This window comes from Strongylocentrotus purpuratus, unplaced genomic scaffold (assembly GCF_000002235.5).
Source record: "Strongylocentrotus purpuratus isolate Spur 01 unplaced genomic scaffold, Spur_5.0 spur5_scaffold_16, whole genome shotgun sequence".
Lineage (NCBI taxonomy): Eukaryota > Metazoa > Echinodermata > Echinoidea > Camarodonta > Strongylocentrotidae > Strongylocentrotus > Strongylocentrotus purpuratus.
Window position 1 is genome coordinate 3,135,925 of NW_022145601.1, and position 72,089 is coordinate 3,208,013.

At 37.2% G+C, this 72,089-nt stretch overlaps 2 protein-coding genes across 2 annotated transcripts; one reads left to right on the forward strand and one right to left on the reverse strand.

The window, feature by feature from the left end:
• The first annotated feature begins 8,361 nt into the window (after nucleotides 1–8,361).
• LOC575144 (probable cationic amino acid transporter) lies at nucleotides 8,362–44,919 on the forward strand. Its single transcript, XM_775562.5, has 9 exons — nucleotides 8,362–8,958; nucleotides 21,722–22,015; nucleotides 36,364–36,600; nucleotides 37,123–37,331; nucleotides 37,892–38,027; nucleotides 38,495–38,714; nucleotides 39,222–40,084; nucleotides 40,626–40,750; nucleotides 41,426–44,919. Exons 2-9 carry the CDS (start codon nucleotides 21,742–21,744, stop codon nucleotides 41,534–41,536), a joined length of 2,175 nt encoding a protein of 724 aa, XP_780655.3. The 5' UTR covers nucleotides 8,362–8,958; nucleotides 21,722–21,741; the 3' UTR covers nucleotides 41,537–44,919.
• Nucleotides 44,920–48,387: 3,468 nt separating this feature from the next.
• LOC575206 (cationic amino acid transporter 3) lies at nucleotides 48,388–67,946 on the reverse strand. The gene is made up of 6 exons (XM_775623.5): nucleotides 67,290–67,946; nucleotides 65,024–65,419; nucleotides 54,135–54,350; nucleotides 51,194–51,426; nucleotides 49,256–50,441; nucleotides 48,388–48,874 (listed from the first exon to the last, which is right to left on the reverse strand). The coding sequence occupies exons 2-6, from the start codon at nucleotides 65,286–65,288 to the stop codon at nucleotides 48,702–48,704; spliced, it is 2,073 nt and encodes a 690-aa protein (XP_780716.3). The 5' UTR covers nucleotides 65,289–65,419; nucleotides 67,290–67,946; the 3' UTR covers nucleotides 48,388–48,701.
• Nucleotides 67,947–72,089: the final 4,143 nt, after the last annotated feature.

Consider the following 72,089-nt stretch of genomic DNA (forward strand, 5'->3'; position numbering starts at 1 on the left):
CCATATTTTGTCACCTATGATTGGAGATAATGAGACGTTTGGAATAGATCAATCTTTTTATTTGCCTGATGACCTTAATTCTACCTTTTTGAAATATTCTTTGAACTCGATAAATTTTTCCATATTACATATGAATTGTCGTAGTATTCTAAGTAACTTTGATGGTATTTCTGCTTTGTTAAATAGTCTGAATTTTCAGTTTTCTGTTATGGGCGTAACTGAAACTTGGCTGAAAGACAACTCATTATTGTGCAATATTCAAGGTTTTAGCTTTTTACATAATAGTAGAGCTGAGAGGAGAGGAGGGGGTGTTGGTGTGTTCATTCGGGAAAATCTGATTCATAAACATAGAGGTGATTTAGATATTAACAATAGAGTAATAGAAAGTATATTTATTGAAATAGAGAATGTATGTAATAAGAACATAATTATAGGAGTAATTTATAGGCCATCTGATCAGTCTGTGCAAGAATTTTTAGATATAACTGGTTCAGCTCTTCATAAAATAAACACAGAGAATAAAATTGTATATCTGATGGGAGATTTCAATATTAATCTATTAAATACCACATCTTGTCATAAAGCTAATGACTTTTTAAATATGCTGGTAACTTTTTCTATGTATCCACTCATTCATCACCCTACTCGGGTGACCGATCGTTGTGTTTCTTTATTAGATAATATTATTACTAATGATGTTACTAATAAATTAAACGGTGCTATTTTAGTTGATATCTCAGATCATTTTCCTGTATTTAGTGTTTGTCATCATAAAATCAAGGAAAAGAAATATGTAATAAGCAAAAGACAGTTTAATGATAGTAATATTTTTGAATTCAGTAAACGATTGCAAAATGTCAGATGGAATTTGAAATCAAGTGATTGTAATGTGAGCTATAGTTGCTTTTTGTCAAAATTTATTCCCATTTATGAAGAATGCTTTCCTTTGCAAGAAATAAATGTTAATAGACGTAAGCATAAACCATGGATAAATAAAGTATTGATGAAAAAAATTAAAAATAAATGGAAATTGTATGAAAAGTCTTTGAAAAATTCAACTGAATATAGGAAAAGAGTTTACAAACAATACAGAAATAAAGTTACAAATGAAATTAAGAAAGCTAAATATCAATATTTTAAGGATAAATTTAATCATGATAAGGGTGATATTAGACTAATTTGGAAGACTATTAATGGAGAACTTGGTACGAAATCTGTCAAACATTGTGTTGAAAAAATTGATGTAAATGGTTCCACAATTACAAACAAAAAAGATATCTCTAAAAGCTTTAATGAATATTTTGTTAATATTGGTTTCAATCTGACAAACAATGTGCAATATTCCAACAGTTTCTACAATGATAATGTATTTGTTAATGACAAATCAGCATATTTTACTCCTATATCATGTAAAGAAATTATCGATATCGTTCGTTGTTTGAAGAATGGTACCAGTGCTGGTTATGATGATATTAATATTACTGTTGTCAAGAAAATTATACATTTGATTTGTGTACCTCTTTGTTCTATTTTCAATTCTTGTTTGTCAACTGGTATTTTTCCTAATCAAATGAAAATAGCCAAAGTTATTCCAGTTTTTAAAAGTGGTGATCGCACTAATGTACATAATTACCGGCCTATTTCTATCCTCCCTATTTTTTCTAAAATTTTTGAAAAGTGTTTATATAAGCGTTTAAGTACTTTCTTAACATCGTGCAATATTTTGTCTGAAAATCAACATGGTTTCCGAACGGGACACTCCACAACGACTCTTCTTAATTTCATTGATAAAGTTTCTATATGCAATTGATTCTAGACAGTTCACAATTGGTTTATTTCTTGATTTAAGTAAAGCCTTTGATACTTTAGATCATGTAATTTTGTTACGTAAATTAGAGGCTTATGGTATTCGTGGAATTCTTTTGCAATTATTTAAAGATTATTTATCAAATCGTCAACAATTTGTTTCTATTCAAAATCAACAATCTTCATATTTGCCCATTCGTTGTGGAGTGCCCCAGGGTTCAATACTTGGTCCTTTACTTTTTTTTAATTTATATTAATGATATTGTGAGTTCATCTGATTTGTTACATTTTATATTATTTGCAGACGATACCAGCGTGTTCATGTCTCATAATAATCTCCGTACGCTAGTTGATTCATTCAATTCTGAAATAAATAAATTAAGTGAATGGTTGATCAACAATAAACTAGTTTTGAATGTTGCTAAGACCCAATATATTGTATTCACTAAACGACGTATTGAAGATAATTTTGCAATCAATTTTTATGGTCATCAAATTAATCGTACTTCTTGTGTGAAATTTTAGGTGTTCATATCGATGAATCTTTAACATGGCATGAACACGTTGGTGTCGTATGCAATCGTGTTGCCAAAGCTGTTGGCATTATTTACCGTTTGAGACATTTTCCAAGACATATTTTAGTTATGTTATATTATGCATTGATTTTCTCCCATGTCAATTATTGTAATATTGCTTGGTCAAACAATCATGATTATTTTATTATTAAACTATTTGTTTTGCAGAAAAAAGCCATAAGAATAATTTCCAATTCACCATATCATGCTCATACTTTGCCAATCTTTTCCCAGTTAAATCTCCTAAATGTTTATGACATTAATAGATTGAATATTGCAATATTTATGTTTATGTGTTCTAGAGGTTTATTACCATCTCCAATTACATCAAAATTTATTTTAAATAGTAACATACATAATTATAATACACGTAATGCTGTTGAATACCATCTGCCAAAAGTTAGAACTAATATTTCAAAGTTTACTATTTTTTATAAAGGTCCTCATCTATGGAGCACGATTCCAAACCATCTAAAGAATCAACCTTCCTTAAATAGTTTTAAACGTTCCTTCCGATTGTTTTTATCAAATTTGTACTCAACAACCTGAATATCATAGTATATATATATATGTTATTTTTTTTGTATAATGTTTTCCTTTTCCGTTTTACTGTTTCTACCTGCTTTCTTTTTCTTCTTAATGTTATTTTAATTACGTATTTGTTTAGGGGTCAACGTTTAACAAGGCTAAATGCTCTTTTTTGTTGACCCCTCATTCGACATAAATTTTCTTTCTTAACTATTTCCTTGTTAATTTTATTGTATTCATATTATCTGTAATGTTACCCTTCTACATGTATTTATATATTTATCTTTTTTTTTTAATACTCTGTATGTATTGTATATGTTTTTTATGAAGAATGAAATAAATACCATACCATAATATTTCTTTGTGATCGAAGAGAATATGGATATTTACAGTATTTGAAGGACACCTCTAAATAATGAGAAGCCAAATTGTTCAGGGATGTAAAGACCAATATATTTAAAGGTTAAAACCAGTTTTGGAAACGCCTCCCTCTCAAAAAATGAAATGGAAGCTCTAATTACCAATCATGTGAAAGAATATGTTTTGACTAATACGTGATCATACAAATTTTGCCGAGAAACCGCCTACTATTTGATATATTTGGTAAATTGTTATATCTATTTTGACCTGATAGATAATTATAACGCACGTGTCGCGCACGTGTGTAGTAGTCCCATATACATATTTCTGTGTACGGTGCTTGTAACTTTACCAATACTGGGCCAGATTTCTTATAATTTTGATGATTCAAGAACCTTGCAGTACACACCAATACTTATATGCTAGATGATCAACCTTTTCTCATCGATTCCACAACGTTTCTTTCATAATGCGATCGCATGACCATAACTAGTCTTTATCGTGAGCACTTATTATACAACATACAACACAACATGAAATAATATAATTTGAATACATATAAAACCTAAAACATATTAGAGAAGCATAATCCCCCCTCCCCCATCCCAAGCACGTTCCATTACAGATCAGAGCAAAACTGTTTTTTTTTTTTTTTTTTAATTTAGATTTTTGCAAAAGGTTTTTAAGCTGTTGGATAGCTTAATAGTTAACGGTATGTCATTGTACTCACGTGAGCGAAGTAATCAAAGTAGGTGGCTATAGCAAATATTATATCAAACAAATTTATATAACCTACCTAGAATTCAATAAAATGCCAAATTACTAGATTTTATTCAAATCTGTTGCTAATTATAAACTTTTGTTAAACAATCGTTGTCGTAATGAGTTTACTTGTAAGATTTTAGTATTGCTTAATATTTACATATTCATGACAATCATAAAACCATGTAGGTTATTAAGAGTTTGATTAGTCATTAACACAAGTTTAGACAACACAAAATGAGCATGTCTTTTGAGAACACAATGGGGTCATAGAATTATAATAAATACTGGAATAAATTTGTTGATTCATTTGTCATTATAAGAGAAAATCTTCTTCCTTTGGTTTAGGAATAAAAGCCATTTCACAAAAATATCAAACAGTTTAATGAAGTGTACAAAATATACATTATGTGAACTAAATATTAAAAAGCATACAGACAAATACAAACAATATATGGTAAATAAATAGGTCTATCACGTTCAAAGATGAAAGGATACATAAACAATACCAGGATACGACATTATGTATATATACATCAAAATACAGGACATAATACTAATTGAAGGTATTGCTTTTTCAAAGTAGTAGTAAAGCACCCTCATCAGTTTGGTAAAGCATTACACTTTATAACAGTCATTAATGATAACTAAATATATTTTTGCAAACCTATTATTTCTTGTGAATGTATTAAGATATGTTAAAGGCCGTCTGTAATAGTTTGTCTATGAGGTATTAGACCACCCAGGAAGTTCACTAACAGGTGGCTATCTCACCAACTCAGCTCTCAATTAACTTAAGAAAAAAAGAATCATGGGGAACCAATGGTCACTGATTAGGCATTATTTTCTATATACCGTGTGAGTCAAAAAAAAGTTTACACCTAGAAAATTGCTAATTATTTTTAAAATCATCTATGAACAGTAAATTATTATATATCTTGTGAAAGAGTGTTTTATCCCAAATCATTTGGTATCATTTTTGTGTGGTATGTGTTCACGCTTGGGTGAACAGGAGGCATTGTTTGCGAGAGTGCAAAAATCGACTTGGGCCATATTGATGCCTACAGTGTGTATTATGTTGGGATTAGCGGAGTAAGAGAATGAATTGAATGTATCAATGCATTGCGTATGCTTTTTGCAAAGGGCAAAGTCACACACACCCACACACACGCGCACAAATGTTCGTTGATATTTGATATTCGATATGTTATATGTGTGGCATCATTACTTTTGTTAGAGATGTTATTTGGATCTGCAAAGACCGAATTAATACCCAAATTCCAATTGTTTTATTCAAACATCACATAGGCAACTTTGGCGCAAGTCGATTTTTGCACTCTCGCAAACAATGCCTCCTGTTCATCCAATCGTGAACAAATACCACACAAAAATGGTACCAAATAATTAGGGATAAAACACTCTTTCAGAAGATGTATAATAATTTACTGTGCATAGATGATTTTTAAAATAATTAGCAATTTTCTAGGTGTAAACTTTTTTTTGACTCGCACTGTAGAGGGAGCAAGTAGCTACAAGTAGTACAGTGGGCCTTTAAATGTTATTATTGAAGTGACTTAAATCGGTTGAACGCTAAAGAGAATTCAAGATCCATAATTTTGAGATAAAAATTTAGCTGATATTTCCCTTTAAGCCACCCCCTGCCTTTACAGTTGCCAGGGCGCCCAAATGAAATTACAATTTCACCGTCCTTGTGAATCTATTTCCGCCTTCGGTCAGAAAAAGAGCATTTTGCGATCGTATTCCATTCGCATTAAGGAATATTGATCGAGGATTTATTCAGGGGTTATTGCTGAAATTTATTATTTATGCATAGCTCACTTATTTATGATCTTTTTAGAACCAAGTGATGATCTGATATAATACGTTGTGATATGCCATTCCGTTGATTGTTATGCTGTAATATCCACATTATGATCATGCAATGAAATTATGTTCCAAGACAGGTGGTCATTGATTACAAGTCAAGATAATGTTTACACCTATGTACAATAATCGATGAGGAATGCTATGGTATTTTCTTCCTCGGGGTGGATGAGATGGATGTAATTTCTTATTCATTTGGGCAAGAAATTCGTAAGGCTATGTTATTTAGTTGGAGACTGTACTCTCGTTTATGCTTTAGTGCAATTAAACACATTCGGATATTTAACGCATTATAATTCATTTTCAAAGCAAAACTATAACTAGAGAAATAAAAAGACAGATAAAGGGAGAGAGAGAGGAAGGGAGAGATGATGACGCGGACACTTTCTTCCCTACGCCAATATTCCTCAAGACCACGTCTTTCAATTTCCATCTCTTCCATGCCGTTGATGTTATTTAATAACTCGATAAGGAACTGACCGACGTGTTTCATCAACAGCTCCATTATAGAATGAGGGCAGCCAACCAGCCAGCCAACCAGCCAACCAGCCAACCAGCCAGTCGAAAAGCTGTGCTAATTTGACATTCTCTTACTAGAAAAAAAATCATGACGAGTGAGAGAGAGAGAGAGAGAGAGAGAGAGAAAGGGATGGAGAGAGAGAGACAGACAGACAGATAGAGAGAGAGGAGAGAGAGAGAGAGAGAGAGAGAGAGAAAGGGATGGAGAGAGAGAGAGACAGACAGATAGAGAGAGAGGAGAGAGAGAGAGAGAGAGAAAAGGAGGGAGACAGAGACAGACAGACAGATAGAGAGAGAGGAGAGAGAGAGAGAGAAAGGGAGGGAGAGAGAGACAGACAGACAGATAGAGAGAGAGGAGAGAGAGAGAGAACGAGAGGGGGAGAGGGACAGACAGATAGAGAGAGAGAGAGAGGAGAGAGAGAGAGAACGAGAGGGAGAGAGGGACAGACAGATAGAGAGAGAGAGAGAGAGAGAGGAGAGAGAGAGAGAGAGAGAGAGAGAGAGAAGGGAAGGGGGTCTTTTTGTCTGTCCTTAAGAGGAACTTCAGCATGGATGGGAATGATGAGATAGGTTGGAGGTAGTGCCATGATCTGGGATTAGCTGCATGATTATCGTAAGCATGTTAAGAACGATAGATAGATAGATAGACAGAGAGAGAGAGAGAGAGGGGGGAGAGAGACAGAGAGAGAGATGGATCTTCCTGTTTGTGTGTCTGACCTCAGAAGGAACGAAAGAGAGAAGGAATTTCGGCATGGGATAAGTGGGTTGTAGTGCATGGCATGGGATTAGCTGTATAATTAGTTAGATAAAGAAAGGGAGAGAGTGGTAGAGAGAGATAGAGAGAGAAGAAAAGAAATAAGGAAATAAATAGAGAGAGAGAGGGAGAGGGAGAGAGAGAGGAAGAAAAAAAGAGAGAAATACAAAGAGAAAGAGAGAGGGAAAGAAAGATAGACAGAGATAAAGAGATAAAGAGAGAGAGAGAGAGAGGGAGAGAAGGGGAGGGGATGAGGGATGAGTAAATTCCAAAATGGCAACACATTTATCTCAGCAGTTTGTGAGCAGATATGGCGTTTCTTACTGAAGTGAGAGATAGAGAGGGAGTTTAAAGTGACATCGTTTAGAAAGTAAAATCAAAACAAAATCCAGTTACTTCCACTTACCTTACAATCAGTAAGAAGATCGCATTTTTATTAAATAAAAACAAATCACAATATCAAAACAGAGAATACAAAGTTAAAACACTTGTATCAGGAAGTCGAAGAAGCGAGAAATGAAAAACAGGAGAAAATGATGGTAATTAAAAAAAAAATGATCACCACGGTAATGACACCGACAAATTACAAAACAAAGTTAGTTAATTCTGAAATGAACTTGCCAATACAAAGTGAAGTCCTGAATAAAGGGAGCCTCGGGCAAATCACAGATATGAGATTAAAATAGATATTGGCGCCAAAACTGAAGGGGATAAAAACTCAAGAGACTCACATTGATGTGATTTTGATTACCCGCTGTAAAATCTGTTAAATGTCTTAATTTTTTAACAAAATAAACGTTATCTATATCTTTAGACTGACTTTATGCATCTCAATATATAAAATGAAAACTGGTAGCATGTATAGGTACTATTGTTTAATGAAACCCGTTTTAGAATGAATTTAACAATTCAACTGAAATCACATTAACAAAAGTATAATGTAGAGATGAAAATAATTATCTATCGAATTCGCGGTGTAATGGTCGATCATTTGTTCAACATCATTTAACTTTCAAGATATAAAAGAAAAAGCCAAGTCTCATTCCGTTACTATCTAACCCTGATGTGAAGTCATTAGTTTGATCCCTCATTTGATTGAAAGAGGCGCCATTAGTTATCAAACAGGTCTTTTGGCTTTGCACATCGCACCCATTCGCACCTCATGCTAGAGAGAGTGTGTGCGTGTGTGTGGGTCTATTATGGTATAGAAAAGTGCGCGTGTGTATGTGCGAGAAAGTAATGTGTGTGTACGCATATACGTTACCGTTGTGGTCGGCGCATTACTTGGGCGTCTCCCTTCTCGAAAAAAGGGCATCGCATAGCATCGCATCACATTAGCGCTGTGTGGAATACAGCCCGCCAAGCTTGATCGCTCTGCGATGCACACTCGCATATCATGAGCTTTGGTGCATGTCCGTATAGTAGCGATACCGTACCTTCACTTACGGCACCTAGTTCTGTACGCTTCGCTTGGCATCGGTGCGCCAATTCCAGCGAATTAAAGGGTCTCTCTTTCCAGTTTCATTACCCGCGTACGGAGAGACTGTGGCGGGGACAGGGTAATCATTGCCAAGCGTTTTAGACACACTCGCCCCTCTCAGCCCGCCAACTTCACGTCGTGTTTTCCAGGCTTCTTATTTCCATCTCGTTAAGGAAAGCACTTCGGATTATCAACATCTGGATGACACGGTGGTTCGATTCTACGAGGGAGAAAATCCTTTTGGGACAGTTTATGTGAGGAATTATTCCAAGGATTTCATTATCTTAAAGGTAAGTTGCTAAAGTCTTAACCATGTTACATACCCGTTACATTTACTTTCTTTCACTTGGAAGGCTTCAGCTACCAAAGGAAAATGCCATATGTCAACACGTCCGGTTTTTTCTTTAGGACTAGCAAAGATATTACATAATCTACAAAGTTCAAGATAAACCAAAATAGGTTACTATGCTGATAATCGGCCATATTATAGATGTATTGTATTGAAAAGCGATTGACGATGCTTTAGTAGAATTATTCCTTGATGTGACTTTTTAATGTATAAACAATGATAAAATTGACGTAGCCTGGTCATATTGAAAAGTGCATGATCAGAACGAACTTTAGATTCCTTTTATAGAGAACCATCTCTCAGAATCCTTAAACTGATGACTGATGGTAAATAGGATGAATAATGATTTAAAGGCAGTGAGTTAGTGTGAGCCCTGCCCCATGGGGGGGGGGGGGGTAAATGCTGTCAAAGGGGGGGGGGGCTGGACCTTCTGATGAAAAGCAAGAGAACAAGCCTCCTTCGAGTGAGGTAAAGGAGTGGAAGGGGACATCAAGTTCTTTTCACACTGCCTTCTCATTCTTTCTTCTGTAATTATCTCACTCTCTTCTCTCTCTCTGTCTCTGTCTCTATCTGTCTCTCTCTCTGTCCCTCTGTCTCTGTCTCTCTTTCTCTTTTCGGCCTCAGGTGCCTCCTGTATATACGCCATTGCGAGTAAGTAAATCAAAAAAGAAACTCGAAAGAAAGACGATATGGTGATACATTATTTTGCTCTAGACATGTTTAGCAACAAAATTGATGAAGGAATAATGATGTGCCTTAATGTAATAAAATCAAACTGAATAGTTTTTAACTCAATGTCCGCACTTTCGGGACGTCATCCCTCCCCCAAACAACCCCTTTCCCACCCCCCCCCCCCTCCCCTCCCAGTACAATTTCAGGAGTGCTGGTATGAGGTGCAATCAGGCAATCATTAAATCCTTATTTAAGCACAATAATAAATTTTATTATTGTGCTTAAATGTATTTCATTATATTTTTCCCATGAAGCCATTACGCCTCCGAAGAAGAAAAAATAAATTGGTAGAGGAGACGAATGAATGGAAATGAACAAAACATATTGGAAAACTAAACAAAGAAATCAATGAATAAACGAGTATATGAAAACAGTTTTATGAATAAATAAATAATTAGATAAATGAAATAAAAGATATATAAATAAATAAATGTTAAGAAGCGATAGACCGTATGTTTTACCTCTTTATATGAAACGAAAAGATATTTATTTTATATTTTCTGCCATTGAAAAGATATGAGGGTTTAAAGATAAAGTTCAGCTCTGGTCATACGATTGCATTGTGGAAGAAACAGTGTGGAATGGATCAGAAAAGGTTGATCATGTAGCATATAAGTATTGGTATGTACTGCAAGGTTCTGGAGTCATCGAAATGATAAGAATTGTAAGCTGCTACTTATCATATCTTGAATATGAAGGCATTTGAACAGCCATGCTTTTTAGGGAAGATTTTGTCCCTGATGTTCTTCTACACTTGCATAATAAAAATGAAAACGCTCACAAATTATTTTTCACCTCTCCCCAGAATTCAACCTTCTCTTTAAAAAGAAAATATTTCATAAGGGTATATACGTCAATATAACTTATACGATGAAATGAAAATGTATATAAGTATTTACAACTAAGTGTTATCAAGTATCACATCGCATTTATAGGGAGGAAATGCTAATGGAACCAAAAGGACTGGTGACTATTTTGGGACAGGAGATTGAGAGGAAAAGGCAATTCCAGCTACAGGAACCTACAGAGTGCGATAATATATTCAATTTGTTATACGAACGGAAATTACTACTACCATCACTCTCTCTCTGTCTGTGTGTGCTCACTCTCTCTTCTACTCGCCCTCTCGTCGTCTTTCTCTCTCTCTCTCTCTCTCTCTCTCTCTCTCTCTCTCTCTATCTGACGCTGTCTCTGTCTCTCTCCTATACTTGTATGAACGTCTACCCTTTCCACTCTTTCTACATCCCTCCCCGTCTCTCTCCCTGGCTTTCTCTGTATATATGTCTGTCTCTGTCTCTCTTTCTCTACCTGACTGTTTGTCTATCAATCTGCCATTGTGTCTCTATTTCTTAAACACTATATTTATTAAACTATCCCTCTCGGTCTCACTCAATTTCTTGTTCCTGTCCTAGATGCCTATATTCCTCTTTCCATCTCCCTCGCTCTCTCCTCCTCTCTCCCCCTCTCTCTCTCTCTCTCTCTCTCTCTCTCCCCCTCTCTCTCTCTCTCTCTCTCTCTCTCTCCCCTCTCTCTCTCTTTCTTTCTTTCTCTTTACCCTTTCTATCTCCTTTCTCTATTTCCCCTCTCTATTCCTTTCCGATCAGCGTCCACTCCCGTGCGAACCACAGTTCCACCCGTAAATTATTGATCGGTAAGAGGAGAGAAAAAATTGTGGTTGACATTTTGCAACATCCTTGGAACCTCTCGTTCTCTCTATACTCCCCCTCTCTTTCTCTCTCTCTCTCTCTCTCTCTCGCACACACTCTCTCCATTTCTCTCTCTCTCCCTCTCTCACTCTGTCACTCTCTCTCTCTCTCTCTCTCTCTCTCTCTCTCTATCTCTCTCTGATTATGTTTCATTGGCATTTTCGGTTGAGGGATGTCTTCTTTGCCCTGTAGCCATGCACTGTATAATTATATCGATGGGTCTATTTGCTTGTCGGCATCCTCCAAGTTTGATCTTGAGATGAAGGAATAAAGCCCATGCTGAACATTAATTAATCAAGTTTAAAATAAGTCATGTAATTGTCAACTTAACAGTCAATTTCATTAAATCATATCGAGAGAGCCAAACGCTGCGAAATAAGTCTGAAACGCACGATTGCAAAGCCTGTTATGGTCTCAACTCTCGGGCAATTCAAATATCCTATGTACCCCCTGTATTTCCTCTAGAAACCGAAATCGAATAACGTAATTATGTATTTGGTAAGGCTTATGAAATTGCACAAACTGGTTTCGAGAAAGACTTTAGATCGTATTCAAAGTACCCTGGGAAAGCAACGTTTTAATATAGTATTCATTTCATCAATCAGACGTCTCAAAATTAAAGTTAAAGTTGTGCACAATTCATGTTTCATAAACAAAATACTTTATCAAGGGCTTTACATCTGTTTTAAAATTTATTTGAGTAATTTGTTCTACGTTAATCTAACTCTGTATTTACTTGGTTTTTGTTGGGTTTTTTTCTTTAAGGGCCATCCTCGAAAGCTTTTTGCTTTTCTAGTGTTGGTTATACAAAATATTTTAAATCTTGAAGGAATAACAGTAGATAAATTTGTCGACAGTTGCATTTCAAGCCCGCATCGTAGTAATGTAACAACAAGGATCTATTATAAATCATGTTTAACAACATTTAAACTATATCCACGTTGAAATAGCATATGAACAGTATGTCAAAAACTGTCGGACAAGGGGCTTAACTTGATAATGAATGTAGCTAATCAATTCAAGTACATTTTGTCCGTCAAAAGGCTCTCGTAAATCCAACAAAGCTGTTGTCTTTCTGTCGCGTGCTCAATGGATTAGGCTCGTTTCTGGTTAAATCGCTCTAATTAATTCCTATTCTACAGTGCTATGTTAATAAAAACATGGATACGTGTTATACATAAGCACCCTTTAATTGACTGTGGAGCCCTTAAAGGCCAGTAGGATCTTAATTAATTTTGCCTACCGAGTCAACACAGTCGAGGGCTGTATAAGAAGCAACAATAAATAGTCATGAGGAAGATACACGCAAAGTGTTATACATGTACAGGAATATATATCTGAATCATCATTCAATAGTGATGAAATCGACCAACTTACATCATGCCATCCTAGAAAATTAAGAGGCAATAACAATTTCTGTAAAATGATTTAGTTTTGAGGGGGGAATGGCATCAGGGCATCATTTGCGCTGTATAAGAACAATTTTGAAGCCTGCACAAAATGATATTGGCCGAAAACTCTTTTTGGAATTATCGTAATATCAGAAATAAATGTAGTTTTTTATGATTGTGATTATGAAGTGATTTTTCTCAAAATAGTCCAAAATGACAATTTAGTGACATTGAGCTTTTAAAGAACTCTAAAGTTATCATTAAATTATCAACCAAAAATGTTCATTGTTTATTCTAAGAATCGGTATTTATAGGCTTGAAATAATTGTTTAAAAAAGTAAAAACATTAAATCTTGAAAAACTTAATTCTTAAAGATTAATACTTGCTAACCATTCGAGAATGAATCATCAGATGAAGAAAAATACTCCCTCATTAGCAACGCCTTCATGTCGTTACCATGGAAACGAAGCCTCGGAATAGCCATTATTTCACGAGCACACACTTAAGTAATTTGTGAATTAAACACAGACCCCTTTCCGTTGTCAAATATTACCGAGTCACAGACTTCAACCTCTTAGAGATTGTTTGCACATTTTATGACGGTTATTTGATTTCACCGAGTTAATTAGGTATCGGTCCATAAAATATACTCAAGCGCAGGTTAGGTTACGGTGGAAAACACTCCGTTCCTCAGATAGAACGTTAAGTGGAGGCCCCGTGTAGAGGAGAGTCTTGTCTTCACGTTAAGAACCCACACACTGCACGACTCGTAAAGGTGTAGGAGGACACATTTGGGTAGTGGTTTACCTGCATCTACACCTACATGACTGTATACCTCAAAACAAAAGCTGGGGAAAAGAAATTATTATTGCCATCCATTATACTCATGCCAACCTGCGATTAAACACACTGAATTGAAGAACAAATCACTCTCGCTCTCCACGCTTGTTTCCAGACACAAGATGCTGCAGAAGTCATTAACCGAGTCGTCTTGAACTCTTTATCCTCCCCAGTTCCCCCACACGATAAGAAAAAGACTTCCCTGAAGAGGATTTTGTTTATGCGATGCTAGGAGAGGTAAACAACCTGCGATAAAGGTTAGCCGGCCTCTGGAGTGACGAACGATTTTCAGATTTTCCTTGAAAGGATGCCGCTCGAATTTAGGCATTGAATAAAACATCTTTCATTATCTGTAAGAAGTTATCGCCTATGTTCATGCATGATTGTATTGACGTTTCTTTTGATGTTAACACTAGACAATCATTATTTACCAACAATGATATTCCAAAGAATATAATAATGAATTTCAAGTAGTTTACAACAGTGATTTCGGTGTTCTGTAATAATTTCCGGAAAGATTACGAAAATATATATTTATACAACTGTAGATTACAGATGGATTTTGAAGGGGGAAAGGATAATCGTGTATTCACATACTTTTATATGCATAATTTTTATTTTGATGTTCTTTGAATTATTTAATCTCTTCACCATCTCGGTATGTTATCATTTTGTACCTAATTGGGCAAAACATCCACTACCTATTCGACTCGTTCGGCCAATACAGTATAATTTTCACCTGTCATCGCGTGTACAATTCCTTCATTCCACCTTTCTTTGATATAATATCCCTGTCACCAGTACTTTTTATATTCCACCCTCCACATAATCTCTCCACCATCGATTCCATCATCACTACCACCATCCTTAGCACTACCATCATCATTAACATCTCTCGATTCATCCTCAGGGTGTATGGGAAAACAAGGTATCGTGTGTCGGTGGATAAAGTTAAATCCACGTTTAAGTTAGGCCAATTTTAAGACTAGGAGTCAGAGACTTCTCCCTTGTCTCCACTATCTATTCAGCTTGCTCATCCCGTCCTATGTTTTCTCTATCTTTAGTACAATTTTTATTTTTTACCTTTGCCTATGTTCTGTTTTCGCCGCAATCATCTCTGACTCTAAATCTCCGCCTCGGCGCATCATTCTCTATCACCCCCGTCACTACTACACCCCCACTCTACCATCATCATCTCCGCTCTATCCTCAGGGGTAACTCAAATAAGCCTTCTTCTATACCTATGGAACTCACTCTTCCTTATCCCTTACCCGTATTCTCCTATTTTATCCTCATTTGATATTGCCTTCAGCTGTACACCAGATCTTAAATCACTGTCACTGCTCCCAATCCTCTACCCCCATCCATAAATCCATCTAATACCAAACATCACCACCACGACCAACTACAACAACAGAAAAAAACAACAACAACAAGAGCGTCAACATTACTACCATCTCCACCACGACCGCCACAACCACCTTCTTTTATCGTTCCATCCTTCAGGGGGTGTATTTAGATGCGAAACCTTTTTTTTTAATCCACTTTTTTGAGGCAACTTTCAATAATAAGAGCTACATGTAGATATTTTTTTAATTTCTCAACCATCTATTTCAGCTTTCTCACACCACTCTGTTTATTATCCTATTTCTTTATCCATATTCACCTGAATAAAAAATATCTGAATCATCTGTACATCCTTATATCCAACCACCACAACCAACATCACCATCATCATCATCATCACCATCTCTCGCTTCATCCTCGCGGGGGGGGGGGGGGATATTTCGAAGAAAAATTTATGTAACCTCTACCCAAGCCCAAGCCCCAGCCCCATCCATCTGTCCGCCGCCACCATCACCACCACCACCACTACCACCATCATCGTCATCATTATCATCACTATCTCTCGCTCCTCTACTCCCCTTCCCTCATCCATCCACCACCAACTCCACCATCATCTCTCGCTCGATCCTCAGGGGGAGTATTTAGACGCGAAACCCAAGTATCCTCTTGGCGGGCTCTAGGTGGAAGCCATGACAGAGCACCTCGGTATCCCCTTACCCGTCTACCTGAATCCTAGTTTCCTTGATTACACACCCGTTCCAAATCAACATATTTAAAGGGATAAATCAGCTGAGAAACATGGGATGAACATGTGTCTGCATCAGATGCAAAGTAACAAAGGTATACTGATTGCAATTAAATTACTTTTATTCTATATAACATTTGGTATCTTTTCATCTTTATCTTTGGTTTCAAATATTCTTCATCACTCAGTCTCGTCACTGTGTTGCTGGCTCGAAACTGAAAGTAGTCATACAGGATCCAAAGGCTTGACGACTTTCCCCCCATCTTTTCATTTCACTTCATTCCGAAACCGGTGTAAACTAATTCCTTCATTTGAGAAACGCGGGTGAACATGGCGAAGTAGGACAGTATTAAGTTTCAAAACTATAGCAAGACGTTGCTCTAATTTCAGGCGGACGGAGAATAATTTTTGACTTTAAAACAAAATCACCTATTATGTCAATAATTATTAATGTATCAAGGCAAAATGTCGACTTCGTAATAATGAAAATAGATAAATAGGATTCGGTGTCGTGTTGCGAACAATGCTCTCTGGAAAGTTTGAAGTGCTCTTCAAAATGAAATCATTCCATTTAAGATCTTCGGATACAATCATTACAGAAATGTATTAAATGAATGGCACTACATTTAAATCATTTTAATTGTTTAGATTAATCACCATGATAACGAAAGGTTACGTAAGAAACTTACATGCCACTCGGACAAAAGGGCGTATCAACTAAAATAGCACCAACACCAACGATAACAACAACCAAACAGCAGTAGTAGCAGCAGCATAAGGGAACAAAAACAACATTAATCGTTTTGAAGAGAAATTACTAATGTCAGAAATGTTAAAAATAGAACAAAATTTGAATAAAACGACATTAATACGACTGTGTTTAAATGCTATTCCTCAAGCTTTATACCATACAAATGTTATTGATATTATTCTTTACCCCTATTTAACAGGACTGTATATATTAAAGACATTGCTTTTTACAGGGCTGACATATTGCTACGGGTACATTGTATTCGGCCTAATGGTAGTTTACATACAAATGGCATGTATTGTATGCATCGCTTCAGTCGTGTCCCATTTTTTCTTCCTCATTATCCGAATCCAATTAAATTAACCTAACCAAGTTAATCTCTTCATATCCCATCTCCGTAGAAATTAATTATGTTAAAGGATTCGGGCTCGCGGACTCGTTTTTTCATCCACTGTCTCGTAAAAGCGGTCAGATGAAAAGGATGATCAACACTAGCTCAATTTCGGAATTGGGTCATTACAAGTTTGGGTGCGCAGTGTGAGGGGGGGGGGGGGGTCGTAGTTATTAATGTACATTTGAAGAATTAAAAAATCCTACTCATAATTTTTTAGCCATTCATGTGAACATGTATACGGAATATAAATATAACGATAATACAAATAATAATAGAAACACGGGGTAAATTTGACGACTAGTAATAGTCAAGATGATTATTTGAATTTGAGAATATTTTGTTTAGGAAGCCCCAAATTAATGTTGAATTTACTTTTAATTGGGTTGCAGAACATATTTCAACCCATGCACGAATAGCAATAATGGCGTGCTCTTCTCCTCCATAATGCGTTTTCTAAATCTTGTTTTCTTTCCCTTTTTGGTATGCTCAGGTGGCATTCAAGAAAACATCCCTCTTTCTGTCTCTCCATCTCTCTCCCCTTCTCTTTCTCCTCTTCCATTAACATGTCCTTCTCTATTCACCGTTGCTTCATATTAAGTTTTATGCTATATAGATACGCCAAGTTTAAATGGAATATAATTCGATGATGGAACAGTCTCCTCAAAACATGACTATATGGAAGAAATAAAATTAAGAGGACATGATAAGTGTTCTGGCCTTTATAAAGCATTCATTTTACCTGCACATTGTAATTTTGTCTGTATAAATCTTTCGTAGAAATAATGCTCTCGTCTTGCCAGCCAAAATTAGATAGTGATTATATAGGGCCGCGATGTAAGGTTAATGCATGTACAAGGTTCCCCGAGCTTTCAGACGCTTCAAGTCTGTCTACCACACACACGGCTGTCTACTATCTAGCAGTGTTACATCGATTTGTGACGTCACCAGCTATTTTCCGCATCGTGGGTATACGCTGCATTTGCTATTATGACGTCACAGTCGTAACGATCTTACCCAATTTAGATGGTGGAGAGATATTTAGATGGATGGGGGTGATAGATAATAAGCTTTAAATGACTAGAATTGGGTGAGGACGAGTTGACATTTTAAAAGCAATTGCAGAAAACGCGTTGCAGCGAATAACAGTTTGTAAATTGTCAAAGAGCGTGTGACTGAGATGGCTTAATACAAACCATTATAAGAACAAATTAGCTTCAATGTTGCATCGCCACCCTCCTAGTAATTCAGCTTTAAATTAATTATACTAACTTCATCAATTTGTTTCAAATATAATGGAGGCAAAAAAACATATTTCATAAAAGCTCAGCAGTACATCCTGTAGCGGGAAAAAACAAAGCGTTCTCAATAAAAATGAAAAATGAAAATCATGCAATTTGTACTGTTGTGTCAGAAGCAGACATCATTTAAATAATACAAATAATAATAATAATAATAATATCAGGCATTTCTATAGCACCGTCTATCTAGAAATTCTATTCCGAGGCGCATTTATTATTACTTATTGTATCGGATTCAACAAACAGTGAAGATATCAACTCGGATAACCAATTAATTTACGGGATCTAACTCAGGTAATAATAAAGGAATACCGTACATAAGATGGATTACTAGTTAGACAACATGAAAGAACGAAAATAAATATGAGTCGAAATGAAGAAAAAATAAGAACATTAACAAATTCCTTTTACTGACATGAATGATGGAATAATAAGTGGTGCTTTTGAATGGTAGATACGTAAATCCGTTAATATTTGTTCCATCAAATAATGCACTGTTTGTTTTCTCATCAGGGGTGCAAATTTGCTCCCTTTAAGGGTGTATCTTTGCACCCTTCCTCAAGGCACAAGAACCATGTCGTTTTCAAAGCCATGACCTTCTCATAATTTATTTATCATGAAATTACGATGTAGCAGAGGGACATTATGGCCCAAAGTCACAAAGGAGTTTGTCGATAAACCTAGGTTTATGTGCGTCATAATAACGCGTTTCGACGCGTTTCAAACCATGGTTCAGACAAACCTCGGTTTGAAACGCGTCATATGACGCACATAAACCTCCTTTGTGAATTCAGGCCAATATGTGTGATATGATAATGTAGAGACCAGGGCCCCGTCTTAGAAAGGGTTGATATCAATCGCAACTGTGTACATAAGAGATAGGAGACTGCAAATTGGAGGACTTGCGATTTATCTGGATCAATCGCAACTCTTTGTATAAAGACGGGGCCAAGTTATCTACGACAACTCTACGACAAATACACTTGATCTCCTTTAGATATGAACTGCATAATGAATTGAAAGTTCATGTTTTTATTAGATTATTAGATTAAGTAATTTATTCAAGAATGAACTCGATGTGAACCCCATTCAATCATCTACTTCCGGTGCAGATGGTTGAACGCATCTATGCAAATTAGCCATCGGATACTCATCGGATGCTATCGATTTCATGCTATTCATAGCTACTCATGATGACCAATCAATATTTATCACCGTCTCCCCTCTCATTTTGATGAATATAGTAATCCGCTCTGTTGGGTAAAGACAAGCATCTATGTAAATGAGACTGTTTCACCTTATCTTTTGTGAACGATGATTGTATCATCCGCTCTTAGTTTTTGCTATCAACGCCTCTTAAATAAAATTAATGTATTTGTTGAATGGTCACCACAAAGGGTAAGAATGTAAGCGAAAGGGACGTGGCTTAACACAGTCTCCTCCCTGCTAAACTGATGTGGGCAAGTTTAATAATATTTTTCGGCAAGTTTATGACATTCTTAACTGATTTTTAAAAATCATTCACGGAAAACTAAATCTATTAGCCCCCCCCCCCCCACCCCTGTAAAATGTTTCCGTTATGTAATACTATCACAAGATTATTTTATCCGAATCTGTTATCTCTCTGTCTCTCTGTCTCTTTCTTTCTCTTTCTATTTCTTTCTCTTTCTATGTGTCTCACTTATCTCATGACCCTTTGTCTTTTTCTGTTGGAGAATTTTTCACTAAATGTGATCCTCCAAGAACTTCCCAATGAAAACGGTCTATAGAACCACCTCTAAGAGGTGATGCTCTTGACCTCGGGGCTTGCTAGCAATCCTCTGATTGACTCGTATTTCAACTGCAGCGAGACCCAGGACACCATCTCTCAACGCGCACAACATCCCAGAGAACTCCATCCCAACCCACCGCCTCATCTATGCAAATGAGATGCTCCATGTTGTCCATCTGTCTGCATCCATTACACACTATTGAAGGCGAGAGCTGGGAGGGATTCGTATAGTGGCACTTTCTATTTCCTCCATGCCGCGTTTCAGCCTAGTTCATCTGCTGCTCTTCTCTTCTCTCACTCCTCATGGGTGCATTATTTGTTTTCTCTTCGAACAGGGTTTGCTCACCCACTCACAGCTTCATCTGACTCCAGATTCCATCTCGTTATTTGACATCTACCTACCTGACAAAGCTCTCTCTCTCTCCTTTTTTCTCTTTCTCTCTCTCTCTCTCTCTCTCTCTCTCTCTCTCTCTCCTTTTTCTCTTTCTCTCTCTCTCTCTCTCTCTCTCTCTCTCTCTCTCCCTTTTCCTTCTCGCATTATCTCTTTTTCTCCCCTCCACCCTCAGTATCTTGCCCTCTCTCTCTCTCCCCCCCCCCTCTCTCTCTCTATCTTTCACATAATCTTTTCTCTCATGATAATAGTCTTGCCTTCACAGGCGATAGGGGGAGGGGCGGAGGGTATCCAGGCCCTCGATAGTTTCGAAACATATTCGGGCAACCGAACTATCAATCTGTCTGTCATATGTCTGCCTTTGTATGTCTGTCCCACCCCTGTTTCTGTCTTCTACAATGCATTTCTATTTCGTCTCTTTTCAATTTGATGAATAAATCTTAGCTTAAATACTACTGCATTGTGAACTTTTTGGCGACAATCCAAATACTCATGAAATCAGACGACCGCACTCATGAGAATTATCTTTATAACCTTTACTCCTTTTCTGTCACTCATAGCTTTTTAACAAACAAAGCTGAATCAGAGAGAGAAACCCTACTTCATTTCAGAATTGTTGCCAGGAAAATTTACATTAGATCGTCTGTCTGCTCTTGCAAGATTAATCGGAATGAAAGTATTTTTTCCCGCGTAAATCTACAAAGCCACACGCGAGAGTCAACATTGCGATTTTTTGTTTCGTTTGCTAGTTGAATTAATGGGAAACGTGCGTGGAAGACAACACGACGTGAGCATTTTCTAAGGCAGAAAGCGAAGCGGAAGAATCGGCGACTGGCGGTTGCTAAATTGCACAGCAAATAATGAAATTAAGTGTCAGCTAGCTAGCGCTGAATATTGTCGGCTCCAATATATCCGTTTATTTGATTGAAAGCCTCTTCACACACGAACTTCCTATACTCTCACTTACATTCTAAAATTATGAAAATGCTTTAGTGTCTAAAAATACACACTGTTCATATTGCACTTGATATACTGCATATATTTCCGTGATGAACACAATTAATTTAATTCCATAGATTTAAACGCAAATCTCATGAAAATACTGAAACATAGGGCTTTTCCTGAGGGGCCTTGCTTCCTCAATTGAGCGAGCAAAATTTGTGAGCTTAATTTTAATTCTAGTACATCGGTACCTAGAATGATAAACTCCCCTTTTGAAAGAATTACAGAGATTTTTTATTTTTTTATTTTTCATTTATGCTGATTGTGTTGAGTAGATGCATCATAGTTTCTTGCAGTTCACTTTCCTATTTTGCTTTAATCCCATATCCGACTAGGACCAGAAGCAGCTCACACCATGGGCTTCAAGGACAAAGTGACGGCCATCTTGCGTCGTCTAGTCCGGACCAAGTCCCTGGATTTGTACAGTGCCAAGTCCACCGATGAAGAGGATGGGAACGTTCCAGGCCGTCTACCAAAGTGCCTCACCACGTTAGACCTGGTCTCACTCGGTGTAGGTAGCTGCATGGGTACAGGGATGTACGTGGTGTCTGGTCTGGTTGCCAGGGCGATGGCTGGTCCCGGTGTCATACTCTCCTTTACCATAGCCGCTCTTGCGTCAATTCTGTCAGGTAAGGAAACTCCCCAGGGGGATGTTTCACAAAAATTGTCATCAGTGACAAATGACAGGTTGTGTTATAAGCTAGTGAAATCCTTGCTTCTGATTGGTCATCAGCAGATTTGTCACTGATTTTTGTCATTTGTCATTGAAGAAAGGCTTTGTGAAACGGGTCCCAGGACTTCGTCAACACGTCAAATCTCTCTGGGACTGCGACTTTAATTGAATGCGCCGTGAGCGAGTGACATCATATATATAAACAGCCAAACCTGTCTATAGCGACCGCCCAAGGGAAACACAAAAAGGGGTCTTTATAGACAGGTTGTCTTTGTAGACGGGTTCATTTAATACATGTTTCAATGAGAAGCCATTTTCAAGGGAAACAAAACAAAATTGTATTTTTTAGACAGGTGGTCACCAAAGCAGGTTTGATTGTATATTTTACATATAAAGTAAATGCACGGCGACCAGAGTGACAGTTTTGATTAGTGCAGGTAATAAAGCAATCGAAATGATCCTCTTGGGAAACAGGCATAACAACCAACAAGTACCACTAAGAGCTACGCCATTAGGGACTTTTTAGATTTGCACGACGAGAACGTGGACTGCTACATGTGACATGCTTTTCAGGCAGTGCCTTAAAAGGACGTCACATTGCCTTAAAAGGATGTCACATGTAGCAGTCCTCGTTCTCGTCGTGCAAATCTAAAAGTCCCTATTACCTCTCATGGTGGTTGCACACGGAATTTCATTTGCAGACCAAGGATCCTAGGGCAAACAGAGAGCCTTTTTATTTGTTTATTTATTCATCTTTTATTTCTTTATTTCAATATTCATTACTTTTTTCAATGATAAATTCAACTTAAAAAAGCTTTCATACAGCCAGTTTGTAAAAACATCTTCCCCTTCATTAAATAATATAATCATCCGTGTTTTCTCAAGGCACAACCAATCATATTAGGTATCTCACCAGGTGACTATTGCCAGTTACTCATCGCTCTCAAAGGTCAATCCATGTCCCTCCTGAATTTAGAATGAGCGCCACAATTCTCTACCGATGCGTGCGTGGTTCCACCCTATACCCTCTCGTATGCTTTATTCCTAACCGTGGTAAACAGATGGCATGGATGTATGCAAAGTCATGCCTTGGTGGTGCTACTTAACCCTTTAAATGCCACACAAGCGATCTCCCTGTGCCACACTGTATTTATCATGGGTTATATATAAAAGGCTTCGAGACTATAATAATAATAATCTGGATATATGTAAACGCATTGCAGATCGACCATTCAACTGTTTCAAGTAAAAGATTAATTTATCTGGTTTTAAAAGGGTTGTCATGAGGCTAATCAAGATCACAAATGGTTTTTCTTTTGTGGTGCACAAAGTTGTCCTCCTGTCAATTCGCGCCTGTTGTTTTTGTGTAAAATTGCATGTGTAGCAAACGAGTGCATGTGCGAAGAAAGCAACCAAAGTAATAAATAGAAGGTTACATGGGTAGGGACTACTGGTCATCTTGAAGAAGAAAAAAAACGTCTAGAAGAGATTTAGAAAGGTTGCTAATGACTTAAAACATACGAATGATTGTTTAACAGGTGGTTTTCAAATAGTCAAAATCGTAACAAATGCAATAAATCTTGCGGAAGCGCATAGAAAAAAAAATGCACGCAAATGTACTATGCCCACAGACATTAAATTATAACATCGAAATTTGTTCCAAGTTTCAAAATACATAGCTGTATTCGGAAAAAGAGGGTATTTCACGAGCAAATCCTTTTGTATAATTGATATGATTGGGATATTCGTCCACATGGGATTATAGAAAATGAAGAAAAAAACCTTTACGTAATTACTCACCGTTACCATTTTAACCTTCTCTTAAATATATTTAAACTTAAATATTTTGTCCTGTATTTTAACGGATGTTTCATGGCGCCCGGCTGCTAATTTTTTTTCCCCAAACATGTTTGCCAATGCTAATATTTCCGGTCATCTGATTGGCTGATATGTTACGTCATTAGCAATGACGTAACCGTTAAGGGTGAGTGATAGGGGTATAAAAATCATGCAGAATTACTTTTCATCAACCCATCGTTGGCTCAATCGGTAAGGTCAGCGTAATACAATCATAGAGTAGTGGGTTCAAGTCTATTCCGTATTTTTTCCTTTATAAATAGTGAGGCAAAGCAATAAAAAATCAAAGTCTAATTGTTTGTGACCTCTTTCCAAGCTGATAATGACGTAGAACATATCAGCCATTGAGAAGAACGGAAATATAAGAAATTGCAAACCTGTTTGGGAATAAAAAATTCGCCGCCCGGCTAGTCCCAGTCACACCTGAGTTCACACACTTTACTTCCAAACCAAATAAAGCACACATTTATTTGATTTGTCTTGTTTTGTCATTCTAACTTTAATTTCGGTGATGAGAACATGATGATAATCAATGCACGAGAAAAATATAAAAATAGCAGTATATAACAATTGCATTAAATGAGAATCACGATTATATACAGAACAGGCTGTAGAGTTAGCTTTTAGATAATAAACCATGCCCTTCTCTTCGCAAAAAAATGGGCGTCATTTAAACTGTTATTATTTGAATACATATTGTCATTCCTGATTCCTGATTATTCTTGTCTCCTAGCTGTATACTTTTGTTCATTACAATGAGTAAATAACGGTATAACCATGCCAACTATGATTATAATATACTCATATCGAGAACAAACAATATTGTAATATTGTTTCAATAAGCTGCAAATATATTCCCTTCCCTTTTCCTTGTCTTAATTTGAAGTTAATTGTGAGTATCGGTTCATGTATCCCTATAATCTCCCTTTCCCTGTTTTAGCGTGTATTTGTATTTTACAAACTTTACTGCAGTTACTTATGTCATTTGTAGTTTAAGGAGCCTATCCACAACAAGCTCTGCTTTTCCATAGGCTCCGCCACTATATCTCTTAAGTTCAACTTAATGGACAATATTCTGAATAGTGTGTACCGGTATTGTATGTACATGTATATTATAATCATTGTCAATATGTTGTTACACTCTTTGTAAAATGAGATATTGTGGTAACCAATAAACTATCTATCTATCTACATTTTTAATTGCGTTAATACCTGTGCTAGCGAAGCATAGGGACGAAATTTGTAATGCACCAGTAATTCAACGCAAAGTTTGCACTGCTTACGTCATGCGTCAAAGATCGCGCCAGTGTTTGACGCAGTCCTACATTTTACCAACGACGCATCAATGGCAATATGCATAAGACAAGCACCCCCTCTAAATAACTATAAACACTAGGCCCCTATACTTCACTGGTATCGAAGCGCAGTATTTCATCAATGTTAGACTCAATATCGAGTAATTCAATAAAGCACAATTGACACTATACATCATTCATGTACCTGCACATATATTTATTCCACACGTGAAGTGACTGTATAGGCAGGAGTCGGATGATTTATTTACAAGTATAAATTGCAATTTGGCGCTCAGTTGAGGCATAATATATGTTCCTGTTATTGTTATTTATAATAAGTATTGTTGTCAATACAGTGTTTTTTTTCAACCACATTGTTTATCCAATACATTATGATGGAAAGGGAAAATGTCACCATCGACTATTGTTTCGCACTTATCTTCATATTATAACAGGGTATTTATTAAAAGTACTGTACTTTTGATTAGCATAAATATTTTTTTCCATCAATATAATTTGTTATGAATACGAAAGATGATGAGTCAAGTAACTTTAGTACATCCTCCGGAATCGACTACAGCCCCCAAGAAGTGGGATATCATCGAGAATATGTACCGTACTATGCAGTGACTAACTGGAAGTAAGTAGCGCTACAGATAATGAAAGTCTAAAGATTATACTGGACTACATATCCCGGGATAATGTACTCAAGCGCAAATCAACTTTTCAATTTTGAATAACTAAAATCTGTGAAAAGTCTCGAAATGTCGACCTTTTTTGTAAGTGGTGCCACTCTTACTTTTGTGAGGTATTTTGCAAAAAAAAACACAGGATCTTAGGGTGTTTGAATGGAATTATAAGACAGAAAGCGAATAAATAAAAAGTGGATATCGTCTCCCTCTAAAGATAAAAGGAACAAAAGCATTCTACTATATTCTGCAGCACCGTATTGTTTCGATTGCGCGTATCATGTCGCTATAGGTCTACCTGACTGCCTTTTTCTTTAGTATCTTCTTCTTTTTCCTCTTTTTTCCTTTTTCTCTTTTTCTTTATCTTCTTCCCTAAAAAGAGCCCGTCATTTTCTTTTTATTACATCTAAATTTGTATAACCGCAACCTACTTTCTTGAGAGAAAAAAATATGAAAAAACCCATTTCATAAACAAAAACAGACCCCGTAAAACCGGTGGAGATTTCTGATGACGTCAAACGGGAAACATAAACCCATGCCCTTAAGGAATAAGCTTTCTAAATGTTTATTTATCTATGGACCACTTATAGAGTATTGAGTACTAACGTCGAGGTCGCATAACCCTTCATTAGAATACAGCATTTTAAATAGGAAAAGTCAAATCTCCGCAATGTCTCAAGTATTATCTCAGAAAATTTCAACGGATTTCCTCACCATGCTCGCTCAATATGTCGAGACAAAATTATAATCATGAGATTTGGTTGAGTGGTTAGTTTGTGAGAGTAATGTTAATGTTTTCTTTCATTAGCACTAACTTTCAACTCTGTTTTATATTAGAGTTAAAGAATGTATTTGTAAGTGTATCAGTCACTACATGTCAGACATTCCATACTTTTCCGTACACGAGGTCTATGTCTGAAATGTAATCAATCATAATATTTATCTATAAATATTGGAAATTATCCCAAGTGGGAATAACAATACTCATGATAAAAAGAGCGTATCTATCTATTCTGCTTGAAATACTGCTCTACATGTATATACATATCTGTTTGTTTTATTCTATGTGTAACTGTTTAAGTGTAAATAAGCTTTGAATTCACTTAAATTGAATAATAATTTTACATGTAGAGCAAACCCTTTGCTTCAATTCTACCTTTTCATATCTGTTCATAAACACGAATTCCAATTAATTAGCGGAAATGTTGCCTTGTCTTATTTCGATCGCGCCTAAAATGATCACAATGTCGAGGCCCTTTCATCATTAGACATGACTCACCTTTATTGTGAAGGAACCAAAAACACATCGTATCATCTCTTTTACAACCACTTCAATTTCAATTAAGTTCTGGTCGTTTTAATTAATTAGAAACAGGTGTGAAGATTCAATAGTATACATGAGATAGGTGAGTCGTTTGCCCAGTAGTAGAGCGGAACGGATGAAACCGCACTAGCGGAAATGTTTTCTCTGAAATGCATTCAAAAGACTTTTCTTCTGTGACTGTACCTGAAATTTCTACACAATAAATTTCACTCTGCTCATCGTTCAAATGCATAACACGGATAGGTTATAGTTCTCTATTTCATAGGGTTCATATCATTACATATTAAACAGTTGAGAATTGGTTTTTGAAGGAAAAAAAATCAATAGTGTCATTATGCTTCATGTGCTGTGCATTCGATGGGTCATGTATTGTTTTTTCTAAGTACAAGGACAAAGATATGCGGGATAGCGTCAAGAAATTGCCATTTTGATGATTTTTGTTTCCACATAAGAGAAGTCTGTGACGAAATTAAGGATTAGGGTTACGATTATCATTGGGTAATACATTGTAGTTGTGTTTCTGTCAGTATGGGGTAAGGTTGGCCTATAGAAGAATAATGATAATGATGATAACAATAATAACATAACATAGTAATAATAAATACTAACAATAATTATGATAATAATAATATAAATAATGATAAATATTATAATGATACTACTACTACTACTACTACTACTTCTACTACTACTACTACTACTACTACTACTACTACTACTACTACTACTACTATTTCTTGTACAACGTACATTACGATTTTGTACGTTTAATAGAGTGCACACTCAATTTCGAAACCCTGAGGAAGAGCGATCAACTTTGTCGGGTGATCTTAAGCGGGGGATTCCTCAATCTTCATTTAAATTTTAATATTTTATTTTTTCTAGAATAATCCATATAAAATATTTAAGTGTTTTGTTTCTTTACGTGTCATTTCATATTGAATGATCGTAAATAACACCAACCAAACAACAAACTCTTCAACATCCACAATGGTGTAAATACCATACCGGCTACCAATCTAACACCTGGGGGTGTTTCACAAAGCCCTTTTTCAATGACAAATGACAACAATCAGTGATAAATCTGCTGACAACCAATCAGAAGCAAGGATTTCAGTAGCTTATAACAAAATCTGGCATTTGTCATTGATGACAAGTTTTGTGAAACACCTTCTGGGTTGAGAGGCTCGATGTTAATAAAATACCTTGCTGTAGGACATGGCTTTGAATACTCAAGTACCGTGCCGGGGATCGAACCGATGACCATTTGCATTTCTAGACGAGTAATTAGACCACCTGACTACGACACCAAACAACGATCGACCAGTCCAGTCTGTGACTCAGTTATCAGTACATGGGACGTCGATAGTATACACGTCTCATCGGGATGGGTCCTGCGCTGATCAAGATTATTTTACCTAAACGCTTTAAAAGGTCCGATGGGACATGGGATTATTCCCCGTCTACCCGAGTAGGTCGATAAACAGCAAAGACTGATCAAGCTGATGGCGACTGGGTTGGATGGTTAGAGGCATTAGGGGGATGCACAGGGGAGAAGGGGGAGGGGACATGGAGGCATGGTCGTTTGATATATTGATATTCATATTGGTATCATTCTGAGGAAATACAGTGTAATGTATTTGAAAGGTTGAGATTAAATACAGTAAAATGCTCAAAGAAGAAAGGGATAACCGAGAGAGAGAGAGAGAGAGAGAGAGAGAGAGAGAGAGAGAGAGAGGAGAACATGAATATAAGACGATTCTCTCATCCCCATCGAATGATAAGATGATTAAGTTTATTAAATACTTTTCTATCGAAATGAATCTTGAAAGTGAATCGTCTACATGACGAAATGAAAATAGTAGGCCTGTTTGTTAAAGGGCATTTTTCAAAGTAAAGTCAGACGGTAGATCTTATGATTTGTCAGCTGTTTGTTTGTTGCCGGGGTGGCGTTATGAATGTGACCTGTCTCTCTGCTCTCCTTTTCCAGCTTACTCGAATGAACAAAATGGAAGCGAAAAACGGGTAAAAGTACGACATCGGATCTGTACGCTTTTCACATCAGGCCATTAGCTCGCGGAACCCTACTTTCATTTCAATAATTGATGTTTGCAATTAGCATAATAGATAGGTCATGTGACCTATCATTATAGTACACATTGATACTGCTACGCTTGCTCCAGCGGTAATTGCTCCATGGTGAATTTCTTAAACCAACTAAGTTCAGTCCTTACTTCAACCCTAGATCAAACGGTTTATCTAACCATTAACCTAACCGTATACCCTAATCTAAAAAAGTGGAATTTTGTTTTAATAACGTTAGAAAATTTGATGCTTATTCTGAAATAAAATACAAACAATTTTGGTGATATGAGGAAAAGGATTCACGTGTGCCATCCCAATCCTTTGACTGTTGATGAAAATCTATGATTAAAATGAATGTACAAAAATCATGTCCAATCATGAAGTCAACTTCTTATTTCTATTTCATGACCCAATCGCTTTCGTTTATTAATTCTTTCAATTTTTTATTTCATCTCTAAATGTACGGACAAACGATAAAGCTTATAACCTCCGTTAAATATTTTAATGTTGCTTGACAAGAATGTGTACGTACCAGCATTCATATTAACCTAAAGGCTTCAAGAATGGGTCTTGCATTTCTTGCATGATATACGATCATTGATCAGTCATTCTGCTCGCGTCGTGAGCTAATCAATAAACCAATTTATCTAACCTTGATATCAAGTTATTCGGAATGAACGCTCAACAAGAGAGGAATGGACGAGTTGTCCATGAGTCACAATCGACACACGACACTACCAACTCACATCATGCAAACATTCACAATTTCCTTATTATTTGTCTGTCGAAATTTCACTATGCGTCAAATAAATGCCATAATAATGTATATGTACATGCCATTAAATATGATTTTAACGTAGAGTATGTAATGTACAAGTACATGTAGTTTACATGTATGTGTCTTAATATTTTCTTCACATAAGATTTCAATGATCCACATTGCCCATGTTGTATCTATCACACACTCCATCTCGATAGAAAGAGAGAGAAATTATGTCTCATTATCCACACCGACGACGACGAGGACCTGGCTCAGTCATCTTCTCCTTCCTTCCTGGGAATCTAATTTTCATCCCGAGACTGATTCAGTTTCCATGGAAACAGAAATTGCTCTCATTTATTTACACAGGCGGTAGACCGCTCTCTCTCGTGTGTGAGCGCGGGTGATCACGTGACCTCTACATCACTCCGTTATGTCCCTGATATTTTGCGAGCCTGTGCATGAATTATCAATATGATTGACTCGTGTTTTGTATTATAGTAGTCATCTTGGTGTAGTACTAAATAGGATTCTTTTTATAGTAGTAATGGCTGTATGCGTCATCATTACGTGGCTTGTAAAATGCAGTTGGAAATTTGAAGACAAAGCTATTTTTCTTAGAGTGGTTAAGGTACGAGAAACATACATTGTGATAAAATAGGACAAACAAGCCTAAATGTTATGTGTAGCTATAAGGTATATCATGGTCATTTATAAATGAAGTCCTTCTGACAAAATCAATGTTTTTATTTAGTACTTCAGATAAGATTTCCTTTAAAGTGCGGGTTCATAGAAAATCACAAATATGTAAATAGTGTATTACTAGAAACTGGTAAGCTAACAGATGGCCATCATGCAAGTTTTAGGTCACTACATATCGGGTGATTTATAAAAATACAAATAAAACAACCTCCATAGCATCTGGGATATGCGAGATATTCGCCGGAAAAATAACGATGTTTTAATGCCGTCACAATGTGAACCAACCCTGCCCAAGCAGACGACATCCCATAAAGAATGAACATAATTGCAATGCTTTTATTTTTCAAATTATAATGAGTTAAGTGTATATAAATGTGATTGACTTTTACACCATTCAAAAAGGGATTTGACCCCCATTTTGAAAACTAAATTCTTTTGTTTGTAAATACACAGTATAGGGGGTTAATGAACAATCAAAGAAACCACACTTTCAAATTAAAAAACCTCCGGAATGATGGCATGGACGTCATTTGTTCCCTCTTGAAACGCCGAACATGCCGCGGTGTATGCAGCTGAAAATACAATGGCGTCTTATTTTGTTTACAAGCGGCTGATTCCTTTTTCTTTTTTTTCCCTTGCATTTTTCATCAAAATAATACCATGCACGGGGTTTAGAGTGAGGCAATATATTAAACATTTCGCCTGAGGGTATTGAAGTAAGAGAAATAACTGAAGAAAAGATGATTAAACAGGCACTGAAATTGTGTGAGATGTCATGGGACATCGTCTGCTTGTGAACATCATGTTCAACATAAGACGTCATATATTTCAGCAGCGACCGGAGAGCTTTTCAGGCGCTATGTCGGGGCTGTATCTAAGCGTTTTGTAATTGTTAATAATCATTACTTTGAATGTTTCCAAGCATTGGCTTTTGATAACATTGGCCAATCAATGTGTCACCTTTGCAATAATGACATTAAAGTTAGTTTGTTAAATCAATGAATCTTCTCTTTAACAGACAATCATAACAAATTTAATTGAGGCCAATATTTAATGCATACTCGGCACTGTTGTTAGGGAACGTAATACAGGACGTCATGATATATTTCACTGATGTAAACTTTTGCAGTTCAACGTGCAATACATTCATACTTTAACTAAACCTTATAATTTCATCCACAACATTGCCTGACATCAACCGCGACAAGCGTCATATGCTGCCTTTAAATTTAAAAACTATACTTTTTTGTCGAAATGTATTTTTTTCTTTGGAATGATATTCCTATATCATATTCGAAATCATCTCTTTGCAGCAGGTGTTTGCCTATGGTAGCTTATTATTCTAATAACGCAGAAATAAGGGGAAAAAGCTGGTATAATTTTTTACTTTGCCTCAAGAGATTGAGTGTAATGAATGACTAGAGCAGGTGTTAGATGCTTTGTTGTTGGGTTATCCTTGTTTAAAGAAGCCTAGGGAACTTCCTATGTTGGTTTTGATGGCTTGCCTTTGAATTCAGTAAAGAAGAAAAAAGATAGTTTAGGTCTATCTTACACCATTCCTTTTTTCTAACCTTTCACTATCTCTCCCTCCATCTCTTTTCTCTATTCATCGCCATTTTCTTAGTAAATATAGTTTTTTCTATCTAGCTATGTAACTTGTCTTTGTTCTCTGAATACACCGGAGTAAAAATCCACTTTTCAGGAGTCATATATAAAAGAACACTTCTTTTAAATTGAAACCACTCTACATTAGTGATTGAAATACCCTTTTCAATTCAAACTTGCATTAATTTTCTTCTCTTATATTCATTTCTTGTTGTCATACCAACGAATATACTCAAGTAATACATAAACGATTGAACAGAGAATATAACATTTTCAGAACAAGGAAGACAGCTTTAATCCTAACAAGTTTTGTGAGGGTATTCCACTATATTTTTAATCGTAGGTATCCACTTCAACGCATTAATCCCTATCAAGACTCTCACCCCTGTACATGCATGATGAGAGTGGATCACATTGTCCCCTATCCATTATCTTCCTCGTTTCTCTATCCATTCTTGTCCTCTTTCATACAATCCATTCGAGTGAATACGACTTCCACATCTTTGGAAGACGAAGGTTAATTCGGCGTGAAGTCTGCAGCTGGCTAGCCGGTTCATTACTCTATCTAATTACCATTTCTATATAGGGCATCATCGTCCAATAAGGAACGTAGGCCGAATTGTCGGACAGTCCACAATATTATTATTAAACCTCATTCACACCGTTAAACAGACTCCAAACTTACCGATCCTAGACCATTATACCAGGTCACACCAACTAGACCGACAACAGACCGACACCAGACCGACACCAGACCGACACCAAACCGACACCAGGCCGATCACAGACCGAACAAAAATTGCATTACAACGAATCGTCATGAATCGGTTAGTTTTGAGACAATGTGGAGTCGGCTGGCGATGTGACTAAAGTTTGAACAGGTTCCAGACAAACCGAGTCTTGACCTATATCTCACAGTCCCTGCGATCAGACCGAACAAAAAAGGGCGTATATTACTCGAAAACAGGCCACACCAACGCACCGTGCTTGCACCATTTGAATGAAATAAAACACCATGCTAATCCCGAACGACAAACACTTAGCCTGATACTGTATACTTTAAGCGTTATAATGTCTTGTGTCAAATTTCATTAGACCAATTGACCTTTAACAAAATCGATTATATTGCTGATGGAGTAATAATGGGCCTTTTATTGAAGTATATAAAACTAATCGCATATATGCTATTCATCCTTGTATAGCGTTTGAATAATGAAGACACCAAACATTGAAGCATTAATAATAAGAATGTCGGACCACTTTGCATTGTTTTGTTTATCACTGATTAGAAATCATGAGATGTATTTGCAATATACATCTCACCATGTTCGCAGAGAAGCAAAAAGTACCGGGCCAAGATAAAAATGGATCTAAATTCATCATAAATGTAGGATATAATTGTTGGTACTTTTAACCAATGCCATTTTAGTTTTCACATCATCTTCCACTAATTGGTAAAAGGACACCTGCCAGTAAACGTAGCCTTTAGATCATCTTGTTACCAGTATGTCCAAGTATTTATTTAATTATATTCCAAGTCTATTTTAGGTTCCCATTAGATTATGGAAATTTTCGTTCATAAATTTGTTTGCGAGCAATTTTCAACGATCTAATTTTAGATCGAAGACCTTACTCGTCTTTTCAAATTTTCACCTCTAAATAGGAAGTCTTCCGCTATAAAGGATATGTCTTACGTTCTTACAACTATGACAGATTCTCACTACAAATTGAAGCACACTAAACACATACACGTATCCCTATAGACGAGGTTGAAATTAACCAAATTGAACACGTTCGCTTATCTCCCCAAGAGCCGCCTGCATTGCCGTTTAAGTAGATTTATCACCGACCATTTTAATCTGCTTGAGTGCAACAAAATTATAAGAAGCCAAGCATCCGACTCCTCCCAATAATTTATTTTGCTCGATCAACAGATCACGAGAATATGGGATAGGATGGCGAGGGTGTACAACCTCCAGCGCAATCAATACAAAAATGTGGATAGACTCGCGATGGAATCCTTATAAATTATTAGAAGAGACACCACGGTGAATACACGTTTTAAATGTATAGGACAAGGCTTCAGTTTATTATGGAGGCGTAAATGTCATGGGTGTGTGCAAGAGCTGGGACAGTGGGTGCATACATGTACATGTACAAACCCACGGAGGACATTTTCCAATTCAATCAAATTTCTGAGTTTTTTCCCTTGCCCTTTCCAAAACCAGGGTAGAGAGATATACAGTAGGTGTTTAACTCAACGAGTGTCACGACACGAGTAAAAATCATTTTGTAAATATATATACATCAAAAATGGTCTACTTACTTGTACATGTATTTCACCGATATACTCTAAAGTCTAAACTAACCAATTTTGTGTGTGGTTAGATGACATTTGGGTTAATGTAATTTATGTTTTGTAGATGCTATCCGTCTTAAATCGGTCTCGACGATATAAGCATATTCTTCATTATCCTTGTCAGAATGTCAAGAATATTAGATGTTATGAAAAAGGGCTTGGCATCAGAATACTATAAAGGAAGCTGTTTAAACAAATCCTTTCCGAAGCATTAAGTGATTGTCAGACACGAGCCTGCAATATTTCATGAAAGGAATGTATTTAAATGGTTTTCTGTCGACGATCCAGCCTCGTAAATGTCTAAACTCTCACTTGGACCTTGGTTCATATTGATTATAGTTTGATTTTGATGAAGCTTACTGCGAGAGCTCTAATTTCCAACACGAACAAATCTTGATTGCTACGATTTTTCATTTCATATTAATTTTATTTTATTTCAGGAACATTAAGGAGCATAACAAAAACAACATGTATTATACAAGAAAACGAAGTACAATAATAAATGTAATAAAAGGAAAACATAAATCAAATAATGCCTTGTGATTACCAAAATAAAGTTTATGTAGAAGGCTCTCCTCATTACTTGACAGTATTATACAAAAAAATAAAACAAATATACATAAACATACATAAGATTTATATATAAATCAATACAAAGAAGATGCAAAAGACAAATTATGAGATCATAAATATAAAACAATTTTTCAGGCCGTAAGAGTGAACCGATTTTAAAAGACCTGGTAATAATCAATTTATATCAATTCTCGCATACTCGTTTTTGGTGAACCATATAGGCCTAAATACATGTTTCTTCTGAAAATATAGAATCTGCCATATGGTACTGTAACCTCGATGGAATGAGAGAGCATAAATGATGGTGTGTGGATGGACTCTACAACTCTCTATGGTGTCTGTGAAGATGACACCTGATCGCCACCTCTCTGAAATTGACAAGTCACCCCATTCCTATGGGTACCAATGATAGGAGGCGCTCGTCTCGTATGATGCGCGAACCTCATCAAATCCCGACAGAGGTTTATTTGTGCCGTGGGCTTTTTGTTGGTGCATAATTACATTACGTCTTGAAAAATGAAGGTTCAAATTTGCACGCCAATAGGACAAAACGTCATCCCTAAATGCTTAAAATAAGGTACTAGTTACAACCTTAATACTTACTAATCACCCTGAAAGGGATGCAATGTTAGAACTACAAAGATACGAGTTTGCACCTTTGAGGAATAAAGGATACAGCCCAAAACATGTAAAAGATTCAGCTAATCTGGTCTAGGAATGTTAATTTTACCTCTTCCCCCGGAAATGAGAGGAATGGGTGAATGAACCGACCAGCAAATTTGAACCTTAATCTTTCAAGATGTAATACCTCCTATACATAATTGAAGCTGTACCTAAATCATGTCTGATTTTTCAGAATACTTCTAGCAAGTACGCATTTTTTTTGTTATAGATCTTTTTGGAGGGAGGGGGGTATATTTTGAGAGCTGAATACTTCAGATGTCAAAGCTTTTAGTTATTCGCGAGAAAATATTGCGCGAACTATAAAATATATCACTTATTACAGCCATTGTAATCTTCTTTTTCTTTCTCCCACTCTTTATTGTATTTTACAGGTGTATGTTACGGAGAGTTCGGCGTTCGCGTTCCCAAGACAACAGGCTCCGCCTACATGTACAGTTACGTCACAGTGGGCGAGTTCACAGCGTTTATTATTGGTTGGAATCTGATTCTGGAGTATCTGATTGGTACAGCGGCCGGCGCAAGCGCATTGAGTAGCTGTTTTGATTCCCTCTTTCGGAACAAAATTAGTACTTTCATGAGAGACAATGTCGGCGAATTTGGGATTCATAGTAAGAAATATGAAACTCACATTTTTTTTCCATTGAAGAATGAACCATGATAATGAAATTTCATCAATGTGTTAGAAATTGAAGAATTAACATAAAATAATTAAAAAGATAATTGACACTACAAAATCCAAGAATGGTAGGCCTATTCAACCCGCTGGATTGAAATTGAGTAATAACATTTTCTTTTCAGAGTAATTGGTAGGGCTAAAGCCAGGTGAAATTATTGTTTCATAACCGAATAATTGGAAAGGATACTTAGAGGCCTTATACAATAAAATGTATCAATTCAAACGACAGTAATAATCACCATTTGATATTTCGAATGACGCATGTTTATTATGTATACATTACAGATGAAACCCTGCTAGACTATATAATAATTTCTTACTCTGGGGGTAAATACAACATACGAGTCTTACTCATTTTTAATCTGTCAAAACATAACGTCAGCCCCTTCTGAAACCACTTCCCCAAAACAATAGTTTATATTTTCTTCCCGACCAAACTTCTTTCTCCCAACAGCGAAGTCATACCCTGACCTCGTCGCCCTAGTCATCGCCGTCATCATGACCCTGATCGTCGCTGCTGGGGTCAAGAAATCAGTCGTCTTCAACAACGCCCTCAACGTGATCAACATGGCAGTGTGGGTATTCATACTGGTAGCTGGGTTCTTCTTTATCAAGGGAGACAACTGGACGGAGGACGGATTTCTGCCTTTCGGCTTTTCTGGGGTAGGTTTAGGGGTAGATAAAGGAAGGTGGACAAAAAAGGAGACAATGTGTGGAAAAAAGTTGGAGGAAAGATGAATGGCTGGAAGAGAGACGAGATTGGAGTATAGCGATAATATTTGGAAGGAGATTGGAAAAATAATTGTTTGCTTTTTACATCTACCTTGAATGAGTGTTATTGAGATGATGAAATAGAGTAACAAGCCTGTTGCAAAAAAGAAAAGCTAAATCTGCATGAGGAAATAATAATAACGGGGTAAAACATAGAATGAAGGTTGAAAACGGGAAGCACTAAATCATGTTTGGTGATCTAACATTATTTTCAAACAATGATTGCTCCGAGCTTTATTTTGTCGAAGGCGCAGGGTTACGATTCATTTTGCAATTGGGTTTTAAGTATTATGTTTAGGTAGAGTCTTTGGTAGGCCTACAGGGTTGAAATTTGGAATTTCATAAGTGTAGGAAATTGATCGCTGAGAAATTGCCGCCGTACAACCTCAATTTCCTTTCTCATTAATGAGTATAATGTAATATAATTGTACATCCATCATATTCTTCAACAGGTAATGACTGGAGCTGCAACCTGTTTCTACGCTTTTATTGGTTTCGATATCATAGCAACGACTGGTGAAGAGTCCAAGAATCCAAGCCGTTCCATACCTCTAGCTATCATGCTCTCTCTTCTCATTTGTCTTGTTGGTAAGTTTTTATGTTATTGAGAAGCAGTACTGAAGAAGAAAAAAAAAATCCAGAACATGCGTCGATCGGGGGGGGGGGGGTAGGAAGATAACAACCACCCTTCACTTATTTGTTGTTGGGAGCCTTCTCGGGAAATCCCTTTCAAAATGGAGAATTTCTTTCTTTTTCGAGTTTGTCAGAAATCTTTTGCAACGTCGCTAGGGAACTGCAAATCTAACGGCAAAGTCTTCTTGGAATTTTTTTTCTCATATACCCCTGTTTAAAATAGTCAAGCCACCCCCTCCCCCTCCGGGAAATGCTAGTAATTAAGATATAGTTCAGGTGTAGTGTATGCCTGTTATGACCATGTATGATAAAGACTCGTACACCACGGACTTGTACAATTGCCTATAAAAACACCTCCAGTAGTCTAAGAGTGGACTTGATAGTACAAAACTGATTACATGCTTGTTTTCATCAAAATATAGGATACGTGAGCGTGAGTTTCGTATTGACCCTTGGCGTTCCATACTACGACATCAGCTCGGAGTCACCTCTGATGGACATGTTCGTACAGAACAATGCTGAGCCGGGCAAGTACGTGGTCGCCATCGGCTCCATCGCCGGGCTCACCGTCAGTCTCCTAGGGTCACTCTTCCCAATGCCAAGAGTCATCTATGCCATGGCTACCGATGGACTGCTGTTCAGGTGAGACATCCAATTTAAGAATTACCTTGATTAAGAATTAATTTGATTAAGACCATAGTGCTGCACCTCTACATAGGCATACAAGATGTAATTGTGTGTTGTTGTTGTGTGTTTTTTTCGGGGGGGGGGGAGGGGTGCAGCCTTCGAGGAATTTTTGAGATAACGCTATTCGGGCAATAACCTCATATTTTGGACAGTTATGTTGTCTTTTTCTATTGTTTAATTTATTGTGTAGTGTACTTTTACGAAATCACTAGAAATTATTGTCAAAGTTTTGCTCACTAGATTCGTTCGCTCGCATTATTAAAAAATGTTCATGTTGGCAAGAGGCCTTAGCCTCTTTGCGAAATTGTGCCAGTATACCAATGCCTTTAAACCGGACAACGAGTGATAGAAATGTATTGTGTACAACTGTCCCAGCATTTATAAGTGTGGGTGAACATGGTCTTGTGAAGTAGAGTTCCTACTTTTTGTAAATAAGTATACTTTCTGTCATAATTCATTCAGGTTTCTAGGAAACATCAATGTCGTGACCAACACACCAGCGGTAGCGACAATCATCGCGGGTTTCTTAGCAGCCATCATGGCTCTCTTAGTAAGCTTGGGTGACCTGATTGAGATGATGTCCATTGGGACACTCCTGGCCTACACCCTCGTCTCCATGTGCGTCCTCATCCTCCGCTATCAGCCTCATGTCGAACTACAAGTCTCCATCAACACCGGACTCGCTTACGACACTCTCGACAACGAAGACGACGATGAGATCAGCGCCCCACCAGCTAATGAGTCAACGATATCCACGGCGGACCCGACTACGCAGGGGTCGACGCTCCAGGAAGCGGGCCCCGAGCAGTTGCTACCAAAACTGGACGCACAGGGGACACCGATCCATAGCTCGAAGCCGAAATACGGAGCCGTCGGCGAGGAAACCGACGACGAGTTCCGGACCTACAGCCAATGGAATTTCTACCTCTCACGCGCGAAGCAGCTGACATACTGCTACGCTGATATCGTCCGCGTTAAGCTCGGGCTTCCAGAGACGACGGCCTTGCCGACAGCGGCTACCGGCCGTAGCGTGACGTTATCGACGCTATTCATGTTTATCGTCCTGTTCTTAATGTGCACCCTCATCGTCCAAGCTCAAAGGTTTATCTCTGACTGGTGGGCGGTCATCTTCATGATCATCCTCTTCGTGCTCCTTCTCGGTAACATCATCAACATCATCCGACTACCGCAGAATCCAGAGCGTCTTAAATTCATGGCTCCTTGCGTGCCCTTCTTACCCATGTGCGCCATGTTTGTTAACATTTATCTCATGCATAAGCTCTCCTACCTTACGTGGATCCGGTTTGCAATCTGGCTTATTGCAGGTGAGGGTGGACTTTATTTTGTTTAAAATGTATGAATTAAGGCTCGTTCAAACCCCAGGGCAAAATGAAAAATACATGTAATGTGGCGGTGAGAAAAAAAGAGGCAACGCTTACCCAGTTAGAAGCCCCGAGTTAGAAAAAATAGGTCAACAACAAAAAAACATATCGAATGCAGGGACATAAACATAGAAAACTTGGATTCTATAACTGCATGTCCAAAAAATACAATTTTGTACACATCCCGTAATGCTTCTCGTAAAATGATATTATAATAAATCCGCTATTATGACTTCTGGTGTATATTTAAAATCACGCATTAAGTATAACATTTTATGTACCGGGAAAATACATTTAGTATTAAACGAACAATTCTAGTTTACATAAGTTCGTCTGTAAATCGCAACGAACTTTTACCGTTCTTATGGTTCATTTGCCTCTCTGTGTATATTCAAGATTATGCTATTTCCTTCCAAATTGCAAGAAGAATTATCGATCTATCGTTAGCTAACCCACTTTTTTTTCCATTGTGTATATTTTGCAGGTCTTTTAATTTATTTTGGATATGGTATTTGGAATAGTAGCATTGAGACAAGATTCCACGATACGACGAGAAAAGATGGAAAAGATGGAAAAGAGGCGATTCTCATGGATACAAATGATGTAAATGTGAGTATTGAAGCAAAATTAATTGAATCTAATACTCGAACCCAGTTATGCATTTTAGTTGTAAACCAATACTTAGATATTATATTTAACATATTTTGAAGGTTCTTTGTTGACCTTCTTTATAACGGTATAACACCTACACAGTGAATTTGCTAATGCTTATTGTTTACTTTTTGTCATATTAATAGACGTACCTTGTCTTTGAGCAAACATACGTGTATGATCGAATCTCTTTGCATAGACAATAAGAGAGCACCACTTCTAATTCTATCAATCAATCCAATATGTCCCCTTAATTTGATTGCTCTAGTCGGTGGATATGAGTGGGCCCAGTCACCGAGGGGCGATGGCATCATAGTGAGAAGGGGGAGAAGGGGGTGGGGTCGATAAACTCTAGGTGAATGGAATGCGACATGAAAAGGCCATTCAAGGGAGGGGAGTGTCTTGTGACCAAGACACTTTAAAAACCGTTTAAAAACGACGACAACGTGGTCATTTTTTGACCACGTATTTTTAAGAGTGTACCTTCTTTGTTTCCCTTTCATATTCGCCATTCGATGGTGGGGAAATAGGAACGTGCCCCTGAAGAAAAGCTACCGGCTTCGATGTTACAGGATAATACATTAAATATATATATATATATATATATATTCTCTCTCTTTCTCTTTTGATCAGATGTCCACGGCTCCCGTTCTTATTCCAGCCCACTCAGCGTCAGAGCCCCTCAAGCCCGAGGACAGTATACCTGCCCCCGCTTCGTCTTCCGATGAATTCGAGACGCCTTAAACTCATGTCTGAATAACTACCGTTAGCTACCATGATGTATCCATGCATTTCTAAAGCCTCGTTCACAATGTATCCGTAAACCGCTTTAAAGACAAGCGCAGCGGCAAAATTCACTTAGATAAGCGTAGTGAGCTTCGTGATTCTTTTATAGCATACACATCGGCAATACACCGTTTACACCAACGGGGCCAACACCAGACCGACTACAGTCGAGCTAAAACTTGCATTAACCCAACTGCCGAAATTTGGTTGGTTTGGTGACTGTGTGTCAATGCTACTGATGCATAAGTATTGCTATGCAGCGATGCTTTTTACCCCCCCCCCCCCCACCTAAATATTGCATCCCTCCATTTATTTACACGTCAAGTTTTGCCGCGGCGGTTTACGGTATCTTGTCTGAACGAGGCTTTATTGGTCGTCTGTACGGGCACCATGAGTGCGTTATGTGTCTGTGTAACACTCTGAGTGTTAACGGTTATGTGGCCAAATTAAACCTTGCGCTGTCAACCTATTTATATATATATTTACATGTTTAGTGATGGAAGGTTTTAAAGACGTTGAATGAATATGATCATAATGATGGATACTTTGACTGCAAAAACAATATAGAAGTTGGTGAAAAGTGAACACCAAACGTAAGGTGGGTGTGGCCTGGATAATACAAAAAAGTATAAGAGAAGCGAATGGTGCCGTTGACGAAAACATTGATTTATTTAGGAGCAGATTTGACGTGGTGTTGTATTTAATCATGTTCTTGTAACTCTTTTAACTAGTCAAGTGGAAATGCGCATAATCTTAATCAAAGGCAAATACATTCCCGTTTTCTAGTGTTTGTTTCTGGTTAAAATGCCAAGGGCGAAGCACTATGTCGGCATTTTAGTTGACCTCAGGTCCAAAAAACCAGAAGCCAACGAGAAAAGTCTGACAAGACCAAATAGTAATATGCGCTATACAAGAACCGAATATTATCATTATTATCATGGAATGCAGACCTTCGCTTTTGGAACTGCGTTTCGGTCTGGTCAATAACGCTAATAAGGTCTCTGAGAAAGCTTTTAATTTCCATGGAATGAGGGGGGAGAGCGGTCTCGTGGGTCTTTGAGGTCTGTAGGACCTTAGTTTCTTTCATGGGCTGAAGCCTGTCACTATAACCGTCCATATTTAGAGATTCACGTTTACATTATGGTAATGAAATTGCTTTCCAACAGTAATTACATGTTCCTCAACACCGAGGCATATGACAAAAAAATGTTAACGAAACAAAATCAATCGTTGTGTCTAATCGTCAATCATTTGTTATTTCATTTATTTAGTTTTAAAAATGAACATGTAGTAGGTTTTGTTTCATTTCTCTCTATTGAATGATAAGAACGTCACAAATAATCTGATAAGGAATGTCGTCTTTAAGTGGTTTATAGACCTTGAAATTAGTTGGAAAAAAGTTGAGCTATTGTGACATGACGTGTTTGTTTTGTGGACAAAATACGTACATAGGATGAAAATATCTGGATTATACCCTCGATGTTGATGATACCTGTATAAAAGAAACGCATTGTAGGGTGTTGTTGTTTTAAGAAAAGGCGATTACAATAAAATTCAAATAAAAATATATACCTCCACACAAGACTACTAGTATTGCGATTAAAATCCCACGATGTACGCTCAGAGAAGATGGTACAGTGAAACCTGTCTATAAAGACCATCCAAGGGAGACAAGAAAATTGGTCTTTATAGGCAGGTGGTCTTTATATGTACGGGTTCTTTTAATACAAGCTTCGATGAGAAACCCTTTTCAAGGGAAACCGATAATGTGGTCTTTGTAGCAGGTGGTCGCTACAGCAGGTTTGACTGTAAATTCAAAGACTGATGATGATACAATGGTGGTCCAGATTCCTTAGCAGCCAACAGGGGAGGTGTCGTAGTATAGATATTCACTCACTTAACTTTAAATCAAGAGGCCGAGGGTTCGAATCCCAGCCAGGCACCGATAGCATCTAATCAGGCATTATGCCACTCTCCAACCAAGTACAAGGGAATACCTGGGCCCTATATTATGAAGAGTTGCGATTGAATCAAATCATTCGAAACTCAAACCGAATCGCAACTGTGTAATTACTGTAAGAGATAGGAGTTGCGATAGATTCGAATTAATCGCAACTCTTTCTATAAAAAGAGTCTGATGATGTTAACGCGTAATAATACTTGACCACTTTGCTAATACTAGGGTTTGATATGCGCTTTACAATAAACTGATACTACCGTTTCAAACACTGTTTTATAAAGCGAAACTGTTAACTAGACGAAAAAGGAAATGGTGAAACAATTTTGCAGAAGAACGGTGACTCTGATGATGTTATATGAGTTCATGTTGCGGTAGTCATAGTATATTTTTAATTTGATATATCTTTATATGTGTATATAATGATGAGTATCTTCAAAGAGAAAAGAGGTCCTGCTTATCGGTTATTAAAGTGAAAGTTTTAAGTGCAATGGTTGAATATATTTATGTGGTTTGTAAATACAGAGATGGTATTGTGTCAAAGAGTTTTGGTTTGGAGAAAAGGTAACGAGAATGGTAAAATTAAATGGCGGTGGAAGGAATTAAATCTAAATATTGTATCATTTAAAAGAGATCGTCGTGGCTTACGAATTCATCAAATAACGTTTTTCAAGAAACTAAAAGGTTACTTTTATAAGGTTTTGTATGAACAAATTGAATAAGTTATCATTTTGATCTGCGAAACGTTTAATTCGGTTTTAAATAGAATGGTATTTTAATTTTGATTCAAATATTTGTATTATCTTTCCATTCACGATTTTGGTTTGTAAATATTCTTTTATAGAGAAGGAAGATTATGAAACTCACTCCATTTCTAGATTTTTATTGAATTTTGACTTCTCATCAACATTCAAATCAATTAACAATTTATTTTTATCATTGATTCATTACGAATTGGCATCATTGGCATTTAGTGTAATAATACATCCCAATCAGTAACCGACACGGAATACAATTATGCAAAACTTGATTAAATTTTCCTCTGCCAGGTTGCTTTCACAAGTCGAAGCTAAATTAATAAGCGATGCCAGTTCGTCATCGCGCCCTCTTCTGCCATTTAAAAAATAGTTCCTCTTCTGCCATTTTATTTCTGCCATTCAACTCCGTTCGCGAATCTTGATCTTGTTTCAGTTGTGGTAAAAATAGAAAAGAATGATTATCATAAAGAGTATATCGTTTATTGTAAAATTAATAGAATAATATGACATGTTAGAGTACGATATATGATAGATATACAGTTTAGCAGATTATTTTATGTCTAGATGATAATTGTTGAAATGTAAGATGTTTATTTGTCGCAATAAAAATGGAAAAAAAACTAACTCTATTGTTGTTGTTTTTAATAACGTGTATAAATTGAATGTATTATTGACCTTGACGTCACCATCCGTAGAACGTGGCCTAGTTTCGAAATTGGGTCCGATCAGAATCATTTTGTAGCCAAGTACAGAGAGCTGACCCCTAACAGTGGTGTCAATGCTATACCAACTTACATAAAAAGTGATCAATGTTTAATTACATTATGGGGTAAACGTCATCTTAGTTTTGCTTTTGCTGGTCGCCAAATCTATGCAAACTTTTATGAGCAGGATGAGTTCTACGATTTTATCGGCTGCTTATAAATACTTTCATAAAGAATGAACAGAACTATATTTGTTATACTGTACCTATATTAAGAAAACTATATTCCTGAAACTGAAGAAAAATTCTGAAGGAGATAAAATCAGAGGAAGCTCACAATTCATGTAAACCAGACACAAGTACAAATCACTAGCTCAAGCTCCTAAAACAAGTAAATACTAATTAATTCTGATTTAATCCTGACATAAATTATGGCATTGCGTCAGCACCGAACATAAAGAAAATGAATGTGTGAATACAAAATATATGTCGGGAATCATAAATAAATTTTTTCTCTTTACATATCACACGTCACAAACTAGATTAATTACATATAGTTCCTTATAAATAATAATAATAGTAATGTCTTGTTTATCCAGGGAAGCCTCATCAGTATTAATACTGTTCTCCCTGAGGGCCCTGCAATCATATTATTACCCCGGCTGTATCCAAGTTACCATGAAAAGGCGCTCAAGCATTCAATAGCAATTCTTCCTACTGGGTATATGTTTGTTATGTTTTTTAACACTTAGTATTGTATGTAAAATGGTTGAAAAAGAATTAAAACCATCCAACTCTTTGTACATTTTGGATGCCGGGAAAATTATTAATAATTGATGACAACTGACCGAGAAGTAATGTTCACAATCATTAATTATTCACAAAAGGTTCGTGTAACCCGAAGACGTGAAGCCCCGACAGGACGAAATAAGTCGGGTATAATACAGTAATTTGAATACATTAATACATACATAAATTGAACAATGTTAGTTAGGTCTGCTATTAAAATGGAGACACGCGGCACATTTAGTATACATTATTCTTAACCAACATAAAATACATCGAATACAACCATGATAACTCTACTTTTTATCAAAAAGTTCAATTATTTTCATAACTACTCGTGCTGCTATTACGAGCATCCTATACAGCATGCGATTGTAGTTTATGTTTTGAAAATAGGATTTTGTACCCCTGTTTTGAGTCCTTTTCCCTTGCATCTCACTGTCCCATAATTCGAGCACCGACCCCGTCCCCTTTCCGCATTTCTTCAGTGTTATAAATTCATACTAAGAATGTTCAGATAAAGAATAAGTATTTTATCTTGCTCTTTCACGCACATATTAATTCGGATAATTATCACTTCTACTTAATGAATACAATTTCACATTAAATCGACTTTACCCCGATCTGAAAATATAACGTACAATTTCTTTGTGCCTACAGTTGTACGTATAAGTTGTATAGAATCCCAAGATAAGCAAACGTTAATTTCAAATTGACGTACACGTTACACATTTGTAATGTATTTGTACTGTATTTGCAGATAGTCAAATTTGAACCATAAACACTGACTTCCTGAGGTCAAACCAATGATGCTCCTTGATATCAGTCATTTAGCAATGAATTTTCACATCCACTGATGAACACTTAGTTGTTGGTTTCGAAGGCGTGCGAAATTGATTCTACTGCTTATAACAATTCTAATAGAGTATAATAAGTTACAATAAAACTTTTTACAAAAATAGCTGACAGATTGCTTTTTCTACACAAACAGACAACCTCATTAACAAGCCCACTGACGGTATACCGGGACGTTCTAAAATAACTTTACCATGTCTATCACACATCCACTTTTAGATTTTTGTCTAAAATACACATTTTAGATTATAATTTTATACAATGCATTATCTTTAGAATTTTCCATATCGTAAATATTATTTCAATTGTTTAAAATATTCTTTTGTTAAAATAAATTTAAACATGTATTTATTCACTCGTCATACATTGCACAGTAAACACACATACCCTCAATTAACATAAATGAGCTACTCTTCTTGTTCGACTTCTGTTTATCACAATACAAACATTTCCGACTTGTAATTGTAATTTCTATACATTTACATGACGACAATGATTTAAGTACAACTTTGATATACAACATATTTAGTTACGCATTTTCTGATCCCATGTATACTTTTTAAGGCTGTAATATAAAGTACAGTCAAGACTAAAATAGTTAAGAAAAGCGTTTAATTTGTGAAGCATTTAAAAGAAAACCCTGAAAATACCTCCATTTGTCATCTTTCTCTCTTTTTAATTGAAAATTAAACAAATTGTCTTGGGAAATTCTCTGTGCTTGAAGGCTTTTCATGAAAAGGTGGGTAACACTGAATAGCACCTTGAAATAGGTCAGGAAATAGTTCAAGTAAACATCTTGCTGATTTATTTTTATTTTTTATCTTTTTAAGAATATTTTTTAGGGAAGTATAATCATAATTTCCCTTCCTGAAGTAAACAAAAAAAAGTTACTGGTACTTTTCACCAAAAAAAGTAAACGCATGACGGATAAATCAAACGATTGTGTCAGTAGGTAACAAGGCTTGCTAACTAAAATGGAACGGCACAATCTCATAACAGATCGTAATTAGAACGTAAGTAGTTCGTAAGCTGATCGCCTCATATTATCTATTTGACAAGATGATGTAATGCATATCTGGCTAAGCACACATAATTCACATTAATCTCTTCCAGTAGTACATTATCACTATTTGTCTCTAAAAACTAGACATGTTATGAACTTTCATACGATAATTTACTAATTGGGAAATGGAAACCTAGTTGATATGAGGAACAGAAGAAAGAGAAGATGATATACACGAAGGATAGACATAAAAGGACATAAATTAATACAGGTCTTGAACAAGACTGATGGTTTTGTGGGCAAGATTGGCAACACAATATGATAAAACGGTAAATGGTAAAAGTCAAATGGAAAAAGAGAAAATGAAACCGAGAGTAGAGGGTTACAAAAATATCAGGCTGGAGAGAGAAGAGGAATGGAGAAAGAGATAGAGAGAGAGAGGAAGAGAGAGAGAGAAAGAGAGGGTGAGAGTAGAGAGAGAGAGAGAGCGAAAAGAGAGAGAGAGCGAAGAGAGAGAGACACACAGAGAGAGATAGAGATAGAGAGGGATAGAGATAGAGAGAGAGATAGATAGATAGAGAGATTGATAGAGAGAGAGATAGAGAGAGAGATAGGTAGAGAGAGAGAGAGCGAAGAGAGAGAGAGACACAGAGAGAGAGACACACACAGAGAGAGAGAGAGAGAGAGAGAGACAGAGAGACAGAGAGAGAGAGAGAGAGAGAGAGTGAGTAGAGGGTAGGGGAGAGGGAGACAGAGGCAAAGAGACGACAGAGACAGAAAGGGGGAGGGTCAGGCACAGAAACATATAGAAAGGAAGCGAGTGAGAGAGATAGAAACAGTAGAGAGAGAGAGAGAGAGAGAGAAAGAGAGAGAGAGAAAGGGAGAGAGAGAAAGGGAGAGAGAGACCTGGGTACGGGCGGATAAAAAGGTTAGAGGGAAAAGTGTCAAAATACATCGAGAGAGAGAGAGAGAGAGAGAGAGAGACTACTTTCTTTTCTAACTAAGGCGACGGCGGCGACACTACTCGACCGTCGAGCCTTTAATAAATACATCTCAATGGCCTAAGGCTGCGGCGGTTGACTATCTTGTTCTGTCCTCTGTCGGTTTGGTTCCTTGGAGGCATCATAAAGTGAGATCTCATCAGCTTCCGATTCATCCAGACCTTGATGTGGCCTCTCCTGACCAGTCTCCTCCACACTGTGACGCATCCCGTAACCAATGTAGATCATCAGGCCTGGGTAATGGGATGATCAAAGGGGGAAATGATAAATGACACAAAATGAGAAATGGTTTATGCTGAACCCTATACAATAAACTTCGAAATCGTAATAATACTTTATCAAGAGACTTATGAAATCTAGGGAATGCACTAGATTAGAGATGTTATATGGAAATCAGTACATACATGTAGTTAAAAAAAAAAAAATGTTAAGAATGCAAATTAAAAAAATGTTAATACAAATAAATCTAAGTACACGTTGTTTAGGGGATAGAACAGGGAAATCATTAAGAAAGAAATTCTTATTTAGTCTTTATTGTTAAACAATGAAAAGAGAAAACAATGTATTTTCAATATTAACGTTAGATTACGATACTCAGCTTGAATTCATCTTACCTATAGCAAGCCAGACTACAAATCGTATCCACGTGGCCTGAGTAAGCTTAAACATCAGGAATATATTGAAGAAGGCCGAAAGAATTGGTAGGTAGGGGACAAAAGGTGTACGGAAATAGAGCTCCATCCGATTCTGAGGTTGCCTCTCTATGACCACCAGTAGCACCATGACGACACCAATGAGTAGAACTAAGAGCGTGATCGCCCACCAGGTGCCTTCTAGGACACCCTGTTCACCTAGAACTAAAACAGCGCTCAGGAGGAAAAAGTCGACACAGATTATGGAGATACATATGACTACACTTTTGTAGGTCGCTTTAGTTGGCTCTTTTGGAAGCTTGTTCTCGCCACTGGATGAAGAACTAATTCCTTTTGATTGCTCATCTATCAACTGCTTCGTCATACTCTGCTCAATTTGCCCGGAATTTTCTCCAGACATGGCTGCTGCTTTCGGGTCGGGCTCTGTGGCGCCCTCTGCGTCGTGAATAATGTCGAATTCCTCGCTATTTGGGGATAAGTTAGTGTATGTCTTGTGTTTCCCTTCTGATCCGGCCAGGCCCACAAGAGCGGTCTCTTCAGCCGGCTTCTTCTTCTTATGCTTTTCTCCAAGTCGTTTGGCTTCTTCCCTATCAAGGCCGATGATACCAGGTTTGTATCTCAAGAGAAGGACACAGATACCAACCAGGGTGTACGACATCAGCGTCCCAATGGACATCATTTCCACTAGCTGCTCTAGATTGAAGATCAACGCCATGATGGCAGTCAACAAACCAGCCGAAATAGCAGCATAGATTGGAACATTGGAGTGGGGATTGACTTTCGCAAGGAACTTGAAGATGACGCCGTCTTTGGCCATGGCGTAGATGATTCGCGGAAGCGGGAAGATTGATCCCATCATGGACGTAGAGAGAGAAATCAGGGACCCTACCGACACGATGTACTTGGCGACTGTGAATCCGCGCTGGTCGAAGACTTCTGCTAGTGGAGCGAAAGGGGCGAGGTCATCGTATCGAACCATCAAGGTCATGATGGCGGACACGCTCACGTAGGCGACCAGACAGATGATTAGGGTCAACATGATAGCGAATGGTATGGCCTTGCTGGGGTTGCGCGCCTCCTCACCCGATGTCGCTATGACGTCAAAACCGACAAATGCGTAGAAACATGTAGCTGAACCCGCTAACACCTAAACACAAGAAGAAATGAAACATAGAGGTAAATATAACGAATAATGAAAATACAATCTAATTGTCGGGGGCATGCTGATGCAAGATTGTTATTTACATGAAGAAGAAGAAGAAGAAGAAGAAGAAGAAGAAGAAGAAGAAGAAGAAGAAGAAGAAGAAGAAGAAGAAGAAGAAGAAGGAGGAGAAGAAGGAGAAGGAGAAGAAGAGAAGAAGAAGAAGAAGAAGAAGAAGAAGAAGGAGAAGAAGGAGAAGAAGAAGAAGAAGAAGAAGAAGAAGGAGAAGAAGGAGAAGAAGAAGAAGGAGAAGAAAAAGAAGGAGAAGAAGGAGAAGAAGAAGAAGAAGAAGAAGAAGAAGAAGGAGAAGAAGGAGAAGAAGAAGAAGAAGAAGAAGAAGAAGAAAGAGAAGAAGGAGAAGGAGAAGAAGAAGAAGAAGAAGAAGAAGAAGAAGAAGAAGAAAGGAATACGACAGAGAAATTAACCATTGCCAAAAAATGCACTTTACCCCCAACAAATAATAAACTACCACGATCTCACCAAAGGCAGGACGCCGCAATAGTGATAAGAGAAAAAACTAGTGACTTATTACAATCTTAGAAATAACAAGAAGGGAAGAAAGTGTTACGCATAGTTTAAACGTCTAACGTACAAAACTTATTTTATAAACAAATGATTTTCCTAATTCTCGTACTTTAAGTTATTTAGTTCCAAAGTTTTTAATGCCACTACAGATAGAATTCAGAGTTACCGCTTACCCCAGAAAATCCAAACGGAAAGAAGCCTTTGCCTCCAGTCCAGTTCTCTCCCTCGACGAAGAAGGCTCCGGCACCGACAATGAAGACGATGACGATAAGGTTGATGCCAGTGAAACCCAGCATGACCGATGATGACATCTTGGCACCGAAGGCGATGATGATGGTGACGGCGATCAGGAGACAGAAGGCCAAGAAATCAGGATAGTCACCGAACCATGCTGAATTAAACGTTCCTGAGTGAACGAATAGAATGAAAAAAACAGCTCAACTTGAGGACTAGTATTAAAGGAATCGTTTAACAATGTTAAATCTGAGATGCACTGCCCTACGTTTTATCAGTGTCTGTGATATGGTGTTATATTGAAGCCCTAAAAAAAAATGATCAAGAAGTAAAATCGAAAAAGTAAAAACCTTTGGGTGACCGGTTTTACCATACTCATTTTTTCCCAATAGACTGTAGTGTTATGAAAACCGTTTGGCAAACGCAAAATTTGATTTCGATTTTCAATCATAAATATGTTGATAATCAGACAGGCGATCAGTTTGTAAACGTCATGGGGTTTCTGACTGACATAAACGTTTATAATTACCATTGCAGCATGAGCTAAATCAAGGATTTTTTTAAAAGGATCTAAGACAAAGTTACCGAATCCCTTTAGGTTAACATTATTTCCCGAGAAAGTAGTCTCAGTGTTACAACTCCCTGGAGTAACTCTAAATTCATTCAGAAGAAACACGATCGCAATGACTTTCGAAAATAAACTAAAAGGATATTTCATACCATATTGTACAACCCATAGATATTACGTTTGGATTACGCAATACACCAGTTCACCATCCGCTCATTTCCACATGTAATTGGCAATGCTATCAAATAAACCATTTTCGTACTGTAATCAATGTGTTTGCACAAACCTGTGTTAAGTGCCATGTTACAAATTATTTCATTCACCTGTTATGAAGAATTGTATGTCAATAATCAGAATGCGAATTGCATACATCAATTGTTTCTGGGTTCGACAAATATTATTGTTTGTCCTACCAACGTAACGTATGCAATTCATATTCTGACTAATGATTACTCATAACAGGTGAATTAAATATTTTGTACGAGGCACTCCAAGATTTGTGTATTAAATGTAATTACCTAAAGCGTCGGTCACAAATGCCATTACGGACGGCTACGAACGCCGTACGAACGATTTTTAGACAATAGAAATTCGGGAAGACAATGGAAAAACAGGGAGATTCGTACGAAATTATCGTTCGTACGAACCTTTGTGACCATAGCACTACGAGAATTTTCTATTTTCCTTAGACTGCTTTTCCAAAGTCTATGCGATTGTGGTTCCTGTGAAACACAATCTAAAATATATATTAGAAAATAATCGTGGAGTGAAAGGCGAATCTAGTTAACTTTTTATTGAGGTACATATTAATAATGGTTAGAGTATTGTGTTTCGTAATATTTTGTTATAATATTACAAGTAAGCAAAAAGATATTACGAGTAAAATTGGTCAAACTTCTTATCATGCAGCGCTATTGATTTAGGTAGAAAGTCTTCGATTCGGGAGATTTCTGTAAAAAGTCGGCCGGAAACTAAGCACACGTCCGCGAAGTATTGTCAAATGTGTTCAACCTACTTATTAAGGACGCGAGATATATTATTATTAATGATTCATATTTTACCTCTTGGTTCTATATCGTGAGATGGAGGGGATAGATAGGTGTAGTGAGAGATAGGTGTGGAGAGAGGGAGAGAGAGAGAGAGAGAGAGAGAGAGGAGGGCAAGGGAATAGAGGGAGAGACATAGGAAGGAAGATGAAGGAGGTGAAAGAGAAAGAGGGAGAGGGAGAAGGTAGAAGGGAGAAAGAGAGAGAGAGGGAGGGAGGGGAGAGAGTGAGCGACATAGGAAGGAAGATAAAGGGGTGAAAGAGGGAAAGGGAGAAGGGAGAAAGAGAGAAAGGGAGAGAGAGAGAGAGTGAGAGAGAGGGAGGGAGAGGGGGGCGACAGGGAAATGGGGAAGGGAGAGGGAGGCAGAGGAGAGGAAGAGAGAGGGAGGGAGAGGAGGGAAGTGTGCACTTCTTGTGTTAAAGATATCCAACCTCGATCTGCAAAACCAATTAAAAAAGTCCGATTCGAAATGACAAGTTTAATCAAGAGTTCTGTTTAATATTTCTGTGACGTTTTTGCTTGAGAATCTAGAATGTGACCGCGAATAATTGTCAAACAATTATTTTGAAATCTATTGAAAGTACTTTGTTTCCAACTGAAAGGCTTGTTTTCATGGTTTTCTCACTAACTTTCATAATTAGGTCACTTATATGCAATCTAAATGCAATTATTTAAAAATATTGTTAGCTGTCTGAAATGAATAAATAATTGTGTGATTTTCATACAAATAAGACAGGTAGAATAACAATTCACGTAGTTTTCAGTAAAGAGTTAAACAAAAAAATACAGAGAAGTCAAATTTATGCAATATACGTTAACCTTTAAAGGCTCCTTACTCCCTGCAAAAGTTCATTTCTTAAAGAAATATTTTGCTGGGGTAACTAAATATCATTCTAACTTTTCATTCAATTACTGTTTGTATTGACCTGAACTTCATCGTCAATTTCAAAAGTGCAAATGGTCGACATCACCTTTAACTCTCAGAACGGTAACAATGTAAATCTAACACGAAAAGAAGCCTTGAAGGTGAGATATGAGAAAGGTCATAGTGCTTGAGGATTGAAAAGGTCTTCCACGGTGAAAAGACTCATCACTCATACGCAACCAAGGGATACATATCAAATTGGCAGTTCGGAGGCGATGAGGTGATTTTGGACATCCATTTTTCTCCCTTTTTATGAGTCATTTTGGGAATCATTTAATTTGTAGTTGATTCAACTCTAAATTATTGTGGAATTCACTCCAAATTAAATTGGGAGTTCTTACCAACATGCGCCTTGATGTGCGTACTAATGGTCGCATTCAGCATGGCATCCAGGTATTCACTCCAAGCCTTGCCTACGCTAGCACCGGCTATGATGTTATCCATGATCATACTCCAGCCAATCGTAAAGGCGAAAAACTCCCCGATTGTGACGTAAGAATATGTGTAGGCGGAGCCAGTCTTGGGCACACGGGCGCCGAACTCGGCATAGCACAACCCTAGGGACGGGGGAGAAAGAAAAGTTTTAGGCTTTAAAAAAAATATATGGTATTACGTTCAATCAATTATACACTTGAGTAATCAACAGTATACAATATAATTCAAAATAGGAATATATTTCTATAAAGGATCCCAGCTAGAATAGCTCGGTTTTTCGTCCTCCGTAGATATGAACATGTTACACAAATGTAATAATGACAACATAATGGCGCGGTAAACCACCGAAAAAAAGCCGACGCGTTTTTTGTTAAGTGTAAATAAAATGGATAAAACTTATTTCAAGTTAATATAAGAATTAACTGTCATCACCTTAATCAACAAGTCTGACGAAACAAACCATGTGTTTTTAAAAAAGACGGGAAGAAGTTTTTGGAAATAAAAAAAATGAAAAATATATAAATATTTTTGTCCTTTAGTCAAGCAAACAACAGTCTTTACCAGTTTTTCAATGTCCAGAATTGAAAAATTAGCAAAGAATAATTAAAAGAATTATCATTCTCAAAAAAATACATGAACAAAATTAAGCGAATCTTAGAAGAAAAAAAATGTGCTAGATTTTGTTTTTGTTATTCAGCAAATTATAAATATTCACAAACAGTTATGATATTATCAAATTTGAAAACTGAGTGGAAATTCATCTATTGCGCATGGTCTTATTATAAAGTCAGTATAACGGCTTGCGATACCATTATTTGTATGAACTCATCAGATGATTTACAATAAAGTATTCGTGGCAGTTACATAATGAGTCTTTAGCATTGGAAATAAGAACACGTGTTTGCGAAAGTTCGTTCTCTTTAATCGCAATCAAGCAGGGAGTAGTTTGAAATGATTTTCAATTTGAAGCGAATTAAAGAAAGGTTACTTAGCTTTCATCATAATTTATTCTGTCACAATCGGATAGCTGTTGGTAAATTACAATTATATTTATTCAATTTGCCATTCTTATTATCAAGGATAAACGACGAGACAAGACAGGAGTGACATAGTTAAAATTGAGTATAGAGGAAAAAAGAAAAGGGGGATAGATAGACTGAGAGGCAGGAAGAAAGATAATCTGAGAGGGGAGGCAGAAAGAACCAGAGCGAACGAGAGAGAGAGAGAGAGGAAGAGAGAAGGGGAGCAAGGAGAGAGAGACAGAGAGAGAGAGAGAGAGAGAGAAAGAGAGAGAGAGAGAGACAGACAGAGACAGAGAGGGACAGAATGGGATAAGGAGAGACAAAGGAGGAAAATAAGGGAGGTAAGGGAGAAAGAAAGAAAGATAGGAGAAAGAGAGAAAGAGAGAAAGAAAAAGAGAAAGAATAAAAGAGAAAACAGAGATAAAGAGAAGAGACAGAGATAAAGAGAAGAGAGAGAGAGATAGACAGATGGAGATAGATATGTTTGAGAAAGGGAGAGAGAGAGAGAGGGGGGGGGGAGAACTTAAGCAGTTCTACAAGGTCGACATGCTCGCATCAATTTCCGATAATCTAATTCCATATGCATATTACTACCTGCCGTATCTGCCTTGCATCTTGGTAAATGCAAAATGGCGAGAAAACCGGCAATACATGTAGGTTTTTTTTTTTTACAACCGTGACTTTGTGTGATACTGCCGCTGTAACAATCATACTGCATCCCACTTGCACATTCCCGTTGCAACTATCCAGTATAATTTCATTATCGTTCCTCGTTCCTGAATGTCGTGCATTTATATTAAATTATGTCTTTTTAATGTTTGTCAATCTTTTCTCTGTTTATTGTAGTATAAACATTATGATGGATTATTTCTTTCTACTCCCTTACTCCCCTCTTACTTCTTCTCATTTGTCAAATTTCCACTCCTCTACTATTTTGAAAATATTAAACGTATTTTAAATGTTACTTCATAGACATATAGGCATAGTGGTGAAGATATTATAAAATTGATAAAACAAAAATCTCTATTTACAAATTACGTACCTTTGCAACATAAAGGCTACAAAGTTTATTTTATAGTTAAAATCAGAGACATAATAGAGAAGAAATTTCAATCGTTTAAATAGAATTCTCGTTATTTCGATTAAACTTATAAACATCCGTTTTCGCCTTCGAACGTCAAATTACCTTCCTCAGAAATCCATTTCCTTTTTATCTTCCATTCTTTGAAAAATAAAATAAATCTGTAACTTTAACAATCATGTGTGGACACGTGGAAATAGTCAGCTTTAGATCGATCTGCTCCTTTAAGTAACTGTTGTACCAAACATAGTCAGCCATCAAGGCTACAGTATATCGGCGGACAATAAAGCAAGATATATTGACCTAACTTCATCCGATCTCTACTCAAGCGAAAGCTATTACTAGATGATGCATGCATCATGCTTGAATAGACACATACGGAGAAAGCATAATTACATGAATTTTAAAACATAATTTGTCCAACGAAGCTGTAACGCTGGTTTTGCGATGTATGTGTTTTGGATACAGTTTGTTGAATTCAAAATCATGTTTATAGTACACTTGAATGCGTTTGTACCGGTAAGTCATAGCATGTATTTGACGTAAAGTTATTATTCGCTAACAGAGGCCTACCAGTAACGTAAAACGGTAGCGGAGGGGAGTAGAAATTCCGTCTTGGCAGCCTTATTCACTCAAAACATGCAGTATAATAATGAATGGTCTCAATTGATGTCATGAAAATTATGAATCTAATTTTGACAGACTGTGTAACCATGAAATGTCAAAGAGATTTGAGCAAGAGATATTCTGATTTCTCATAATTAGACGTTTAGTATATCCATTAACTCATCAATTCAATTCATGATGGTAACTGTATTTTTCTAATTAAAATTAATTATCATCAACACTATTTTTTGCATTATAATTGTGAGAAAAATAAGGTATAGGTCAACTATGAACAGCCTTTTCTGCAATTAACTTGAGTTTACTAATAAATTAAAAACAATATTTCTCATTGCCTGCGATAACTTATGATACTTAAATCCTATATCTAGAAATGGAACATCATTGTCCTTGTGCTAATTTCCTTTTTATTCTGGACAAATCTTTACGCAACCTGTTTCAAGAAAATATATTTTTAAGGCATTTATCTTAATATCAAGAATTTGATCATATCTATGTCATTATCAAAATGACACTTCTTCTACTGTCCTTAATCATATCAATCCTAATTTGACATTTCACTAGTATAACCATGGTAACATACAAAAAGGGTAACTAATTAGAGGAAGGGAACGTTATTGATAAAGTGAAATACTTAGATGTCAAAAATAAAATTACCTCTCTACAAAGAAAAACTACTTTGTGACTTTAGGGTTTCTAGCGCACAAAGTAAAGTGAAATCAAACCCTTAATAAACAGATTGATTCGATTTTAGAATGTTTTCGCTTCAAGTTTCGGAAAAACGTCTTCTCCTTGCCGCTGCAGCTAACGAACCGTGCTCATCTACTTCAAAGATATTGTCTAAAATGCAATATTGCCTTGGGCTACAACTGCAACCCATTTCAATCTCGCTTCAGCTCTTTCTCTCTCTCCCTTTTTCTCCATTTTTTCTCTATATAAAATCTTCTGCATCTCCCCCTCTCTGTCTCCCTTTCTGTCTCTTCTTGTTTCATTCCCTTTCTGCCTCTGTCATGGACCTTCTCTTCTTCTTTTTTCTTTCTCACTCTCGCTCGATCACTTCCTTAAACAATTATCAGCTCGCTCTCTCTTCATATCACACCTTATTTGTTCTCCGTATAATTTCACAAGATTGTCTTTAGGGTTTTCTCTCCTAAACCTTTTACTGTCCATTGTTATATTCCTCCCTCCCCCTTTCTCTTGGAAGGTTCCTCTTCAATCGTTCCCCTTTATCCCATACTCTTTTCCATCTCGTTTGCGTTTTATACTCTTTATCATTTTTCGTCTGTATATTTCGGTCTCCATGTCTTTTGCTAAGTGTCTGCAATTCTATATACATCCCAATCTCTCTCTCTCTCTCTCTCTCTCTCTCTCTCTCTCTCTCTCTCTTCTCTCTCTCTCTCTCTCTCTCTCTCTCTCTCTCTCCTCTATCTCTCTCTCTCTCGCTTTTGTGTCTCTTTCTCTCTTTCCCCTCTTCCCCTCTCTGTATGCCTGTGTGTCTGTCTGTGTCTGTCTCTCTCCTCATCATCATTTATCTTACTCTCTTTCTCCCTTTATCACATTACCCCCCCCCCCCCCCTTGCCCTCTCTCTCTCTCTCTCTCTCTCTCTCTCTACAATTGTTGCTTCTCTCATACATTCCTAATGGCGAAATGGGCAATTTTTTTAAAGTGAGTCTCAGAGCAAGCGCAGAGTTGCTAGAAAAACAAGATTCAAACCAAGTGAAAGCTAAATTGTCGTGCTTACGTCACAAGAAACACGACCATACCGTTCGTCCAAGATGAACACAATACACACAGATGTCAATTAAGAGAAATCGCTCATCCTCCCTACTGAATTGCAACGCAAGATCCACATGTAATCGAGAACGCTGTTTTGTTCGAGCACGGATCCAAATTTCTTTACCAAAATTTATGATTGATTTTTAAAAATCACTCTATTGCCATTGCCGATAATTATGATTGCATCGAGTTGACTGACTTTGTGTTATTCTTTTACTTCATCGCACTAGCTCTTGGACAAATGGGATTCCGTCACTATTCTTTGTTCCCTTTTTTTTTCCTTCATCCTTTCATCAAATCTTGTATAACTGATGACGATCCAAAAAATAAAGTATATAGACTAATTATTATCGTGACACTATTATATTTTATATAAAATATTTCAACACCTTGTGTGATAATCAATATAAAATAAGTTCTAGAATGATTTGTGTTTCTTCATCAAAGGTTAAGCGCAATATAGACAAACAATATAGTTTTACGTTTATTAACTCTGTGTAAACTTCACAAGCTCTCTTTATGAATAGGCCCTCAAAAATATATATAAAACTTTCTCCATAGAACTTTGGTTATGTTATACAGAGTTAAGACGGTTTAAGTTCTGTGTATACGTTGCCTGCTGCTATGTCGTAAAAGATGCGCAAAAATATTCCGAATTGTCATGGCACTTTGTTATTGAAGATGGCATGATGAATGGAGAATTAACATTGGAATTGGTAGTTATGAATACTGATTTAGAAATATTCATATTTTGCTTGATATTGGTTATCCTAATTATGGTACAGCCTTTGGAATGCTGGTGATTAAAGATAAAGGTGAGTTCTGGTCATCCGATTGTATTGTGAAGGAAAACAGGTGTGGAATGGATCAGAAAAAAGTTGATCATGTAGCATGTAAGTATTGGTGTGTACTGCAAAGTTCTGAAGTCATCAAAATCATAATAAATTTGGCCCAGTCTTGGTAAAGTAACAAGCACTGTACACAGAAAGATGGGACTACACAAATGGTGTCGGGGCTACTAACCTTGATTTCCTAATCTTTCTATGCTCATTACTCAGCCAGTATACATTTTTTACCAAAATTGCTTGGCAAATGACATTTATTTTTAATTTTGAACATTCAGTGTAAGTTACGTTTAATTCTGTGAGAATTCATTTTCTTTTTTTTAACCAGAACTCACCTTTATCTTTGATTAGACAAGCATACGGTAGTTCATTTGGTTATTATTTGTGTATACCAGCATGCTTGTTTGGACCACACTTTTTAATTCTGCGTTCTAGACTGTGGTGTGTTTTCTATTGTCACATAAAAGTACTGCTGTGGTAAATCATCTACATATATATTTATTTATGAATCTTCATGATTATTTGAGATTTTGTAGCTTTACGGAAACAGCCAAAGATTTATTTTTAATGCCAATTGACTATTATTTTTGTATGCATAACTAATAAATAAACTAATACTTCTGTTTACCATGAAATTGTATTTTGAACTTCTTGTATGCCTACTAGTCTCTAGCCTTGCACGGTTATCCAAAAGGGTGGGGTGGTATGCATTCCATGGAATCATTTCATAAAGCCTTTTTTCAATGACAAATGACAAAAATCAGTGACAAATCTGCTGATAACCAATCAGACGCAAAGATTTCACTAGCTTATAACGGAAATCCCTCTAAATCCCAACGAAAGTTATTAGAGAGAGAGAGACAGAGAGAGACAGAGGGAGAGAGAGACAGACAGAGAGAGAGAGAGGGGGGTCGGGTGAGTGGGTGAGTGCGTGAGTGAGTGAGTGCGTGTGTATGTGAGAGAGAGGAAAAAAAGGATAGAGAAAAAAAGGAGAGAGAAAAAGGAGAGAGAGAGAAGGGGAGAGAGAGAGAGAGAAGGGGAGAGAGAGAGAGAAATGGAAAGAGAGGGGAAGGGAGAGAGAGAAACAGAGAGAGAGAGAAAAGAGAGAGAGAGAGAGAGAGAGAGAGCGAGAGAGAGAGAGAGAGAGAGAGAGAGTGGTGAGTCACAATGGTAACAGGACCGTTAGCACCCCTTTAATCTTTGGTGACTCTCGCAAGGTTTCAAAGGTGTGTGTGTCTGTGTGTGAAGGGGGAAGGGGGGGGGGGGCTTTCTGCACTAAAATCTTGTTATATGTATGTCTCAATATAGAGGCATCCGTTTTCACCCTGTATCCGCCTTGGCCTTTACGTAATTCAACATTGATTAACAGGACATGATAAAAATGAATTTCGTTTGATGCTAACAATGTTCGATATCCCACGTGAATTCTACACCAGACGGTCTCGAATTGTTTCTGACAATCCTATCAATTCTTATTTGGCCGATGAAATAGTTTCAAAAGTGCATTTTCATTAAATTTGATCCCTCAAAGCTATGGATTTCAGCGACAGGGGTCGCATTCTTTCCCCTTTTATAATTTTGATTAGTACAACACAAACCCTTGATGGATTCGGCCATTCACAATTTGCATACTATATTTCTAAGCCATTTTCGGGGGGGGGGGGGGGGGGGGGAGAGGTGTACATGTATGTTTATTTATAAGTTTTATAAGTTTTAACGAACATAAAATGCAAAGAATTTAACTGCTTCTTCCAGATGAAAGCAAACAAAATCCACTAAGCAACCAACCAACAACAAACGAAGCCAATCCTGGAGATAAATGATATTGTAAATCGTTCTCCATACAATGTATGACATTTCACAAAACCGAATCATCTGTGGGGCTACAACCGTTCCATGTCTTCTATTCTGGACATTTGTAGTCAATGCCATTCCGAATGCTCGATTTTATTGAACCTTCTAATGATTGTCAGTTCTTGCGGAAAATATAAGCCGATAATGCATAAAAGAGACATTCAAAGGCTGTCATGTTGTTTGCTGCACTCGGCATTTATAAGACCAAGTCGATTTAAAGAGACAGTCAGAAAGGGTTTTTTAATACGTTTTGCAGCTAGGCTACTTGTAAAACTCATAAATATCTCGGCGAATGAGGTGTAATAAAGATTTTATTTTGTCATTTGTGGAATACCATAAATTAGCGTTACCATGGAGCAAATGTATTCAACGATGTTTAATCGACAGTAGTCAATTGGGGGGCAGTAAATTAGAAACCGTCAAAATATCTGGAAGTATATTTTGATCATTAAAAATAAGCTAATATATACTATCAAAGCACTGCATGTTTTTACCGTGATGCATTATGATTCGAGAATAAATAAATATATAAACTAACTAAATAAAAAAACAAAAAGCTGAACGGATAAACAAAAATAAAAGTGATTTAGCTCATTCTGTCATGCTCTTGTATTCTGAAACATAAATGACAGTGCCTAGAAGTAATTTAAGACCAAATATAATGATCCTCCACTGTCTGTGCAGACCCATATGGCAAGATCAATGTCCCGTATGCTTTTCATTATCTACTACCTACTACGTGATCAATAATGACCGGTACGCAGCACCAACTTTCAAGATAATTCTGAGTGTCCAGAAGCAGTTAGGAAAGTTTGAATATGCGAATAATTGGTCACTGTGTGATTTAAAAACAAGAACATTATACAGAGATGAGAAGTTGATTGAGTCTTGCTGAAAATAACACAAGGTGTGGAGCACTGCACACAATAGGGACTTTTAGAATTGCCGAACGACAACGTGGATTGCTATGATCGACGTCCTTTTAATGCACTGCCTTGAATGGACGTCACACGTATCAGTCCACGCAAATCTAAAAGTCCCTAATATGGACATGTATACGGGACTACAAACACAGGTGGCATATCGGGGCATACGTTTTAAGGGCTATCCTTCTCATGTGAATGTGCTATCATTCACGATACGCATTAACATATTACGATGAATACAAATATGAAAGCTTAAAGTTAATCTGGAGCTCTGGTATGGGAATCGTATGTCGAGAGAACATGGCTCTAATTTATTCTGGATTGGTTTAGATTATTGTTTTGAACCAGTTAAATGAAAACAACCTCGCAAAAACTTGGTGGAAATCATCTTCAATAAAAAAACAAAAAAACACACAGCTCTCATTTGCACATAGTCACCTGTGCTGTACTAATCTTTCTATGTTCATTACTCAGCTCCTATACATTTTCTACAAAAAAAAACGTTTGGCACGTGTCATTTAATTGTAATCTTGAACATTCAGTGTAAGTTTTGTTGGATTATGTGATAATTTTATTTTCTATCATTATCAGAACTCAGCTTATCTTTAACAATATAACTCCCTTTACCAGACATCAACGTTCTCTTTAAAAGGTAAGTCAACCTCATTCGTTCATCGATTCTGCTAGCCGGCCATCGGGTGCAGGTGGTTCTCTCACCGAACTGAATCCCGCTGAGAGCGTTTCTTCGCAGAACTCACACCTATTCTTTTCAATTTGTCTCCGCTTTCCTCTTGCCATTCAGATACTGGACATGATGTATTGAGTGATTTCCGTTCGTGTATGTGAAAGGAATTTTGCATTTTCATTTGACATTTCTAAATGAAAAAGCAGGACGTGTATCGAAATGATTCTTTCAATGAATGTACAACTCGTCAGTGGACATGCATGGTTGTATGATTAATAATAGTTTTCATTTTCTGAATTTAGATTATACTATTTTGCCCTTTGAAAGAAATAATGCTCTGTAAAAAATGTTATGTAAACATATGTAAATATGTTTAATTATGTTGAAAATATTTCAAAAGGGGGAAGGGGCACTTGGAAGAAGCCTTTAAAAAAAGTGTCACTTGAGACAAAGATGCCTCCTTATCATAATTCATGAAGATGCATCGTCTCTCATATTCGTCAAGATAAAATCATCCTCTCTGTCTCTGTCTCTCTCTCTCTCTCTCTCTCTCCCTCTCTCTCTCCCTCTCTCTCTCTCTATCTCTCCCCCTCTCTCTCTCTTTCTCTCTTCCCTCTCTCTCTCTCTCCCCTCTCTCTTTCTCTCTCTTCCCTCCCATTCCTGAACAGCCATCTCATGGACCATCTCTTGATGAGGATGAAGATACTATGAAGATAGAGAGGCGCGGCTAGCGTTCCCATGGGAACCCCTCATCCACCTTCCCAATCCTCTCCCAGCATCACAAGCGTAAACACTCGGCGTTAACAAAAGCCTCCTTCAAAAGCTCTTTGCGAACATTTTCCTCCTCATGAATAAATATGACCTTTAAAGGAGCTGGCGGTTACGGTTGATATCATATTGCATAATTTATTTCCTAGCTATGGCGGAGGAGGCGAATTTTATCATCACTGAGATGTGAATCCGCGGACAATATGCATTTTGACTGAATTCATATTACTTCTACGTGACTTTTACGTGAATGTTCGCGGTCTATAGATTTCAAAAGCTAACGTCTAAATGAATAAATTTGAAGAAAAAAAGGAAGCTATAATTTGGTTCTCCCAAGATAAAAGCTGCCTTTTCCTGATTCTACGGAACGATCAGAACATTAAAAGCATGAATAATGTGTCTAGATATTCATCGAATGTTCATGTTCTTCATAAGATTGTTATCGTCACATCACGGTGCTCGAGGCCGTTGTATTCGTATCGGAAAAAGCTATAGTATTAGTAGCAGAGAAGCTCCAATTGTTAGACAGGCAGACAATGTTTATGCACTACTAATTCATTCATGTTTAGCACAAAAAATGGCAAAATGTAGTACTCTCATGCCTGTATGCGCAGTGTCATGTCTGTCGTGGGCTAGTTGTTTGGTCACTTCAATGGAGATGCTAAGGGTCGTAGGTTCAAGGCAGCCCCGATACAACACTACTGTACTTTGACAGGGCATTCATTTCCACTTGCCACTCCCGACCCAGGTAAAGAATATGAGTATCTTGTTAGGAAGTAATTGGTCAATGAACTTGTCAAATATAGAAGATAATATAGGAGGTGAGAATACAGTCCTTTGCTAAAGCTTGAAGGGCATTAGCTCTTGTATAAACAAATATGAGTAACGCGATCACAACTTTAATCCAACAATCTACTCAATGGCAATTTCACTACCCTAGGGTAGGCCTATATGACGTAGCAGTCATGTTCGGGTAAACGTTATTGTCATGTTCGCCCATTTTAATTTTGGTGACGCGCGAGTGACGCGCAAGACTTCTGAAATTGTCTTTGGTTGGTTTTTAGAAAGTAGTTGCAATCGCATTCAATTAGCAATCTTTTGGCTCTAGCCAGTCGTTGAAATCATGACAATGCAATTTGAAATTAGTATCGTTTATACATTATGCTATAAGATTAAATCATAGTGAGATTGAAGTGATAAAAAATGAACTTACCGGATAGCAAAGACACTACTGCGGCAACCAAGAAGGAGAGAACGATGGCTGGTCCGGCCACCTCACGGGCTACTTGCCCTGCCAGGACGTAGATACCTGCTCCAAGGGTACTCCCGACCCCAATGGCTGTTAGATCCCACATACTCAGACATCTCTTCAGTTCACTCTGCTCGATATCCTCCGAGTCCAACTTCTTGGTCCGACTGAGACGTTGGAAGCAACTGCTGAAGAACTCCTTCACCTTGGCGGCTTTGGGTGTCGCCATCTTGGATGTTATTGACAAGTGCCTCTGGATGAAGTCGTGGAAGATCTATCAACCTGGAATCCAGTGTTTCTTGAAGTGTGTGTAGTCTTGTGAAGGGACTAGGAGATCAAGATTGATCGGTAGTCCTATCCCTGCAGGAAACAAATCAATACAGTTTGAGAGTCATTAGTATTAGCATGATACACTATATTTTCCTCATTATTTAATAGTAGCTAAGCATAGGCATTTCATATAGGCCATTCTCGAAATGTAACCCTCTCATCTATAATTTCCCCTCATTAACAAGAGACAGTGGTATGTTACTTCTCCCAGCTCAGCACATTATCTTTCTTTTCCTGGTGATGCTACAGCACATCTGACATAGCAACTCCTATGTTGGTATTGTATGGTCTATTGTAAACAGGTGGTCAGCTCTGGTGTACATGTAGATACGTACCACTATCTCTTGTTAGCTCACTAATGATTGATAGATGATTTCAAAAGATGAATGAAATCTGGAGCATATTTTTAGGGTGGAGTTTTATAGCAGGTCTGAGAAAATTATTTTAACAACTATTCAAAAATTTATGACACATATTTCGATGTTTGAATAACAAAATATGAGTTATATTCAGCCCTGCACATCAACAGAAATCAACTTATATTTGGATGTTACTTACTAGAACAGAAAATGAGAGAGGGTAAGAAGAGAAATAGTGAAAGAGAGAGAGAGAGATAGAGAGAGAGTGAAAGAGAGAGAGAGATAGAGAGAGAGTGAAAGAGAGAGAGAGAGAGAGAGAGCGAGAACAAAGAGCAAGAGAGAGAGAGAGGCAGATATATACACAATGTATATACAGATATAAATATATATACATTTCTATATTTAGTGGGAACAAGAGAGAGAGAGAGAGAGAGAGAGAGAGAGAGAGGGGGGGGAGAGGGGAGAGATAACAAACAAGGAGCGATTTTCGGCTCATCGCACATGTTTTGTGTACACCCTTTGACCTCCGTCACAGTTTTACACAGCGTCACCATTCAAAATAACCCAGGTGAAACCAAAGGTGAAACACAACGGCCTATCTGTACCGTAGTAAATGGGAAAATGCCACTGGCTCTACATAGGGAATCCCCCTGACACTGAATATGCCAGTTTCGTAATGTAATCAAATGTAATGCATACATTTTTGTGGAGTACATCAATACAAATAATTTCATTCATCCTTTAAGAATAGTAATGTTGTACTTATAATAGTCAGAATGCGAACGGCATTGTATTATGTTTGGTAGGGTACGCCATAGTGTTTATTCTACCTAACAACGATAAACGTATGCAATTCGCATTCTCACTATTGATAAATACAATTATTTCTAACAGGTGAATGAAATCATTTGTAACAAGGCACATATTTATGCATTACATGTGATTACATTATGGAATTGGTTTTTCGATATCCTTGACTGAAGGCAATTTTTAAATCGGATGTTGATGATGATGAATGATACGGGCGTGCAATTCTCACTATGAACATGACTGACAAAGAAGCGGACAGAATATACAGTTCCTCAGGTAGACAATGGAACATCCCTTCACTGCTATTATGTAAAAATGTGTAGAACAGGTGTCACATGCATATTCACCCTTTTACATAATAGCAGTGACGGGATGTTCCTTTGTCTACCTGAGGAACTGTATATATTTTGTCCGCTTTCTTTGTCTGTCATGTTCATAGTGTCTAGGTGTTAATACCTTGTGCTTTATCGAGGGACGGATCCAGCATTCAAAATGAGAAGGGGAGGGGTGTGCATTTTCTGAAAAATAACATAAATGTATAGTTTTTTTTTTTTTTTTTTTTTTTTTTTTTTTTGGGGGGGGGGGGGGTGTTTACTTCATGGTATGCCTAAAGGTTTCAAAGGAAGGTGGGGGGGGGTCGCAACATTGACCAGGACCCCCTACATATGATATTGGCATTCCCAAATGAATAAATGCTGGTTGAAATAAATTAATAGTCATAAAATACTCACAATTCTACTGATGGAGTTATACGTCAAGTTGTACTCGGAGTACAATGTTAATCCGACTCCTTTGTAGACGATCGAGAGCGGATGAGTATTGACACCAGAAACGCTACAACATTAAAGGGAGACAACAGCATAGACGAAAATTATCGATGTCGTTATTCGTCACCACGATTCACATCAGGGTTAGGTTATATGAACCCTGAAGTTCAGATTTATGATCGAATCACAGTACCACATGATCAAATGGAGATCAAGGTTTGTTTTTATTGACAAGATAGATATAATAAGAGCGTACAATTGCCGAATCGAAGGATTTCCTGCGTAACAGCTGTTGTCTCCGTGCATGCGTTCTCAGTGCAATAGCAGAATGTGCTAAGACATGTTGACTCTCATCAATTAGCAACGCTTGAAAACTCTGTGCAAGGAGCAAAATGACATCAAATGCGAGGCATAAGGAGGACGTTTTTCAGAAAAATCTCGCAAAGTATGAAGGAAAAACAGACAAACGACTGCACAATATGGTATATCTGCTCCGCTGTGCACGCCTGCGTATAGGGATGGATACAGCGCAATACGGTACCCTAGGCCTGTGCATAATGAGGCGCGGCAGTGCGAGAACAAAAATGGGTTCAATCTGACTTCATATAGAATGCGAACAAGCAGACGATACACCGCAGACGACACACCACACAGTCGTTTTCCCGCTCGTTTTATTTACAATTCCCGGGTTTCCAATAATAGGGATTTCATCTGTGGTAGAGCGCTCCGCACCTGTATGAGTCAATGTCAATGTATGCATTGAAATCGTATTTAAACTCATCTGTTGCATGTAGCCTACATCGTTTCTAGTATCAAACGACCGGTTTACTAATAAACATAATACTATTCAAATTTATGGATGTTTCTTTCCTGCGTACCTATATAGTGATGAGTTATATCTTTAACCCCTTATTAATGAATGAACTTGGAATCCAGTCTGCATACCCTATTTAATACTATATTTTTGTTTAATGACGTAAATCATGGTCTGAGCAATATTTTGAAACATTCAAATGATACACTCGCCAAAGATTAAACATATATCGTTGACCCTTTATTTTTATGAGTATATTTTATAGTTTTCAAAAAATAAAAGTACTGTATCATCTATTCCTCTCACATTTTTAAAAGTTTTGTGGCAGATTTGTTTTGTATATAAGCAATATAATTATACAAGCCCTATATAAAAATGTTAACATTTTGATGGAAGCCATTAGAACAACTAAGCTCCGAAATTGAAAAATAAAAATAGGATTGAAAGTCAAAGATACAACGTAAGTTTCGAAGCCGATAAAGATTGATGATTCATTAAAATAAAATAAAACATAGCTCCCTTCCGATCTGAAGGAAACCAAAGGAGAAGACGAATCAAAGGCATTCATAAACAAAATATATACAAAAATTATAGTTCTGACATCCCGTAGTAAAACTCAGAGGCAAAGACCATCACAATCGTACTTATATAACAAAATTAAAAGACCAGCAAGGAATTTGTATACTGAAAACCATAAAATGTAAAATTAAAAAAAAAGGGGAAAAAATACCAACTAAAGATACCAACTCACCTATACATTGCAACCACGTAACATAGAGAAAGCTGGTCACTTTAGTTACTTGTGTGCCTTCAAAATCTTTCTTGGAGAAAACATGATCGTTTTCCCATACAATCACGACCTATATTCTAGCAATCCAAGATTATAGTTCTTTATGCACATCGAGTATGGCAAGGTTGATAAATCTCATCTGATCCATGGACGATCTTAACAATGAACTGGGGGGTGTTTCACTAAACCCTAAAATCGATCTTAAAATCGATCGGATCGATTTGAAGGGCCTATAATAATTATTATTTGATGAAACACCCCCACATCACACATTAAATTCCCGGATTAAAGTACTTACAAGAAAAGGGACTGCACCCAAGAAAAAGATATTTATCTCTTGTTATACTGTTATAAGGTTCTCATTCGGAGCAACATAAAAGCAGTTTGAGCGAAATAAGGTTAATAATATTATTATTATAAGAGATGTCTGTATACCCCATTATGTCAGTGGCCCAACTTAATACTGACATTGTCCAGAATATTTCAACTTCAGTTTTCGTAACTCTGGTTATGAATGCTATAGGAAGTGAATACCATAACAGCCATATGAACCAATGCAGATGAAGAAAACAGCAAACCTAAAGAACTTTGTCAATGATCATTTACTCATTTCGAACACGTTGTGTTATACGTAAGAAAATGAAAGAACTTACGTACCTTCTCGAATCTGGCTCCTTGCAAGTACCACTGTAAGGATGAATTGAAAGGGACTACATAAATGCTGGAAGTTGGTTTTCGGATTGGATTTATACGAGCATGCCTATACTGAACGAGAGACTATCCACTGGCGAACTTTGACCTAAGCGGGTAGGACGACAGCAATTTATGTCATTAATGTCATTCGACAATAGTTTGAAACACACGTAATGTCACTTAATGAAGACTTTTAGGCACTTTAGATAATGGTTATGAACTCTCGCGAAAGGTACCTGGTGTAGGTATAGAGCACAATGTATTATCTTGGTATTTCATCATTAATATACGTCACACAAAATGTGACATACATGTAAAGCCAACCATGTAAATTCAACTTAGTGACATACCCATAGAATTATAGAATTGAGTCCCAATCCTGTCTGACTTGTTCACATTTCGTCCTTGCAGTAAACCCCTTTACGCCTAAGCCTTCTTAACAGAAAGTTAAATTAATTCATATTCTATACGGTACATCAAGTCAGGTCACTAAATCATATCGGCCTCCACCCAGACCTCTTGTATGGGCATTTACCATGTATAAGATTGGCTATGCAACCGGCCTGTACCTACTTTTCCTTTGATATGCGTTCCAATGTAAGTATTCAGATTCCAGGATCGCCAGTAAGTATGATTCTGATAACAATTGAACCATAACAGATATAGCGTCTTTCTTTCTTTCTCTCTCTCTCTCTCTCTCTCTCTCTTTCTCTTTGTCTTGATTATTCAAATCTAAATTATTCTAGAACTATTTTTTACCATATTTTTTCTTTAAAAAGTGTGTGTGGGGGGGGGGAGGGTGTCAAGCCCCGTCATTCCGCGGGCCCTGTACAATAACACAAATCATGATTCGTGATTTTGTGAATATGAATTATGAAAACGGTTGAATTGGGGAAGTGATGAAAGGGACTTGAATTGGAATAGACAGATTATCCGCATGAACGCGAACAAGACATTTGAAAGGTCAGGCATGATGGCGTTCAATGAATAGGCTAATATAGCGTTATGTATCCCTTCTTCTTCTTTTGTACCTTCTTCCAACTTTCTTTCCTTCTCTCTCTCTCCTCTCTCTCTCTCTCTCTCTTTCTCTCTCTCTTTCTCTCTCTCTCTCTCTCTCCTCTCTTTCTCTCTCTCTCTCCTCTCACTCTATTTCTCTTTCTCTCTGTTTATCTATCTCTCTTTCTCCCTCCCCCTCTCTCTCTCCTCTCCTTCTCTCTCTCTCTCCTCTCACTCTCTCTCTCTCTCTCTCTCTCTCTCTGGCTGTTTATCTATCTCTCTTTCTCTCTCCCCCTCTCCCGGCCCCTCCCTCCCTCTCTCTTTCTCTTTGCATTCAAATAGTATCTCTACAAATGGACAGGTTTAACTTTTTTGACAACCTGAAAGCTCGCCCGAGATTTGCCAAACAACAAGTAATGTTTGCAGACTGGATTCCGAGTATTATAGTTGATTTATCAATAACAAGTTCATGGATGACTTGTCACTAGGTCCCGAGGAATTACGAAAGAAACATACATTCATTTAGATTATTGAACTTAACCGGCTAATATTCTCCCAGTAAGAAGAAGAATTGAAAGACTCAGATAAAAGGGAGAGAGATAGGGAGGGAGAGAGAGACAGAGAGACAGAGAGACAGAAAGAAAGAGAGCGAGAGAAAGAGAGAGAGAGAGAGAGACAGACAGACGGAGAGAGAGAGAGAGAGAGAGATAATAAAGAGGGCGGCTCTTTTATAATTCATGTATAATGAAATTAAGTATTAATGTCAAAGTACGGAGGTATATCAGAAAGCAAAGACGGACCTGGATGTGTGGCTTTTAAACAGGCTTTTAATTTTGTCCCTTCCTCCCCAACCCCCTCGAGTCTTCCACTCTCCCACCACCCTCTCTCTCTCTCTCTTTCTCCCTTACACATACATACACACCCACACATACACACACGCACATGCACACGCACACGTATTCCCCATGATCTGATATGAGAATAATCAGCCAAGCTCATCTTTCCCTATTCTCTCATTTACTCTACCCTTCGCTGCTACCCAATTATTTTACTTTATCTATCATGATAATTGAGTAGCCTGCACATAAACAAGTCGATGACCATCATAACCATGAAGCATCTGTACATGGATTTATCATAATATAATCATTACGATATGTTTTTTGTTATACTAATCTCCTTTAAAAAGTCCATTAAAGAAGGTTTCGCAATAAAACAGAGAACACCGTATTAAATATTTTGTAAAGCGCTTAGAGACGGTGTTTTGTATTAAGAGCTAGCCTATATAAATCCAGATTATCATTATTGTTATTAAATCTCTCTGACTGATTTCACAGTATATTGAATGGAAATTGTTTAGTCTTAAAACAGGCTGTTCATCTATAAGTTTTAATTTAATCATAAACTTATTCCAAAACCCGTGCATAATTATGAAACCGACTACATACAATGTGACCTACACAAAGAAAAG

What these genes read in the sequence shown, in the direction of transcription:
- LOC575144 (XM_775562.5), top strand. Translation starts at nt 21,742, where the DNA reads ATGGGCTTCAAGGACAAAGTGACGGCCATCTTGCGTCGTCTAGTCCGG. An exon ending in TCTTCTCATTTGTCTTGTTG is followed by an intron (nt 38,028 to 38,494) that starts GTAAGTTTTTAT and finishes ATCAAAATATAG; the next exon opens with GATACGTGAGCGTGAGTTTC. An exon ending in TGCAATCTGGCTTATTGCAG is followed by an intron (nt 40,085 to 40,625) that starts GTGAGGGTGGAC and finishes TATATTTTGCAG; the next exon opens with GTCTTTTAATTTATTTTGGA.
- LOC575206 (XM_775623.5), bottom strand. Translation starts at nt 65,288, where the DNA reads ATGGCGACACCCAAAGCCGCCAAGGTGAAGGAGTTCTTCAGCAGTTGC. An exon ending in GCACATCAAGGCGCATGTTG is followed by an intron (nt 51,427 to 54,134) that starts GTAAGAACTCCC and finishes TCGTTCACTCAG; the next exon opens with GAACGTTTAATTCAGCATGG. An exon ending in TTCCGTTTGGATTTTCTGGG is followed by an intron (nt 50,442 to 51,193) that starts GTAAGCGGTAAC and finishes TCTTGTGTTTAG; the next exon opens with GTGTTAGCGGGTTCAGCTAC.